We start from the raw sequence: 60948 nt of genomic DNA on the forward strand, positions 1-60948 counted from the left end.
CCCAGGGTCTCCAGCAGAGTGTCCACGCTGTGCTCAGAGTCGACGCAGACCTTCTTGTTGGGCAGGTCAATGTCAAATTGAACTCCTGCAGGAAGCGGGGTGAGGGGGGACAGAGACGTTCCCAGTCAGGCTCCTGAATTATTGACCACCACCCTTCCCCTCTCCTCTAGACCAAGGATCGGCACACTTCTCCTGAAAAAGGCCAGAGAGCACGTGTTTTAAGAACTGTGGGCTGCATCATCTTCTGTATATTGTTGTTACAACCCTGTAAAAACCATTGTCAGCTGTGCAAAAACAGGCTGTGGGCTGGATTGGGCCCAGGGGCTGTAGTTTGCCCATCCCTGCTCTAGATGGGGGCTTTAAAATTTTTTTTTTCTTAATTGCAAAAGTAATACAGACACACTTTTTTTTTTTTTTTTTGGCTGTGCCACGCGGCATGTGGGATCTTAATTTCCCTACCAGGGATTGAACTCGTGCCCCCCTGCAGTGGAAGCACGGAGTCTTAACCACTGGACTGCCAGGGAAGTCCCCAGATACACCATTTAAAAAGAAAAAAGGCAAGCATTTCTGAATAAAATTTGAAACTGTAAGGCCCCTACTATTTCCTACCTCTAAGGATCACTGAACAATAGGGCCCCTATCCAGTGTTTCTCCCTGATGGACAAATGAAAAGTAATTCCCCAAAGTGCCATCATACTCTGTAAACAGGTCTTGCTATATGTCACTTTCCAATGTCCAGGATATCTTGCCATCTCAGTGCATACAGACTTACTTCATTCTTTTTTAACAGCTACACCATATCCCATAGTGTGGATGTACCATCCATCTACTCAGTCCCCCTCTGAAGGACACTGAGGTTGCCTCCAATCTCTCACTATGATCACAACAATGTAAACATACTTGAACATATCTTATAAAACTTGTGAAAATATTTCTATACCATGAATTCATAGAATGGAAATTGTGGGGCAACAGACTGGCACACTTCATTTTATTTTTTTCATTAGCATTTCATGATGTATTTCGTTGAACATTAAGACTCCTATGCACAGGGACCCATAAGTCCTGACAACTGCTTTCTAGAATCCGAACCACTCTGATAAAAAAAAGCCCTGGTGTGTTTAAAATTCAGATTGTTGGGCCCCATTCCAACATTTTGATTATGACCAGAATGGTCTGGTCTGAGATGAGGAAGCCAGGTGGCAGAACCTTAGATTGAGGAAGTAAGTTCCAAAGAACCACTTCTACCCCATCACTGACCCATCTTTCCAACGTGACTCAGCAAAATCTTGTAAAGATCATGAGTTTTCCCCCCTTGAGTCCCACGGAACAGTTAAGGGCACATTCTCCCACTCATTTATAAATTCAGAGCATACAATGGCAATAGGCCTTTCAACGATATGTCCATTATCAACAGGTAGCATTCTCACTTTCAAAGTTAGAAGCCTCAAATTAGGTAACCAGCCAAGGCCTTATTCTAAGTGTTGGTGCCATCTCTTCCATACTTTGAGGGGAGCTGGCAAAGGAGCCCAGGTCTTCATTCCCTAACTCCTAGAACCCGTTAGGTGGGTTTCGGTACAGGTAGGGAAGTAGAAGTGCCAAAGAACCCACACTCAGACCAGACGAGGAAAGCATTTGTTATCCTTTAATGCAGCGGTCCCCAACCTTTTTGGCACCAGGGACCGGTTTTATGCAAGACAATTTTTCGGCCGCGGGGAGAGTGATGGGGGCGGGATGGCTCAGGCAGTAACGCAAGCAAGCGATGGGGAGCGGCAGATGAAGCTTCGCTCACTCGCCCGCCGCTCACCTCCTGCTCTGTGGGCTGGGGTGGGGAGGGGGTGGTGTCGGGGACCCCTGATTTAATGAATCTCCCACCATGTGGCTTCAAGCTACCAGGACACAAGCCCCACCCACATCCTTAATCTCCTCAACTCTTCTGCTGAAGAATTTGGCCTTCATGATGACAGGCTGCTTTGGGAGCTTCCCCTTCCCCAGAACTTTGCAGTAACCCCATCGCACCACATCAATGACAGGAGCAGCTCCAGTCTTGTTCTTGGCAGCATTTACCCGTGTCTGCTCACTGACCAAGGTCCACAATTTATCAAGGTTGATGGTTGGGCAGAAACTCTAGTTCCTCTTTAAGGGGTAACGCCTCATACCAACTTTCCCAAAGTATCCTGGGTGATATCTGTCAAAGTTGATCCTGTGGTGATGCATGCCACCAGCATTACCGCGGCCTCCCGGGTGCTTCCAGTGTTTGCTGATGTAGCCGTGGCCGTGGCTCAGGTGGCCCCTAAGTCTCCAGGTCTTCCTTAGTCCGGATGGCATGTCGGCGGCCGAGATGAAAGAGGAAGGCCTCTGCAAAGTCTCGTGGGCTATTGAGCACAGGGGCCTAGCACACTTTAAATGTTCATAGATTTTGCAAAACTGCCCTCCTAAAGGGCTGTGCCCATTTGAAGCCCCTTGGTGGCATAGGGGAATAGGTACAAATGGGTCTTCTTGAAACAACAGAGGGAGAATCCCAGGCCTGGCTTCACCACTGACTGGCTGGGTCCTGCCCATCACAGGCCTCGGGTTCCCCATCGCTACATGAAGGAGTTGGGGTCAGCCAGCCCCTGTGGGCTCTCCAGTTCAAGTATGCCACTGGTCTGTGATTCCTCAGGCCCAGCACTGCTCATCTGTGGCCCCAACTAACTCAGAAAACCCTTCTGACCCTTCTTAAGAGGCCACCCCAAGTGGGGATAGTAGTGAAAGAGGGAGAGATACCTGCCCAAGCTCAAAGGCAGATCCCCAGGCACCAGTGAAGGGGCCTGAAAAAGCACACGGCATGGGATTTAGTCCTAACCTCTGACTCTGTACCTAATGGATACCAGGGAGAGGGCAATGTATCCTGGCTGCACTCCGGGTTTTGTCTTTTGGTTTAGAAGTGTCTCCCTACTCTTTGGGGCAAATATTCTGGTGGCATCATAGACCTGGAAGACACTCTGGCATCATCTGACCCAGTGGATTTCAAGCTGTGTTTCTGGCAGCGCAGGTCCCTGGACAGATGTCCTGGAGCCAGCAAGAGCGAAAGCAGGCCCTCCCTCACTTCATGCAGAGCTGGTGCTTGTATAGAGGGGCTTGTGAGCAGAGTTACACTGTTAAAGCATCCACAGCAAAGCTGAGAGGCTGACTTTCCCATACTGTAGCTGGGGAAAGCCAGGCCCCGGGAGAGGAGGCCAAGGTCACATGGCAAGTCAGCAGCCAGGTTCTTTTCACTGTTTCAGATTCTTTTACAGTTCAGATTCCAGTTTACAGTCTAGAAACCAGCCACGGACTCACTGTGGGACACTGGGCAAGTCACTTCCCCTCCTGGGGCCTGGTGTCAACATCCCCATTCCACAGACGGAGAGTACAGCTCAGAGGACGGTGTTAAGTGCTAACGAGATGACATCCACATGAAAGCCCTTTGAAAACTGGGTGTTACTATTATCCAGGGTTAAAAGACTGACTGCCCCTGCACTACCAGAACTCTGATCACAGCTCTGTCATTACTTCATGGAGCCCCAGGACCAGACCCCAGCCCTCTCTGGGCCTCAGTTTCCCCAGATGAGAATTGAGGGGACTGGAGGAGATTAATGGTTTTCTAAATACACCCAGAAGAGGTGCTTTAGGAGTTCTGCACAGGACTGATCCAAAGTTTATTTCTTAAAATGTTACAGCTTCTAAAAATCTTAATAGAAAATAACACTCAAATGTGTCACATAACAAAAGTTATCACACTGGAGATGAATTTGATTACCAACATACTAAGTAGTACTGCCAGGGCTCCACGTGGCCAAATCCCAGCTCTGCCACTACTGGCTGTGTGATCCCAACAGGTTACTTAACCTCTCTGAACTTCAGTTCCCTCCTGCTTGAAATGGAGATGGTCAAAGAAGCTACCTGAAATGGTCAGGGTGTGGGGCTTCCCTGGTGGTGCAGTGGTTAAGAATCCGTCTGCCAATGCAGGGGACACGGGTTCGAGCCCTTGTCCGGGAAGATCCCACATGCCGCGGAGCAACTAAGCCCGTGTGCCACAACTACTGAGCCTGCACTCGAGAGTCCATGAGCCACAACTACTGAGCCCGCGTGCCTAGAGCCCGTACTGTGCAACAAGAGAAGCCACCGCAATGAGAAGCCCATGCACAACGAAGAGTAGCCCCGGCTCACCACAACTAGAGAAAGCCCGCGCGCAGCAACAAAGACCCAATGCAGCCAAAAATAAATAAATAAATAAAAGAAATTAAAAAAAAAAAAAAAGAAATGGTCAGGGTGAGGATTAAATGATGTGATCCACGGAAGCCACGAAGCAGAGTACTTGGCATATGCTAAGTACTCAATACGTTTTGGTTTTACTGTTATCAGCTTAAACTCAAGCTTCTCCTGCTCCACGCCCACATGCATTTAATATAAGTGTATCAGTCTCCCCACCCCACCCCCATCCGAGGGCCACGCACTCACCTCCCAGCTTGTTGAGGACCCGAGTGACTGCATTAGAGCAGCCTTCACAGGTCATGTCCACGGAGAACTCGTGCTTCTGAAACAAAGGGGACCATAAGCCAAGTCCTGCAGAGGGGCCCCAGCGGCCCCATGCCCCACTAGCATGCAGGCCCACTCGGGGGCCAAGACACAGGACAGAGAAAAAGGCAAGTTCCGGCTTTCATCAGACTCCCCAGTAGCCTGTTTCTGAGCCCTACTCCCTTAAACTGTACAGTACCTAAGGGTTTCTATATCTCACAGGTGGTTGTGTTAAAGGAGAGAATCCCTCGAAACCCTTTAGCAGCGTCTGGGACACACAAGAAGAATCACCTGGGAAGGTAGTTTAAGATGTTGGTTTCTAGTCTCACCTTCAAAACCCTGATTCTTCAGCTATGGGGTTGTCTCAGGATCACTAATAACTCTAATGTGGGTGGGCCCCATGCTCTGAGCAGTGCTGATCTGGTAGTCTTAATTATGCATTAAAAGATCACTCTCTGCATTAGACTCACCTGGCAGCTTACAAAAACTATAGGTTCCAAGGGGAGAAAGCGGGAGGTGGCGAGCGTGGGATGAATTGGGAGATTGGGATTGACATATGTACACTAATATGTATAAAATGGATAACCAATAAGAACCTGCTGTATAAAAACAAACAAACAAAAACTGTAGGTTCTGGTCAGCAAGCCAGAGGGCTGAGGCATCTATTATGGTCAATAAGCTTCCCTGGTGACTCTGAAATACGGAGACCACTGCTGCCATCCAAGTGCTTCAGAGGCAGCACCTGAATCCTGGGAAGGGAGAGGATTTGCCTGGGCTCCCAGTGAGCTGAAGCTGGGCCAGTAAGGGAACCCAGGCTCCCGGACTCTCCATGAGGGCTCAACATCCTACAGTCTCCAGGATATCTAACAAACCAAGGGCCTGAAGGCAAGCTCCCAGAAGATGAGGCTTTGTTCAGTTCACTGCTGCATCCCCAATACTTGGAACAGTGAGTGCCTAGCACAGAGTAACGGCTTAACACATTTTGTTGAGTGAATGGATGATTGACACAGCTGGTTGAACAACCCTGGGTCCTTCCTTTGCTTTCAAACAAAGGTTACTTATACCAATACTTCCTTTATTTTAAATCTCTGGGAATGAGACCTGGCTTCAGATCCCAGCTCTGGCACTTAGTAGCTGTGTGGCCATGAGTAAGTTACTTAACTCCTTTGTGCCTTGGTTTCTATATCTGCAAAATGGGGATGACAGTCCTTCTCCAGGCTGGTGAATGGGATGAACACAAGATTTTAAGTGTGGTAGCCAGCATGCAAGATGGCCCAGTGATCTCTGCCTCCTGGTATTTATGCCCTTGAGTAGTCGTATCCCACAATGTCTCAGGGTTGGCCTGTGTGTCCAGCAGAATATGGCTGAAGTGACGATAGGCCTTGGAGGCTAACGCATAAAAGACATTGTGGTTTCTGCCTTATTCTCTCTGGGATCCTTCACTCTGGAGGAAGCTGGCTGCCATGTCCTAAGGACCCTCTGGCAACCCTATGGAGAGGTGCACACGGTGAGGAGCTGAGCCCTCCAGCCAGCAGCTGTGTGAGGGAGCCAGCTTGGAAGCAGATCCTCCTTCAGAGGACCACAGCCCCAGACAACATCTTCACTGCAGCTTCCATGAGAGACCCTGAGCCAGAAATACCAGCTAAGCTGCTTCCAGATTCCTGACTCTCAGAAACTATAAGTTAATAAATATTTGTTGTCTCAAACCACTAAGTTTTGGGGGTAATTACTCAGAAGCAATAATTAATTCATATGTTAGGTAAAGAGACTGGAGCCTAGTAGTAGGTTCCACTGGGCTAAAAAGTTGGCTATCGGGGGAATTCCCTGGTGGCCCAGTGGTTAGGACTCTGTGCCCTCACTGCTGAGAGCCCAGGCTCAATCCCTGGCTGGGGAACTAAGGGGAACTAAAATGCCACAAGCCGCTCAGCGCGGCAAAAAAAATTTTTGAAAAAGTTAGCTATCGGATTATTAGTATTACTTTGTTCCACTTCCGTTTTTTCTGTCCCTTTAAAAAACTATGGCTATGTTTTCCATGGAGCTTTTCAAATCAATTATCTCAGTTGGAATTCTGGGCACAGCACTGTATCTTGCTGGAAGACCTCAGGCAAAATCCCTGCCCTTAGGGGCCCCAGTCCCCTTATCTATACCAAAAGGGCATTAGCCAATTCAGTTTCCTCAGCCTCAGTGCACAGAAGAATCACAGGGGTACTTGGTGACTGGGCAGCTCTGCAGGCAGCTGCCTCAGTGATCTCTGTAGCTCTGGGTGGGCCCTGTGACTCTCCATTTTTAACCCACTGAGGAGAAACAGAGGGGTAAAACCACACACCTGAGAAACATTGGTCTAAATGGCTTCTCAGGCTCTTTCCAAGTCTCAAACCACCTTTGGGTCTGGCTTATCATCATGCTGTACAGGGGAAACCGAGGCCAAGAGTTAAGCAGTTTGATTTTTCGGTGCTGAATTACATAACCATCATTCCAAAGATCATGACACAACCAGGAGACCACTATTTTATAGAGGCCAAATCTGTAAAACCTGCCTTAAAGAAAACGGTTAGTCTTTCTTTTTTTCTAAACACCTCTAATCCCTTCAGCTCGTTTTGTGACTATTCAACAACCACCACAGCAAATTCTGGAAATAAGGATTTTTAGTGAGGATTCCATAATCTTGTCTTTAATGGGTGGTTCTCAGAACAATGGTATCAGCATCACCCAGGAGCTTGCCAGACTGCAGACTCTCAGGTCCCACCCCAGGCCTCCTGAATCAGAATCCTTTTTTTTCTTTTTTTTTTCCAGAATCCTCATTTTTAACAAGACACCCAGCGCATTCCTGCCCACATTATAGTTTGAGATGCTGCTCTAGCACACAAACTGGCAAACTACAGCTTGCCTGCCACCTGGTTTTATAAAGTTTTACTGGAACACAGCTAAGCTCATTCATTTACTTTCACACTAGAATGGCAGAGTTGAGGAGTTATAACAGACTACATGGTTCATGGAGCCTTAGGTATTCACTATCTCGCCCTTTAAGAAAAAGTTTGCTGACTCCTGCTCTAGAATAACTGGTAATCAAGATTCATCAGTGGTTGGTACCTGTACAACCATCCAAAGCTTTAATGGGTTTGTAAGACCAACACAAAACCCAAATCTACTGAGTGCCCATTATATGAAATGCTCTTTATATAGTATCTCAGTCCTTACCCAGCCTGGAAAGGGAGCTAGTCACCGTACTATACTTAGGAGAAAACTTGAGGTTCCAGGGGTTAACTAAGCCACCCACGGTCCTGTGGTGGGTATGCGCTGAGGCTGGGATGTGAACCCAGGCTTTCCTGGCTCCAGGGACACCTTGCTGGTTCTGGACCAGCAAATGGGGCTGCCACCCCCCACAATGATGACTCTTAGCAGGAGACCTGAGATGGGGACACCTTGTGAAGGAGCCCAAGTTTTTGCTGCCCGAGGACCTGAAGTCAACATATCTCTAAAGCTTTCTGTTGTTGGCTACGGAGAGCGGGTCTCCTTCCATCCTGCATGGTACAGAGGTCAGAAGCCAGCAGACGGCTTCCGTTGGGCAATCGTTACAATTCAGTCCTCTCCTCCTCCACCTCTGAGTTGCAAAAGTAAATGTGGGGTTGTGGAAAGTCTTCTTCCTGCGCAGAGTAATCCTGTCTTTACAGAGAATCCCAAGGCCGGCCCCACCACCGAATGCCCGACTTTGCACAGTCCCAACCCCTCAGAGCCTCTGTTCTGTCACCTACAAAACGGGTCCTGTAACGTAGAGGAAAAAGCCCAGTCATCTGTGCAATGCTTTAACAGAATCTCAGAACTGGAAGGGTGGGAATGGAATGGGGTCATACTATCCAGAGACGAAATGCTTTCTCAAATATCCGGAGCATTCAGTTTTTGAACACCCTGATGGTTGGGAATTTACTATCATTAGAGTGCCTACTATGTGCCAGGCACTGTCCATGCATGTCCTCGTTTAATCATCACAACAACACCATGAGGTAGGCATTATTATTATCCCTTCTTGACAGATGAGGTTAGGTCACTCACTCAGAGTGACACAGCTAGTGAATAGCAGGGCCTAGACCTACCCAAGCCTAACCTTTTAGCCACTGTGGTCCTTGTTAACATAGGGTTGAAACCTGCCTGCCTATAGTTCTACCGATTTTGTCCTAGGTCTACACAAGACCTACCATTTCTTCGGGACTATGTCAGTGGCTGAGCTACATATTTTACTGGCATTTTTCCAGTTACTACTAATGACAGCCCTGTGAGGTCAGTTTTTACCCCCATTTTACACTGAGGAAATCAAGGCACAAAGAGGTAAAACAGCTTGCCTGAGGTCACGCAGCTGGCAAGGGGGGTGGGGTAGGGCACAGATTTTTCAAAGAGGTTTCTGAGATTCCGAGTGTTTTGTTCGAGAAACCTCTCAGGTGACACATTAATCCCTTTCCAGTTTTGGTGTGAGTCTCCTTCAGCTGTTCATCTCGTGGTATACGGCCAAGTGCCCTCTTCATTCGGATCATCCACTCTGGTGGGTCTTTTGTTCGTCAAAATTCCCAGAAGTGAACATAGAACAGCGCCATCCTCAAGCTGGCCTTTCCCTCACTGCCATGCCCCACAAAAGGCCGGTAGCCTCCGCCATCCCAGTCCCAGAGTGATTAATGCTGTCCTCTGACATTGCCACAGGCAGATTTGCTCAACTGGGAGGGCTGATTCTGTCAGGTTCTTTGTCCATACTTTGTGTTGTCTGAGGATTTGTCTCAAGGCACCTGGCAAGACCCAAGGGAAATGACACCTGAGATGTTTGTGGCCTGGCCCAGGGGGCCTCTGGCTCACCTGTCAGCTGCCCAAAGCTAGGCTGCTAAGACACAGGGCATCTGTGGGACACCTCTGGGTACCCACTTGGTGCAAGGCCAGAAAACCAGGCACCCTGGGGGAAAGTGCTAAACACCACGACTCCAGCCAGTAGCCCTGGGATGCAACTGGAATCAGAGCTTCCTCCCAAGCCGGTATGACTACTTTTGTTGGACACGTTATCATGTGGTGAGGTCAGGAGAGACTGGGCCCCTGAAGATAAGGGGCTTAATCCTGGCTGCACCCATCTCCCAACACCACCTTGAATAAATTACTGGGATTTTAATGTTTGTTTGTTTGTTTTTATCTGCAAAAGGCCTTAATCTTTTACCTACAAAATGAGGCCATGAGTCTTATCATGTATATTGGATGATAAGACTGAGTGAGCGGCTCACCCCGCCCCAGACTCTGCCACTGAGCAACTGGCGACTTTGGGCAGGTCCCTGAACCTCTCTGGAGCTCACAGGTTCAGGTTCATAAAGTGACCTGTAGGAAACGTTAAAAGCACTGTCTCCATTCAGTGTGGCCCAGCGCTGACCTGAAACTCAGACACAGTGGGCAGAGGAAGGGAAGACAAACGCGGATCTCTGAACTCCTGCCCTGTCCGGGAGGTAACAGTCACCCCAAGCCCCTCTTTCAGGCCAGCTCCGCAGGAAGGGGCATCCACGTGGGAGATGCAGGGACTAGCCATCCCAGTACCGGATCGCCACCGACTCCCTGTGTGACCTCCAGCGACTCTCTGCCCCTCGCTGGGTCTCAGTTTCCCATTCTTTGCAGGGAAGCTTTAGGCTTGTAATCGCTTGGAGGCCTTGCAGCTTCGATGTTCTGAAGCCTGACTGCCAGATAAAACTCCCTTGGGATCCGATTTTCGGGAGGATCGCAGAAGCTGGAGGCTGGGTGGGGAGGGGTGAGAAGAGGGGCGACAGCTCCGGCCACGGCCTGAGCCCTTCAAGAGGGACCTCTGGCCAAAAGGCGGTGCAGCAGAGGCGCAAACCGGAGGCCGCGGGTCTGCGCGGGGCGGGGACGGCGCGACAACTTACCGGCATGACTGAGGAGCTGGCTGCAGGGACGGCGGCGGCAGCGCTGCTTCCCCCGACTCTGAGCGCGTACGCCGGTGCGCTTCCGGGTGTGCACGCGGGCGGGAGCCGCCCTCTGGCCCCGGCCCCGCCCACTCCGGTCCCGCGGGCTGGCAGCTGCCTGAAGACCGTAGGCCTCCCCGCCTCCTTCCGTCCGGGACGGGGCCACTGGAGCCCCGCCACGACTACGCTAGGCGGTGGGCGGGATGTTAGGCGAGCCTGCCTTGTTTGTTAGCCATATTTAGAACTCCTGCTCCGCCTCAGCCTTGTATTAGGGGGCTGGGAATACTGGGGCCCCCCCGCTGTGAACAGGACAAACTCCACCCCCCACCCCCCATCCCTCCCTCCCTAGAGGGACAATCTCAGTTACTCCCTCAGTCAGTATTTGTTGATTGCCAACCATGGGCCGGCGCTGTGCTAGGCATCCAAGATGCAGTAGGGGAAAAGACACAGACTAGTAGGGAGCCAGGGAAGCAGGCGATGATAATGCAAGATAATGCAAGTGTTAAAGGAACTGTGTCTTTGGAGCGAAGAAAGGATCTCTAACTCAGACTGGAGAGGGTGGGGCGGTTCGTGAAGAGAGGAGGCTTCCAGAGGAGGAAGTCTTCGTTCATCTGAAGATGGAAGATGGGCCAATTGGGAAGGAAAGAGATAGAACAGCATGTAAAAGTTGAAAGACATTAGAGGGCATGCCTTGGGAGGCAGAGATATTCAGACTGAGGGGCAGGCACAGAGAGAGATGGAGAAACGAAGCTGCAAAGACAGGAGACCCACAGATGCTCTAGGACACTTACAAAGAGGTGTACCAAGACCCAGAACTTCAGACACACACACGCGTGCACACACACACACACACACACACACAGTACCAGGCTGGTTCTGTCCTTGTAATATCCAAGGGGCTCCCTCCAAGTTAATAGCTTCAAAGATCTCTCGTCACTAGAACTGCTTGGAGAGCTTATTAAAAACTCAGATTTCTAGTCCTTTCATTAGATACACTGTCCCTTAATTTCCAGGTGTATTTTTAATCTGCGTCCTCCTTCTGGTTTGGGGAACCACGTTGAGGAAAACAATAGTCTTTTTTTTTTTTTTTTGGCCAAGCAGTGCGGCATGCAGGATCTTAGTTCCAGGGATCAAACCTGTGCCCCCTGCAGTGGAAGCGCAGATTCTTAACCACTGGACGGCCAGGGAAGTCCCAAACTATAGTCTTAGCACATACATGAAACCTTTTTGAGAAAGTGTGCTGGTTGTTGATTTATTATCTTAGCTCCAATTCATCCTTTTTTTTTTTAAAGAGCTCATTCATGTAATTTTATTTTTTTGAATTTTATTTTATTTTTTATACAGCAGGTTCTTACTAGTTATCTATTTTATACATATTAGTGTGTATACGTCAATCAAAATCTCCCAATTCATCCCACACCACCACCACCGCCCCCAGCCACTTTCCCCCCTTGGTGTCCATACGTTTGTTCTCTACATCTGTGTCTCTATTTCTGCCCTGCAAACCTGTTCATCTGTACCATTTTTCTAGGTTCCACATATATGCGTTAATATACGATATTTGTTTTTCTCTTTCTGACTTACTTCACTCTGTATGACAGTCTCTAGATCCATCCACATCTCTACAAATGACCCAATCTCGTTTCTTTTTATGGCTGGGTAATATTCCATTGTATATGTGTACCACATCTTCTTTATCCATTCGTCTGTCGGTGGGCATTTAGGTTGCTTCCATGACCTGGCTATTGTAAATAGTGCTGAAATGAACATTGGGGTGCATGTGTCTTTTTGTCCAATTCATCCTTTTTGCCTGCTTGTGAAAATCTGGACCCATTAAACATTGTTTTTTCATTGCCTGATGGCAGGATGTTAAGCTTTGCCGGTAAAGGCTCTGGAGAGACACTAGAGGAGAAAAGCTTTTCCTTTCTGATTCCAGTGTGCTCACTCTCCAGACTCTTGCAGTATGTGTGATTGGCCTATGCCTAGCTTCTGAGGATGGCTTCCCCAGCACCAGGCTCCTGCTGTGTACAGGGGCCAGCAGCACCTAGCAGCCAGCAGCTTCCCCCATTACCTGCCCTGCTTATGCACTTTCATAGAGTAACTACAGTGAGATGATTCTCTGTGAACAGCTTTCTCCAGCATCCTAGAGGGCAGTTTTCCAGCTCAGAGGGTGCATTTCTAGCAAGTTCCACCAGCATGGTACCATAGCCACTCCTCTGCCATTCACAAGGGTTGGATTTCAGCCTGGGTGTGTGGGGTGCAGGATTCTTCTTTGGGCACTCCACTTAACTATTTTAGCCCTATGGGCAGTGGCTTCTCCCTGAATCTGCTACTCCTATATTCTTTAGAGTTCTGTTTACTTCTTACTAGCCAATCCTTCATTACTCTAGCTCCATTATAATCTTTAAACTCTTCTATTTCTAATTATGGTGTGGTTTCCCTCTCCTGATTGAACCCAGACTGATTCAGGGAGTGACAACTTGCCTACTTCAGTTTAGGAAAGAGGATAATGGTTCCACCCTTAGTCTAAGTTCAAGGAAAACAGGACATCCCTGGTGGTCCAGTGGTGAAGACTCTGCCCTTCCGTGGTTAAGAATCCGCCTGCCAATGCAGGGGACACGGGTTCGATCCCTGGTCTGGGAAGATCCCACATGCCGCGGAGCAGCTAAGCCCGTGCACCACAACTACTGAGCCTGCGCTCTAGAGCCCGCAAGCCACGACTACTGAGCCTGCGTGCCACAACTACTGAAGCCCATATACCTAGAGCCCTTGCTCTGCAACAAGAGAAGACACGACAATGAGAAGACCGCGCACCGCAACGAAGAGTAGCCCCAGCTCGCCGCAACTAGAGAAAGCCCACGCACAACAACAAAGACCCAACGCAGTCAAAAATAAATAAATAAATTTTTTTAAAATTAAAAAAAAAAAAGACTCTGCCCTTCCACTGCAGGGGGCACGGATTTGATCCCTGGTCTGGGAATTAAGATCCCACGTGCCACACGGCCAAAAAAAAAAAAACACTTCATTTTTACGTTCAAGGAAAACAGAAGGGGTAAGTCTAAACCAGGACCAGTCGCTGACTCACACTGACCCTAGATGACTAGGCCCACCAGCATGGTGAGTAAAAGGGGCATGGATATTAGAGCCCGTCCTAATCTGCTCAGGCTGCTGTAAGAAAATACTCTATCACAGACTGGATGGCTTAAGCAACAAAAAGTTATTTCTCACATTTCTCACAGTTCTAAAAGCTGGGAAGTCCAAGATCAAGATGCCAGCCCATTTGGTTTCTGGTGAGAGCTCCCTTCTTGGCTTGCAGACAGCTGCCTTCTTGCTATGTCCTCACAGGGTCGAACTAGCTAGCTCTGGTGTCTCCTTCTCCTCTGACAAGTGCACCAGCTCTACTGACTTAGGGCCTCCCTCTTTTAACCTTTATCACCTCCTCACAGGCCCTGTCTCCAAATACACTCACATTGTGTGTGTGTTGGTGGGGGGGGGCTTAGGGCATCAACTATGAATTTTGGGGGAACACATTTCAGTCCATAGCAAAGCCATGTATACCAGAGTTTGAATCTTAGCCCTATCATTTACCAGCTGTCTATCCTTGGACAGATTGCTTTACCTCGCTAAGGCTCAGTATCCTCACTTATAAAAGGGAGCAGTTTGGGACTTCCCTGGCGGTCCAGTGGTTAGGACTCCACACTTCCAGTGTGGGGAACACGGGTTCCATCCCTGGTCAGAGAACTAAGATCCCGCGTGCCATGCGGCACGGCCAAAAAAATAAAAATAAAGTGTTTAAATAAAAGGGAGTAGTTAAGATAACTATATACTTTTTTATCCAAACCTCTAGCTGGTGAAAGGGGATACCGTTAATAATGTTGTCAGGACAACAGGCATATACCATGACTGTTCCAGGGCATATGGTTCCCTCAAAGAAACCTACACTGAAGTATTGTTTGGAGGAATATATATGGTAATGTATGCATATTGTCTAGCACATTGCTTGGCACAGGGTAGGCATCAAAAAATATTGGAATTCTTCTAATTGCTAAAATCTCTGCTGGCCTCCCTGGCACTGGGTCTTCCCCTACTGGCAAAATGCTCACCTGTTAACCCTCCACCCCCTCCCTACCTGCCAGGTGTTTCCTAAAGGAGGGAGGGAGGGAGGAAAGGAGGGAGGGAGGAAGGGAAGGAGGGAGACCAGTGAAGGTAGCACTGGGGACAACTGTTGTTTTTTGTTGTTGTTTTTTTTTAATTTATTTATTTCTTTTTGGTTGCGTTGGTTCTTCGTTGCTGCGTGCGGGCTTTCTCTAGTTGCGGAGAGCGGGGGCTACTCTTCGTTGCGGTGCGCAGGCTTCTCATTGTGGTGGCTTCTCTTGTTGCAGAGCACGGGCTCTAGGTGCACAGGCTTCAGTAGTTGTGGCCCGCAGGCTCAGTAGTTGTGGCGCACGGGCTTAGTTGCTCCGCGGCATGTGGGATCTTCCCGGACCAGGGCTCGAACCCATGTCCCCTGCGTTGGCAGGCAGATTCTTAACCACTGTGCCACCAGGGAAGTCCGACAACTGTTTACTGAGACTGGGGAAAGCTAGATCACTGTAGGAGGCAGAGGAGGGAGTAAAGGAAAGGCAGAGGAAGAGTGAATAGCTCAGAGAATTGGGGAGGAGTGGGTTAAGCAGAGAAAGTGCAATTTAATGATAAGCAGCATTATGAAAACTCACTAGAGATAGCAAATGAAGACCTGTCAAAGAGGAGAGGAAAATGTACAGGATTATAGTTCCGATATATGAATGTATACATAAATTCCATTTATTTACATGAAAATAAGCCTGAAATGAACTACAGCAAATGTTACTAGAAGTTATCTAGGATGGGTGCAGGATTACAGGCAAAATCCCAATGTACATATTATTTTTAAAATTTCAAATAATACAAAAAGATACAGAGGGAAAAGTCAGTCTCCGTCCTACCCTAATCCCCTCTTTTAAACAAAAGGCATACTATATACAGTTTTGCCCCTTGCTTTTCTCACTTTACAAAATATCTTAGAGATTGTTCTTTACTCGTACACGTCAATTCCCTTCATTCCTTTTAGCACTACATGGTGTTCTACTATTCAGTTGTACCATAATTTATTTAGCCAGTCCCTATGGCAGAAACCTTTGGTTGGTTAATCCAGCACTCATTCCCAGTCGTTTTACTCTAGCTACTGTAGAGGCTGGAATCCCTAAACACTTGCTTTCCCATCCTCTCTTGCAGCCAAGTGCGCCCACATGATATGACTTAGGCCAGTGAGTCAAAAGCAGACTGCTGGGAGGCTTCTGGGAAAGCTCTTGCTTTCCTCACAAAGGGAACAGATACCACTCCTTTCCCTTTCCTTCCTAGAATGCTGATAAGATATCTAGAGTACAAGTGCACCATCTTGCAACCATGAGGGAAATGTCAAGAGAATCTAGTTCTGACTGTGTGGTCACTGAACTGATGCCAGCTGCAGCTTGGGCCTCCAGACTTGTTATGTCAAAAATGTAAGCCCACCTTTATTTTTAGCTACTAGTACTAAGACTTCCCGCTGACACTTTCCAGATACAGTCCCTTACCATTGGACATATAGGTTGCTTCCAATCTTTTATTGCTAATAACAGTGATGTAATGACTATCCATATACACACATCTTTGCTTAAAATTTTGTATAGAATTCCTAGATGTGAAATTGCTATTCATTTTTAATTTTGATATAGCCAGATTGCCTCTCAAAGTTTTATTAACTACATTTTTCCCATCTCCAGATCTCTGTGTATTATTCTTACCCTTTCCAATATTATAGATCATTTTTATTTCCTTTTAAAAACTTTGTCGTATTTTCAAGAGTGAATGTGTATTAAAAGAAACACAGGGAAAAATATTTTTAAAAAGCAGAGTTCAGGAATTCTGAGTTCCAGACTGCCCAGCAGCAGTCTCATTACTAGCCTTGTCAACTTGGGTAAGTCATTTCATCACTAAGCCAGTGGGCCTGGGAAAGACTATGGTCATGTGTAGTGGTGGGTTCTCAGGCAGTGATTGGAGCCTTCTTCCAGGGATACCCTACCTCTAGACTCCACCTACTGGAGTGACCCTTTTGTGGATGCTGGTGGATGCTTTCCAGTTAAGCTTTGGAGAGGCCTTTATAGCTGCTGCCTACTCCCTCCAGGAGAACAAGTGTTTATTTTCTGTGTTATAATACAGGCATGCACTAGCTGCTTCACTGCTTTATCCACTAAGGAACCCTTAACCTAAGATCAAAGGTTCTGATCTGAAAGGGCCTGCAGAGAAGCCCAGGCATGAGAAGAGACGGGCTACAAAGCCAAGGGAGCTTGGGCTGCAGGCTTGGGAGAGGGAGCATAGCATCTGGCAGAGTTGCAAACTGGCTCAATCTGGCCTGTAGACATATTTTATTCAGTTCCTAAAGTATTCAAAATATTTTTAGAGTAGTTAACATTTAAGAACATTGAGTGTGGTTGCACAACATTGTGAGTGTACTACATGCCATTGAATTGTACACTTAGAAATGGTTAGATTGGTAAATTTTATGTTCTGTATATTTTACCACAATTAAAAACAAATCTACTTGTAGAATGGCATGTGAAATTAGGTGCTTCTTTATTACAAGAACTAAGAAAAGCATTTAAAAAATTAAAATTCCAAATAATGTTTAAAAAAAGAATGAATTTAGTTATAGTACTCTTAGAAAGAATATTTCATTGCATTTTTTAAAGTGAGAGCAAAACATTTTTATACCATTAATAAAATGTTAAGAAAAAAAAGAATGCTGAGTGATGTCACGTGATGACCCAGATTTTGAGTATCTCCTGAAAAACTGGAAGATCTGGAAACCTATCTATAATTGGCAGGATAGGTCAGGTAATGCTGTGGTAATGAACAATCCCCAAACCTCAATGGCTTGAAACAACAGATTTATTTCTTGCTCATGCCATATGCCCACTGCAGGTTGGGCACCTTGGAGGAATGGCTCTGTGCAAATTGTTTTTGCCCAGAGATCCACGTCGAGAGAGACTATCCATATGGGGCAACATTGAATATTGGGGTGGGGTGGGGAGGGAAGACCTTGGCAAAATAATCACCAGCTCCAAAGACTGCCTGGAAGAGATCTGTGTCACTTCTGCTCACATTGTTTTGGTCAAAGCAGAGCACATGGTCATGCCTATTTTTTTTTTTTAATTATTATTATTTTTTTGGCCACGCTGCTCAGCTTGTGGGATCTTGGTTCCCTGACCAGGGATTGAACCCACACCCTCGGCAATGAAAGTGTGGAGTCCTAACCACTGGACCGCCAGGGAATTCCCATTAATGCCTGTCTTTAAAGGTGACAGAAAAGTATAATCTTGCCAGGCACCTGGAAGGAGGAGAAACAGCATTGTCAGAAAACAACACTAATGACTGCTAGGGACTGTTTAGACAAGGCACGAACTCTTTGGGTCACCACAGTCCCCAGCATGCCTTAGTGGACTCCCAGCACTACAGCCAAAGGTCAGAGGACATTTGTCACACCCTCCTTTTGTTCCTTTATTTTCTGCCAAACTACTCTAGACTTCCAGGATTTAAAGCTGTGTTCAGTGAGATAATCCAGACAAACCTGTGTTCAATTCCTGGCTGTTTTGGACAATTAACCTCTTCAAACCTCAGTTTATTTCCCTGTAAGATAAAGATAATAATTAGACCTATCTTCATAGTGCAGTTGTGAAAAATAAGACAACGCTCACAAAATACCCAGTTCACTGCCTGGTACACAAAAGCACTCAGAAGCTACTCTTAGGGTTATGACAAGTTATTTTTTAAATTACACAATATATGAAAAGTTTCTTAATGTAAAAGAATTTAAAAATAATACAGATAAAGTAAAAGTCTCCTTCAAATTCTTAGGTCACTGTCTTCCATAGAGGTAGTAACTATTATCAGATTGCTCTACATCTTTCCAGATATTTACCTATGCATTTACCAACACTGACAAACACATGCAAATAATAGTTGGGATTTTTTAAGCATATATGACATACTGTACATAATTCGTAAGATGCTCTTTTTAATGAATATGCTCTGGAGATTTATGCTATATAATATTGCAATATATACTTAAAATATCAATCTCTATGTGTATAAACACACATATATACACATATTATAAACCAGCTCAATCTTTAAAATTACTGCATAAAATTCTCTAGTATGGATTTATTATTGTAAATTTAGATATTCCCTTATTGAGAGATGTTTGGATTATTTTTCAATATTACAAACAACGCTATAATGAACATCTTTGCTTACTGTATACACGTGGGAGTGTTTCTTCAGAAGGGATATAAAAAAGTATAATCTCTGGGTCATAGAGTATATGGATTTTAATTTTAACGGGTACATTCAAATAGCGCTTGGAATGGTTATGCTAATTTATATTTTCTACTAGTAGTATATGAGAATAACTACTTTTCCACACTCTTGTCAACATTTGATTTTAGCAAATTATCATTTTCTCAATTTGACGAGTGAACAGTTATTCAACTTCTTTTTGCCTTGGTTTCCCCCTGTGTGAAAGTGAGCAGTTTGCGGATTAGATGAGCTATTGTATGTATTTTATTATTGTTCCCTTTTTCCTTATTGGGCTTTGGATTTAGAGTGCTATTATCCTGAATTTGAATACCAGCTCTGCCACTTCCAAGCTATGTGACCTTGGGCGAGTCATTTAACCTTTCTGAGCCATAGTTTCTACTGCTGTAAAGTGGAGTTAATATTTTATGAAGTTATTGAAGAGTTTTTGTGAGGAGGGACTCAAACATGGTGCCTAGAGCACCATGCCTATCATATAGTAGGTGCTTGATACATGCTACGTTATTTAGACTTCAAGTTTTTGTCCCTCTTCTAAGCCACAGGAAGTGAGGACACCTAGGTCTGTAGATGGTACTGGAGTGTGCTCTTTTTGCAAAGAGCTTTGGCTGCAGATTACCAGGATTTGCCATGGATTCAATTCTCAAACCACCTGGAAAGCTGTCTCTGCAGCAATACCTGGTGCCGTGCCTGAGAAAATGAAAGAAAATCCCAGCCTCTCAGGGGTTTCTGAGGAGGTCCTGCCCCTTTTCTCTACTTGGGGCTGTCTTATCCTGCCCTGGGCAGTACTGACAAGTGGGTAAAAGAACATGGACTTGAAGTCAGAGAGTCCTACTTTCTAGCTCTCGCTGTGTGACCTTGGGCAAGTTGCTTACTCCCTCTGAGCCTGTTTCTGAGAAATGGGAAATAGGGTTGTTACTATTAAATGAAATGATCTTTGTAGAGAACATTAGCAGGGTGCCTGGCTGAGGCACTGGTCAGAGTTTGAGGAGGTGATGTGTTTGCAGACAGTCAATGCCAAAGGAGAGAGGGATCCAATTAGGCATGCATTTCTAAGCCAGTAAAGGGTCTCTTTGGATCTTTGTACGATTTTTGTAAGGTAAGGAGAAAAAGGAAAAGAGGTTAGCAGTCTGGGAGGGAGGCAGATTAAAACTTTAATGCCTCATATCCAAAAGCCCTCATATACCTAAAGGGGTAATGCAGTATTCCATCTGTTTGTTTTAAAGATCAAAGTTTTCATATGTGTAGTTCCTCATATCACTATTAAAATCTATACTTAACATTGAATTTTTGAAAAATACATGCACATGTTTAAAAAAATTATAAAGTACCAAAGGGTACTTTCAATGAATGAAAACTAAGCCTTTCTCCAACCCAGGTCCAATTCATCTCCCTGTTAGCAATCATCGACAATTTCTTATGACTCCTTCCAGGTATTACCTGTGCATGTACAGCAAAACCATACAGGATTGTGCATGGATAACTGTAGCAATACAGAGTATCAATAGAAATAATTGCCCCATTAATAATGGCCCCCTCCCCTGTTTTCTTTTCTTCCTATCTTCATTTATTGATATCTCTTGGAGATCTTTCTAACCATACACATAGATCTGCCTCATTTTCTCTATGTTTGCATGACAGTCCACTGTAAGAGTGAAACAGGAGGGAAGGGGGCAGGGCACAACCTTTAGAAGAATGACATAGCCCAAGGACATGACATAAACTGATTAGAACCAAATAGGTCCAAGATGGCGGACGAGCCAACTTTCCACTAGACCTTGAGCCTCAGTATACGCTCATTGTAATACATCAGCAAGCTAAATGACACACCCACAGGTGCCATGACAGTTCCAAGGCTGACCCTAAAGGTCGAAAAGTGGGTGGTGGCCCAACTTCTGGAAATCCCCACCCCTTCCTCATAATAGCTGGAATAATCCTCCCACTCATTAGCCTATGAAATTACCCACCCCTATAAAAACTGACAACCGCATACCCTGGTGCCTTTCTCACCTTCTGAGATGGCCCACACTCTGTGGAGTGTTTCTCTGTAAATAAATCCACTTCTTACCTATCACTTTGTCTCTCACTGAACTCTTTCTGTGACGAGACGTGGAGAACCTGAGTTTCATTAAGTCCTGAGAACAGGTGTGTGATCTCAGTTAAAAGACCATGGGTTCAAGTCCCAATCTGAGTTGCACGGTTTCAAGAGTGCACTGTATTGTTGTATTGTAACTACCCAGTCCCATATAGCTCGACATTTGGGTTGTTTCCTGTCTCTACTGCAAGCAGTGCTTCAATGAATAATATTACACTGGGTCTTTGTTCATAGGTAGAAGTTTAACAGTTAAAGGTACATACAGGCACATATTTTTAATCACCCTTCCTGAGTGATTAGCTTTGTTTGGGAAATACTGATTCAGGTGATATTCTTAGGAGCATTCCTTACCTAATACACCACCCATCCATTCTCTCCACAAAAGTGTATTTTCTGGCGTCTTGCCCGTGCTTTTTTCTGTTACTAAACACAAGTTTGTGTGCCAGATGCACAGTGAGGCTAAACAAACTGAAACGTCGGAGTTTGGAGCAGAGAAAGGTTTATTGCAGGGCCATGCAAGGAGAGTGGGTGACTCAGGCTCAAAAACAACCGAACTCCTGACGGTTTTCAGGGAGAAATTTTTACAGGCAAAATTTGGGTTGAGGGCTGTAGAGTGTGTGACTTTCTTCTGATTGGCTTGGTGGTGAGGTATCGGGAGCGTTTGTTCTTACTTAGTTGAGGCATGCATCCTTACGGTGCCTGAGCGTGCCTGGGCTCTTCGTTGTGGCGTGCAGGTTTCTCTAGTTGTGGCATGCGGGTTTCTTCATTCTCTAGTTGTGGTGCGCGGGCTCCAGGGCGCATGGGCTCTGTAGTTTGCAGCATGTGGGCTCTCTCACTGAGGCGTACAAGCTCAATAGTTGTGGCTCTCGGGCTTAGTTGCCCCGCAGCATGTGGGATCTCAATTCCCCGACCAGGGATCGAACCACGTCCCCTGCACTGGAAGGTGGATTCTTTACCACTGGACCACCAGGGAAGTCCCGGTTCCAGGAATCTTGTGCTCAGCCTGAAGTTATCATCCTCCACCTGGGCGGGGGCCTTAGTTCCTGCAGAACTCAAAGATATTGTTATGTATCTTCCTTCAGGAAGAACTAAGACCCTGCCCCAAGGCTGCACTATTGTTTCTTGACTTCTCCTCCTTTGTCTCTGCATTCCCTCCCTTCCCTGAGTAGCAACTGTTTGAACCTCCCCTTTGGAACTCAAGGAAGGTCAAGGAGGCCGAAGTCTTTTTCCAGCAAATAAGAAACGGGACATGGAAAGGATCTGTACCAGGAAGGGCCCCACAGAGTCTCGCTCCGTTTCATTTCCACCCCCATTCTCAGAGCTTTGGGGAGAATTGGCAGAAACAAAAGGGTGAAGTTGTGTTCTGGAGGGGTTTGCAGAATTTGTTTGCCAGTAGAAAGACTAGTAGGAGGCCGGGTTCTCCCTTAGATGACTACATCAGGGTTCTCACCGCTGGCACTATTAATTTGGCCCCCTTCATCATGGGGGCTCTCCTGGGCTTCCCAGGCCTCCATCCATTAGATGCCAGTAGCCCCTCTACCTAGTTGTGAAAAGATCATATGTCTCCTGGGGGCAAAATCTCCTCCATCTTGAGAAAAAGCGCTTCAGACACTTCCATGGTGGTAAATTACTCACTGAACATTTACTAAGTATCCAGCATCTGGATCCTGAGGTAAATGACCACAGGAAGATGCCAACTTGTTCTCTCCTGTGGAAGACGCCAACTTGTTCTCTCCTGTGGAAGACAGTCACAGCCACCTGAAGGGTCTTGTCCACATTCTCACTCTGGTAATCCATTTCCTCTTCCTTTCTTCCTACCCACTATTAGACAGCAAAACCATACAGGATTGTGCATGGATAACTATAGCAACACAGAGACAACACAGTACATGAACACAGTCTCATTGTAAAACTTTCCAATAATATATTATCCTTGTTGCTCCCACCCTAGGGGAATCCCTAGGGGGAATGGCTTGTTTTAAATTTAGAATTCTTACCAGGTGCACTTACATACCTATTTTAACATACAGAAATCAGGCGTTTTGGTTTTTCGTTTTTAACATAAATGGGAATTCACTGTATGTTTTGTTGAACTTGATTTTTGTCAGTTAACAATCCAATTAACAACTGGAGACAGGCTCATATCAGTATAGTTCGACCTCATTCTCTTTTAAACTGCTGCATAGTATTCTATACTATGGGCATATTACCGGTTAATCAGTTTGCAAATTGATGAGCAATTACGTTTTGTTTTTAAATATCATAACAAAGCTGACAGTGCTGTAATGAACACGTAGTACATTTCTCTTGGTAAAAAAAACAACAACACATGGCTATCAAGCAAGAAGGGAGATATACACAATTTTAACAGACTGCCAAACAGCCCTACAAAAAGAGCTGTTATCACTTAAAATTCCCTCCAAATGTGATTAAGAATAGCCTTGACCCCCATCACAGGCCACCTGGGTTAAATTACCAATCTGTGAATTTGAAGTGTTGCCAATCCGCTCTCCTTAGCGTTTCAATTTGTAAAGTCGTGTTGTAAAATGCAAATTTCTTAGTTCACCCTTTAAGAAACCTTTCAGGGGCTCTCCAACGCTCTCAGAATAAAGTCCAAATTCCTTAGCAAGGCTAACGTGATCCTGGAGGTTCCTTACTCCAGAAAACCTCTAGCAGCTCCTCTCCTCTGAGCCGAGTTCCCTCCGGTGCCCCCATAGCCCCCCACGCCCGTTCCCCAGTTTTGGGAGCTCCCGGCACGGCGCAGAGGCACGGTTTGTTGAATGGGTGACAGCGGGCAGGGACAGCATCTCGGTCATCTCTGACCCCAGCCCCTGGAGCTCGATAAATGCTTACCGAGCGAGGCCAGTGCGGGAGAGGGGCTTGGGGGGCCAGAGGGACGCTCCCACTTCGCTCCTGGAGCCGCACCTCCGACCCCCCCAGGCTGCTGCCTGCTCCCCTTCATCCCCAACAGAGAGGCCTCACGTGCTTCATTTCCAAATTTGCAAAACAACGAGAGCCCCTTCCGCAGGGTCACATGCCTGGAAGGAAAGCCGACAGAGGCGGTCTCTGTATTTCCATATAAAATGCTCATGTGATCAACAGAGGGCCCAACAAAACAGTAAGAGTCGTGGACAGGACCAGGCTGAAGTGCCACTTAGCCCCTGAAGTGTTTTGGGAAAGCTTCGGGGTGTCCATATATAAGTTTTTTTTTTTTAATATAAATTTATTTTTACTTTTGGCTGCTTTGGGTCTTTGTTGCGGTGCGCGGGGTTCTCATTGCGGTGTCTTCTCTTGTTAGGAGGTACAGGCTCTAGGCACGTGGGCTCAGTACCTGTGGCTCGCGGGCTTAGTTGCTCCGCAGCATGTGGGATCTTCGCGGACCAGGGCTCGAACCCGTGTCCCCTGCATTGGCAGGCGGATTCTTAACCACTGAGCCAACAAGTTAAGTCCCCACATAAGAGTCTGACAAGCTACCTTTTAAAGACGCAACGACCTGAAGAAATAAGCCCTCACACCAAAAGCAACTGTAAATCTGAATGACAATGGTGGTGACGCCCAGGATATTGCAGGAAGGCCCAAGCCCATAGGAGAATTTACGAACTCCCATTCCTCGGTGAACACCCACCAGCCGACCTGCCGCAGCACTTGCCGAGAACAGCAGGGTAGAAATTGGTGTCCTCAAACTCAACGGTTTTCACCTGCGACCTTTTTACAGGATCTTAGGTACACAACGGGAGTTACTTTCTCCTCTGGCTTTCCTTGAACAGTTGTTCCACAAGAGTGCTGACTAATGGTGGGAGCCAGCAAGTGCCCTTAGGCGGCCTCATGGAAATAAAAAAGTTGGTATAAGAAAGAAAAACAAAACAAAACAACCAAACAACGGGAAACTTTACCACCTGGCTCCCCTGGTACCAAACTATGAGGAAAAGGCGGGAGAGGGGGCCTCAGGGACCGCACCCAAGAAGTGAAGAAAGAAAGGACAGAAACCGGAGCCCAGAGAGCCTCAGAACCGCCCCAGACGGCACGGCGTACCCGGGGCTAGGTCTCCTCGGTGCGGTCCAACCCCTGCGTCAATCAGTTCCTTCCCGCACTGTGATTGGTGGGCTTCCTTGGCCACCCTGGCGCCCACCTCCTAGTTGCTTGGGGTTTACTTCCCCAAAGTACACGGGCCCCACCTTGTGGAGCAACCGCTCCTGCATGGAAAGCGGATCTCCGCCCTGGGGAAGACGTTGTAACGAATGGGAGCACCTTCACATATTTATTGGCTACCGTGGATATCGGTCAAAGAACTTCCCACCCTCCTTCCCACTGTACCTTTCAGTTATTGGTCTCTCCTAGTGCCAATCCGTTACTAGGGAAACGAGCTCCTCACAGTCTCATAGGCACGAGTCAAAGCCAATCAAGAGCCACGCCTTCATCCTGAGTCAGTACCCAATTGCTGTTCGAAGAGCCCAGGGTGCGCAGTCGGGATTGGCCACCAGAGTGCCCGACCTGGCCGCAACACGTTAGGCTGAATCGCCCTTATATAGCCCGGCGACGGAACACGCGTGTGTGCGGACGCAGTTGCGTGAGGGGTTTTTTGCTTTTTGCTGTGCTGTGGAGCAGAGCTTGTTCCTCTCCCGCTCAGCCGTGCAGGTACGCCGAGGTGTGGGCGGGGCTGGGCGGCCCCGGGAGGACGAGGACGAGCTGGGGCTGTGGTGAGAAGGAGAAGTCCTAACGGCGACCGCGCGAGGCGCGCCTCCCTCCCCCCCCCCCCCCCTCGCCCCGCAACGGCTGCAGGCGCGCGGCGGACGCACGGGCGCGCGGAGGCTCTTCGCCCCCCGCCCCCACCGGCCCGGCGCGCGTGGCCGTGTCCGCGTCCGCCGCTTGCGCGTGCCGCGCCCAACGGCCACGGCGAGCGAGAGCGAGTCGCGGCCGCCGCCCGGGCCCCAGGGTGATCTCGGGGGCCTGGGGCCCCGCGCGGCCGGCTCGGTAGCTTTTCCCGCCTGCCCCCCCGCCCCTCTCCGCGCGCCAGCCGAGTCCTTCCTCCCCTGGCGGGGTCTCCAGCTTAACCCAGACCAGAGGAGGCTTTTCTTTGGGTGGGGGACACGAAAGTGCGATGAGAATTTCTCGACTCGAGAAGCAGAAGTGCTGTTCCTAGGTTTTACAAGGAGTAAGGGGGGAGCAGCGAGTTCATGGGTATTGAGTGATGATAATAGCTAACATTTTTCCAAGCCTTCGCTGTGTGCCAGGCAGTGTGCGGAGCAACTTGTGTGTCTCTTCTTTACTCCCGAAATGCCCCGATGAGGTATGTACGATGCTTTCCCTCTTTTTACAGCGGACTCGAAGGCCCAGAGGTGGAGTGACACGGTCAAAGGCACACAGACCGTAAGGGGCAGGTATTTGTTTGAACCTAGGCGGTCTGACTCCCAGTCACCGAACCTGTTTTATTCTTTGTCCCAGCGCCCTGTGCGGCTCTAGGGCATCTTTGCCCCCAGAACGCTAGCCCCTGGGGTCAGCATCAGCCTCGGAAGGCCGACTGCAGCGGCATTTGTACTTGGGCCAGTTGAGGGCTTCCAGGGAGACGAGGGTTGGACGTGGGATTATGACAAAGGAAAAGAAAGGGTTTTTTGGGTTTCTTTTCTACAGATATTCCTACAGGTAGCTGATGGATGTGCTGCCCTAAAAGCTTCTGGGAAAAGCGTAGAATAAAATGAATAAGCCCAATGATCCTGGACAGTGTTCCTCGTCAGATTTGAAACTTACAGCCTGATGATGGGAAGTTCCCGCCAGCAGGAAGTTAGGCTCTGATAGTAGATCTTGAATTTTCTTTCTTCATTTTTTAATTGGAGCAGGCTTTTGAGAAAGACCCCCGAGAAGACAGTTGAACTTCCTCATTTTATGTAGTTGAAGAAAATGAGGTTGCAGAGCGATGAGTTTCAGATCTGGCCGTGACGTATAAGTGAAAATTTGAAATTGGAGTGGAAAGCTTGGAGCCCAGTTACAGTACAAATTTGACCTCTGTGGAGCCTCAGCTAGGTGAATTAGGGGTGATTGAGAGGTGTTGGAAATCTTACCCTTATGGCAGTTGGGAACTTCCGTGGATGAAAACTTGTCTACATACATTTATTTAGCGTTGTGTGTATGCTCCTGTTATATGCAAACGTAGAAGACACCTTCAAAGACTTGAGTGTAAATTTTTCTAGTAGAGTTATATCTGAGATTTTTTAAAAGCCAGTTTATTCCTTGACTTAATGAAATAATAAATGTTCCTGTGTTGCAGGTCCGAATCATTACTTTGCATCACAGATGTCTCTACTTGAGCTAAAGCTACATTAAAAGTTTTGGAGCTAGCTCTTCTGAATTAATTTTGATTGGAATGGCTGTCGACCATTTTTCTTTCTCTCTTTTTTTTTTTTAAAGAAGTTTATCTATTTTGTTTGTGCAGACACTTTTTAGAATTGGTCTTTGTATAAGAATTGTTTTTATTGCCAGAGGGAACACATAATTTACATCTTTGTAAGTAAATTAAAAAGCTATGAGGAAACAAACATTTGTGTTTCCATTTACCCAGTAATTTCCATATTTCTTAACAGAAAGTAGCAGTAGATACAGGATCAAAATAGCTTGTGGACAGGTTCCAGCACCTTTGTTGGTGTTGCTATGAATGACAGATAGCTTTAGAGTATAACATTGTTTTCTTTGGAACTTGCCTTCTTGTAGCAATTCCAGTTACCTGCATTTATACACCAGTTAGCTATTGAATTAGCATTTTAAGTTATCAAATGTTAAAACACTAATGACCTACATTTAAACTGTTAATGGGTCCACTGATTATTCCTTGAGGTAAAATATATCAGAATGAAAGTTCTTTGTGTATTAATTGAGGGAAATTTTTGTTAGTTTCCCCTTTAGATATTTTAAAAAATACTGTTCTTGGCTTCAGGCAAATGGTTATTGGTTGGGTAGGAATATGAAAGCTGGTATTTCACAGATCGGTAGCCCAGTTGATCGCTTGTGTATTCATTGATCAAGAACAAATGAATTGAAGCAGATTGTGATAATACAAGACTTGTCTGCCTGTCTTCAATCCAAGCTAGAGGTTACTTTTGCTGTTAAATCCTTTGAATCTAAGCTTTTGTATCTCTTCTAACTGGTAGAAAAGTAGGTAGTTCTTTGTTCTTTTATTTAACTCACTTTAGTTTGCTGTTCTCAGCTGACAGTCTGCTAAGGGAACATCAGGAGATTTGGTAATGTTTCTTGGTGACCTACTTCACAGCAGTTTTTGGTAATTTACATTTTTTAAACTTGTTTCAGTACTTTGCCTAGAAAGTGAAGGGCAGAAGTTTGTTTTAAATTTTTATAGGTTTGTGAATTGTATATGGTTCTTAGGACGGGTGGGGCAGTGTTAAAAAATGAAATTTGTTATAAAGCCTGAATGTGTGACCTAAACCAGTTTTTCTTTTTGCCAGTTTACTAACATTACCCACTTGATCTTTCAACATTTTGTAGTTAGATTTGTTTCTTAAAATACTTCAAAATTCAAATATGCATTGTATATTCATTTAATTGTGCTTTAAGACTTCCTTGGACAAAATTTACTGCCTTTAAAGAGGGAGATAATTGTTAAAGTAGGTAGCTAAGAAACAACCCCCCCCCCCCCCCCCCCCCCCAGTAATCAGTTTTTAACATCTAGTGGGACCTTTAGTACAGTACTATCCTTCCAGCCATGGAGTTAAATTTAAGATTCAGCAACTGTAATGACACTTGTAGTTGGTGATCACGCTGTGGTGAACAACTAAGTTTGTTTTTAAATCTCAAAAGTCAGCTTTCTGTTTGTTTGTTTGTTTATTTATTTATAGTATTCTTGGTCACCCTATCTGGCTTTGGTTGGGAAAGCTTAATTGCAAGCCTGATGGTACGGTGAAGAGGGTGAAGAGTTAGGAAAAATCTGCACGTGAAGAGTGGGAAGAGGGGGCTTAACAAAGCAGAAAGTTATTTAAAGTTCTCTTGTAGGCTGTGGCCTTTGTAAATAAAATCAGGTCTTTAGATTTTAAGTGATAGATTTCCACTTCTGCCTTCTGGCCAATCTGTTATGTCATATTGCTTGGCTGTTTAGCCTGGGTGCTGTATTTCAGGTATTTAATAAAAAGTAAATATTAGAGATGGTTATAGATAGTTCAGAGAAAAAAAGCTGGCTTCCTAGATGGGACACACTTCAGCTTAGTAGGAATGTCATCCTTGGTGGCTGTTAAGTGGCTTTGTGGCAGCATCATTGCTTATTTGTATAGCTGTTTATGTATTTTTAAAGTGCATTCACACATCTTAGGTATTCTCATGTTTTTGCTTATAAGACCTGGAGCTCTGTAACCTCAATAGTTGTCTAAACTATTTTGTAAAGCAAGTGGTGTAACTGGTAAGGATATGTGCTAGCTCTATTTCCTTGTTCAGAAACTTTGAAGGTTTTAGAATTTCCTTATTCAAAAAATCTTTGAAGGTTTTAGAAGGCATCAGTGGCACCTACCTGCCTTTCCAGGGTTTTTTGTTTGTTTGTTTGTTTTAACAACTGCGCCTCAAGTATATCCCATGTTTATGGACTATCTTGAGCTTACTACTAGGGATTCCTGGCATACATCCACCTATGCTTTATGAGATCTAAAGCATAGGAAATTCATGTTTTTAAGGAATTTCGTAGATGAAGCATTAGTATATAGTTAACAGTATTTTTTCATCTTGGTGAGAAAGGACAGATTGTTGCTTAATTATAAACCTAGCTGACTAGCTTTTAATGCTGGATTGGGGAAGGGATGTTAAAAACCAAGAAAAGTTAGTGAATTAAGTTTCTCAGTTCTTGAATTTTTTTCTCTTGAGGAAACGTGTTTTTTGAGGTAATTTTGGATTTACAGACAAGTTGCAATACAGACATGTCTTGTATACCCTTTACCCAACTTCACTAATGTTAACATCTCACCTAATCATGGTACATTTTTCAAAACTAAATTGACATTGATAAAGTATTATTAACAAAGGATTGACCTTATATGGATTTCCTTAGTTTTTCCACTAATGTCCTTTTTTTCTGTTCTAGGATCCAATCCAGGATACCACATTGCAGTTAGTCCTCATGTCTCCTTGGTTTCTCTTCTCTGATCTGTGACAGTTTCTTGTATTTTCTTTGTCTTTAATGACCTTGACACTTGATCTCAGTTTGGTTATACTTGGTGTTGAGTAGACTGAGGTTATGGATTTTGGGAAGAATACCACAAAGGTGACTTAGCCTTCTTACCGCATCACGGGGCACGTAATACCATTCCTGGTTGACTTTAACCTTGATCACTTGATTAAAGTGGTGTGTACCAGGTTAGTATTTTTTTCCTTTCCATATTCTTTTCATTAGAAGCTAGTCACTAAAGGAGGAAAATCTTTGAATTTGTAGACATATATTAAAGCTACCGCTGTAGTTACTAAACATTTTGGGGGAAACACTTTGAACTTAGGCAGATATTCTGTTTCTCTAGTTTCCCCGCTTAATGTTAGCATTCATTAGTGGATCTTGCCTGCAGCTCTTATGGTGGTGTTCTCATGGTGATTCTTTATTTCCCTTGTTTCTTCTCCATCATTTGAAATTCTTAGGTAAGAAAGATTTGTCTCTTCTCCCCATTTTTTTAATTCTTCATTTTCCCATTTTTAAACACTATTTACCCATTAATTTTTAAATTTTTAGTTATGTCAGTATGGGCTCATGGATATTCTTTGGGGTTGTAATCCAGTGTTTTCCTAACTTATATTTGGTTTTTTACTTATTACTTTATTTTTTGAATTGTTCCAGTTTTGACTCTTGTGTTCTTTTGATGTTCCCCTATTTTTTTTTGTTTTTTTAAGCATTTTCTTTCTTTATCAGGTACTTCAGGCTCATGTTGTATTTTGCCTGTCCTGTGTCTCCAAGAAGTTGTCAGGAAGAATTTTGAAGGCGGGTGGCAGGTGGTAAATGTCAAGAGTTTGGAAAATAGATTGAACAGTAGTAGATGTAGTGATAGTTCATGCTGCTCTTGCTCTGAGCAGAAGCAGCTTGGTTTCTGTAGTTTTTTCTCTGGTCTGGGAAAGCATTTTTATTTCTCATAACTAAGCCAAATTTCAAATGTTTGAATACATAGCATAACTTTGCAACAAAATTTACAACATATTCATGTTAGTACACAGAAACCCTCGCTGTTTATTTTTCCGTAGTGTTTTAGATAGGTTATTACAATAGAGTAAAAAGATCCCTTAAATGTCATTGTACTCAGAATTGACAGTTAACATTTTGAGTCACTCTTTTAAATTTGCTTTTTTTTCCTGTACAGGTTCCCATTCTGCTCTCTTCCCCTGAGACGACCTTTTGTCTTTCCAAGCTATTATATTGATGGGTTAAAAAACAGCTTTATTGAGGTATAATTGACATACAATAAACTGCACATATTTCAAGTGTAGAATCTGATAGCTTTTGGCATTGTTTATACCTGTGAAACCACCACAATCAAGATAGTGAAAATAGCTATCATCCCCAAAAGTTTTCTCATGCTCCTTTGCATTCCGTCTTTCCTATCCACTCTCCCTCCTCTTCTGCCCCCAGGGATCCCTTATCTGCTTTCTGTCACTGAAGATCAGTTTATACTTTCTAGAATTTTTATGTAAATGGAATCGTACAATATGTGCTTTTAAAAAAAAAATTGCTGAGTAATACTGTTTGTTCTATTCTGTAAATATACCACAATTTGTTTATCCATTCACCTGTTGATGGACATTGGTTTGTTTCCAGCCTTTAGCTATTACAAATAAAACTTCTTAAGAAACCGCCTAACTTTTACAACGTGGTTGTACCATTTTACATTCCCGCCAGCAATGTTTGAGGGTTCCATTTCCTTGATACCCTGGCCAACGCTGTATTATCAGCCTTTTAAGTTGTCATTCTGACAGGTGTGTAGTGGTACTTTACTGTGGTTTTAATTTGCATTTCTATAATTACTAACAGTGTTGATGTTCAGCATTTTTCATGTGCTTATTTGACATTCGAATAATTTCTTTGATGAATTGTCTCTTCAGATTTTTCGCTCATATATTTTAGTTGTTTTTCAGTTTTGAGAGTTCTTTAATATATTCTGTATACAAGTTGCTTTGCAAATAGTTATCTCAAGCCTGCTTTGCCTTTTCATTCTCTTGATAGTGTCTTTGCAAAGTGAAAGTTTTTATTTATTTGTTTATTTTGGCTATGCTGTGCGGCATACGAGATCCTACTTCCCTGACCAGGGATCAAACCTCACCCCCTGCAGTAGAAGCGCGGAGTCTTAACCACTGGACTGCCAGGGAAGTCCCTGGAAGGTTTTAATTTTGATGGAGTTCACATTATCAATCTGTGCTCTTAGAGATCACGTTTTTAGTGTTGTATCCAAAAATGATTCACTGTCATTCAGATTTTCTTTAGAAGTTTTATAGTTTTAGGTAAAACCTAAAACTATTAAGTAAATTTTAATATTCTGTGAGTCTTGAATTGAGGTTCTCTTTATTTCTATATATGGATGTGCAGTTGTTCCAGCACCATTTGTTGAAAAGAGTATCCTTTTTCTACTGAATTGTCTGCACTTTTGGAAATCAATTGTCCATTTATGTGTGAATATATTTCTTTATCCTGTTTCATGGATCTATTTGTCTATTTTTACATCCAGACTGTTTTAAAAATAAATTTACTGATGTATCTATGAACAATACTGCTATTGTTTTGTGTATACTAAAAACACTTAAACATTTCAAGGCTATCATACAGTACTTATTTGGCAAGTGACTTTTTGTTTCTTTTTTTTAATTCCAAGCTGATGTATTTATTTTTTAAAAATTTATTTATTTATTTATTTTTGGCTGCGTAGGGTCTTAGTTGCTGCGCGCGGGCTTTCTCTAGTTGCAGAGAGCGGGGCTACTCTTCGTTGAGGTGCGCGGGCTTCTCATTGCGGTGGCTTCCCGTGTTGTGGAGCACGGGCTCTAGGCGCGCAGGCTTCAGTAGTTGTGGCTCGCAGGCTCTAGAGCATAGGCTCAGTAGCTGTGGTGCATGGGCTTAGTTGCTCCGCGGCATGTGGGATCTTCCCGGACCAGGGCTCGAACCCGTGTCCTCTGCATTGGCAGGCGGATTCTTTTTTTTTTTTTTTTTTTTTTAATTAATTATTTTTATTTTATGGGTGTGTTGGATGTTCGTTTCTGTGCGAGGGCTTTCTCTAGTTGTGGCGAGCGGGGGCCACTCTCCATTGCGGTGCGCGGGCCTCTCGCTGTCGCGGCCTCTCTTGTTGCAGAGCACAGGCTCCAGACGCGCAGGCTCAGTAGTTGTGGCTCACGGGCCTAGTTGCTCCGCGGCATGTGGGATCTTCCCAGACCAGGGCTGGAACCCGCGTCCCCTGCATTGGCAGGCAGATTCTCAACCACTGCGCCACCAGGGAAGCCCTGGCAGGCGGATTCTTAACCACTGCGCCACCAGGCAAGCCCGACTTTTTTTGTTTCTGAGATCTAGTTCATGCTGACTTTATGACTGCTATAAATAGGGTGACTTTATATCTCGGTTTCCCAGGAACACTCCTAATTCACTCCAGTTACACTGGCGTAATTATCAATTGTATCACTTTTTAATCTTTTAAGTGCCCATATGATTATCTTACATACAGGCCGCTCCATGATGTGAATAAACTGCAACTTAATCCATTACCCCTTTGACGTATATGTGAATTGTTATCTGTCTTATGTTTCAGAAATAGGGTGGCATTTAATTTCTCTGTTCATATCTTGTGCAAATGGGTGAGTTTCTCTTGTTTATATATCAATCTACAAGAGAATTGCTGGATTCATCAGATTGGTTTTAATTTTGTTAGACAATTGCAGAGTTGTTCTCCACAGTGGTTGTACCAGTTGACACTCAGCAGTTTTGCAGGTTCTTTTTTCATTACTTGCTTTCCAGTGTTTGATACTGAGTGATATTTTAATACTTTGGAGGATCTCCTGCGAGAAGTGATAAGTTTTAATATGCATTTTACTAGTTACTTACTTTATCTTTTGTTGTTGCCTGTTTACTTTCCTGAGAGTTGCCTGTTCCATTTCTTTGCTTATTTTTCTCTCAGGTTATTCTTTGTTTTAATGATCTGTGTGGGAGTTCTATATCCATTCTGCATATTAATCTCTTAGAGTATGATGCTGTGCTTTTTCTTAATTTACGTTGGGCACTTACAGATCTTGAGTTATTAAGACATTTTGCTTTTTTGCTATTATTAGAAAGAGTAAGCTCTACTATTTAAAAATTCAGGTGGATTATAGTTGGTCTTAATGCTTCCCTGTTCTTGGAACATAAATTCTCACAGCTCTATTAGACTCAGTTAAAAGAAGCACCTTTAATATTTCTCTGAATTTCAGCAAATTGATGTGGAATTTCTTTAAAGTTGCCATGCAGTCTAGTTAAATTGGGCTAAGTGAGTCTTTTGAAAGTTAGAGAAGTATTGAATATTTCACAAATCAGGGTCAACTAGTAAAAACAAATCAGTGATTATGTTAGTATGTGAGGTATTGACATTTCCGTGTGTGTGTTTTTTTTAGAATAGCACTCATTGATGTTGCATGCTTTACAAATAAGGTAAGAAAAGTATAAAAATTATATTCTTCACTCCTTGTAGGTAACTAATATCAACTCTGTTGCCTCAGACTTTTTTTGTAAACTACCTTAGTCATGCTTTTATTGTTTGCTTTGATGGGTCCTAAGGCCAACACGAAGTGATGCTATTGGAAAAATTATACTATTAGAAGCCAGAAGCGAATCTTTCCTAAAACTGGAAAACTTATCAGAAAATATTCTGATATAATCCTTTAAAAAAGCAAAGTACATAGATATCATAAGACAAATTTAGAGATGAAACCAAGAGCTTTTTAGGAGATTGCTCCGCTCTAAGACCTTAACCCTGAAAGTTGGGAGAAAGTAACCAGATAGAAACTTCCTGCATCATGAAAAAGTTTAAATTGGACCATCTCTACTTGCTGCTAGTAAATACAGAGAGATGTTCTGTGGTCCTCAGATCTGTTAAAGTATCCCACTTGGACTAATTAAAATCACACAGTGTGGAGTTAGTTTATGGAATTGTGAACTTAAAGGGATTTTTTTTTTTTTCTTTTAAATTTATTTTATTTATTTATTTTTGGCTGCTTTGGGCCTTCGTTGCTGCACGTGGGCTTTCTCTAGTTGGCGGCGAGCGGGGGCTACTCTTCCTTGTGGTGCGTGGGGTTCTCATTGCTTTGGCTTCTCATTGCAGAGCACAGGGCTCTAGGTGCGCGGGCATCAGTAGCTGTGGCTCGCGGACCCTAGAGCGCAGGCTCAGTCGTTGTGACCCACAGGCTTAGTTGCTCTGCGGCATGTGTTATCTTCCCGGACCAGGGATCGAACCCGTGTCCCCTGCATTGGCAGGCGGATTCTTAACCACTGCGCCACCAGGGAAGTCCCTTACAGGGATTTTTAAAGATCATTTTGTTTTAAGAGCTAGAATATGTAAGATAACAGGTCATAAATTATTGGATGTTGGTACCCTTTGTTACATTTTTCTTTTTCTTTTATTCTGAAAGTAATTCATGTTCATCCCAGGACATTCCAGCAATTCAGAGGTCTATGAATTTTATTCTTTTTAACAGGTACATAGTATTCCTTTAAAAATGTTTTATATATATTATATGGAACAAAATATAATTTTGTATAACACAGGTAATGAAACGGTGAATACTTTTTAAACCTTATGTTGTATGTATTTACACCTTGTGTTTTTTATATAGTACTTTTTGTATGGATTATTTCATAATATAAACACCCCCCTCCCCCCCCCCCAAAAAAAAAGAAGTGGTCAGTATTCTCAGTTTTTAGGTTGCTAATGTGAGATAAACATTTTGATTCATATTTTCTTGTAGTTTTTCTCAGGGGAAATATTTTTTATGACTCCGATGAATAAAAATTGTTTTAGAAATACTTCAGCAAACTTATTTTCCTAGCCTAAGAATAAAATAAATTTTTAGCAGTGTTCAACAGAAAAGTAAAACTTAATGCTTTATATATGTTTTTTTAAAGAGAGCAGAAATTTTTATATCTAACATAGCATAAGCGTACCTAAAATTATTGTAGCTTAGTGATGCATGTTTTAAAAGTTAAGATATTAAGATGTGCATGTCATTTGGTTTTACAGTTTAATTGGGCCAGTTACATTCTGTGGGCACACAGGTGACTCTGTGTGGCATTCATGAGTAGACCACTGCAGTCATCAAGTCAACCTAGAAGTTCACTAAAAAGTAGTTTTACATTAAGTGCTTGGGCTTCCGTAGTCCAAGGTACTCTAGAAAAATTCTTATTCTCTCAGGAGATGATCCTCTTTTTATTTTGCTAGCAAAATAGTTAAATAGTCTTCTGGGTGACAGAAAATGGTGGGATGTAGAAATGTTTTCTTTCACTATAGTTAATAGTTATAATAGTAAAAGTAATAGTAACAGCTAACATTTATTGCTTACTACCAGACACTTAATTCTTGCAGTTATGATTTTAATTTTAAAGATTAAAGAACTGAGGGCACCAGAGATTGTTACTAGCTCGGGAGCACAACTAGTGTTAGAATTTTGTCCAGTGAGAATTGGTCAGAGAAAATTTGAAGGTTTCCTTTTGTTGCATCTCAAATACTCATTCACTGTTTTAAAGTAGAGCATTCAGTTTCACTGTTCATTTGTTATATCTTACTGGTCTTAGATTTACCAGTTCAGTTAGAACTGGTAAACTGAAGGTATTGTTTACTATCTTTGCTTCCTTAAGTATTTCTAAGTGGCCAAGTTTTTCTTTACTTCTTGAGGTCAAGAACTGTTCTGTTCTTCCCCTTTCCTTAAACTAGGACTTTTTCAGTATTTCTTGAAAAAAATTTTAAGGGAAAGTATAATTTTTAAAATGTATTTTTCTTGTCCCCTTTGTAGAGTACAATTTTGGCATATTATGACATTCACAATATTACAAACTTGGATATAAAATTAATGGAAAGTAAACTTTAGTGGAAGTGAGTGATTTCCTTCTTCCCCCTTTATTCTTCCTAGGTCCTGTTTTCTTTCATCACTGATCTTTCTAGACCACAATGCTTTTATTTTATATCATTTTTAGGAATATTACTTTTGAGTGATTTGTAATATATACCCCAAAAGGTTTATCCTGTAGATCTGAAAGCAGTGTTGCAAGGGAGTGATCTCCAATTTGGAATTACTTGGAATGTTCAATGAACTTACTTTGTCTTGGGAGAGTGGCATGTATCTTTTAGGAAGTCTTCCAGTCTTCACATCAGCATGGGGAAGGGGGAATTGCTGTTGATAATTAAAATAATAAGACTACCTAGTTTGTCTCTTATTTCTGATTTTGGTACATGCTTCATAGTCCAACCAATAATGTATCTGTTGGCATATGCTGTTATATAAGGAACAGCCAGAATCCATAGTATTATAAATTTGTAAAACCTCTTCTAAAAGGACACAGTGTTTCAGGAGTATTTAATAAATGAGGGAGGATCTCATGTATTTTTAGCATGTATTTTCATTGGTATGCATAGTTTCTAATTGTCATAGTGGATCAGTAACTGGTAAAACATCAGCTTTTCTGAGATGATGCCATTTGATTTTGTTTACTTTCATTATTTTAGATTTGACAGAATTGAGAGTTCTAATGAACGAGGGTGAGATTAAAGACTTTATTCTCAGGAGGGTATGATGTTAGTTTACATATTTCTCATAGGTTCTGTTTTATGTTTGGACCAGAAATAAAGGTGGAGATTTCAGGGTGGTGATTTACCAAATAAAATTTTTCTAATGAGAATTGATTGAGTCTATTTGTATAGACTAAATCTTTTGGGCTCAAATTGCCAAAATTTTCTGCATTTTCTTTTTTACTGAGAATGATGATCAAATAGACAAGGTTATTCACAAAACTTTCAGTGGATGGTCTTAGATTACTGAAGAACTTCCCTAAACATTTTGTAGTCACTGGTGCTATTGGGTGGTTCAGTACTCTTAATTATTCTAAAACATTTTATGATGTCTTCAGGATTTTTTTTTTAATGTGGAAGCATTTTTATTTAGATTTTTTGAGGCATAATTTACAAACCACAAAATTAATAGAATTTAAGGGTTTAGTTTGAAAAGTTTTTTAGTTGTATACAGGTAGCCATCACCCAAATGCATACAGTCCTCTCACCCCAGCCAGTTCCCCTCCAGTCCTTCCCAGTCTGTTCCCTCTCAGGCAGCTTTTGTTTTTTTAGCACCATAGCTTAGTTTTCTCTTTGGCCTTTTCTTAATCATTGAAAAAAAAATGTACCTGCGGTCATAATCTGAATTCTGGACAACCTGATAGTTCAGTCTGACAAATGGATGATCAGAAGTCTGTTTTGCTTTTATAAAATTCTAATCTCCACTTGTGTTGAGAATGATGAATGAAAGAAAGCTTTTTATTCCTGAGTGTGTCAGATACTCTTAAGTTTCAGGGCTAGAAAGTTGCATAAGAAATGGTCTCTACTCTTAAGAAACTTTATGATTTCAAAGAAGCTTGCAGCCTTCTTTCAAAATGTTATTTTTATCTGACCATGACTTACGTAGAATTCTTGATGCTTTTGGCTATTTTAAGAATCAGTCCTTTTTTTTTTTTTTTAATATTGAAGCAATATAGTTTCTTTTCTCTAAAATGCTATGTGTATTTACGCACATGGAATATTATTTTTTTCTTTTTTTCTCAATTATTGAGATATAATTGACAGAAAGATTATTTTTAAATACTGCTACCATTTCCCTCGAGCTGACTGGTTGATATTTATTATAGAAGAGCTTAAAGGAGAGACTTGAGCTGGAGTTTCCACCTTAATGGAACCATAGTGTGAATATAAGCCTTGGGAGTATGCAAGGCTATTTGAGGTAACCCTGGAATAAAGTACCATCTGTTTGGAACATTTTAAAATGCTAATTGAGAACCTAGTTTGCAAAATATTCAGTTATATTAAATTGTTAAACTAATAAAGAAACTCGGTGAATAATACGGATTTCTCTGACAAGCTTCAGAAGTATAACAGTTAAAGAAAAATTCACAAATGAGGTAAAGATCAATTTACTGTATAAATATGTTAACTTTCTTGGCTTTATGGCAATGACCTGAAATAAAACACTGATGATAATGGTAATCAAACTGAGTTTTTTTTTAAAGTTTGAATTATCTAGATAATCTCACAGGGAAAGGAGAAGTTCCAGATGTGGTCTATAAGTTTTTATTTTTCTTACCTTTCATATATAACCTGGAGGATTTTCATCATTTTTCATGGGAAGATTGGATGTGGGAAGCAATATTTGATAAAATATTATTTAGAAATTTATATTATAATGAGACTACTTGGCAGTATCAAAGGGTGCAATTAGGTTGATGTTATTAGTCTAGTTTCTTAGATCTTGGTGAAACAAGTAATAAATGGTCTAGGTATTCAAGAATAATGCAGTCATGCACTAGATGAGGATAAACATCTCCACAGATTGCTTGTACAGGAATTGACCAACCAAACTCGATCCATTTTGCCCATTCTTTAGGAAAACTGGAATACAATTTCTCTCATTTTCCCTTTATACTGTAGTTAATTATACGAACCTCTGTTTGCCTTTATGTTTATCAAGTTCGGGATGATTTTATCTCCTCAAATGAAAACTTGGATTATCTCATGCCAAATTTTTTTTTTTTTTAATTATTAGCACCTTTAATTATTATTAATTTATTTATTTATTTATTTGGCTGTGTTGGGTCTTCATTTCTGGGCGAGGGCTTCCTCTGTCTGCGGCAAGCGGGGGCCACTCCTCATCGCGGTGCGCGGGCCTCTCACTATCGTGGCCTCTCCCGTTGCGGAGCACAGGCTCCAGACGCGCAGGCTCAGCAGTTGTGGCTCACGGGCCTAGCTGCTCCGCAGCATGCGGGATCCTCCCAGACCAGGGCTCGAACCCGTGTCCCCTGCATTAGCAGGCAGACTCTCAACCACTGCGCCACCAGGGAAGCCCCAAACATTTTTTTGAAAGGGTTTTTAAAAAAAAAATAACAGGCAGTAATTGAGAACTTACTGTGTGCCAGGTGCCTTTCTTAACACTCCAGCATACTTTAAGTCATAATTTTGAGGTGGTAGGGGTTATTTTGTTGAGTAAAAACATCATTTGTTACTTTTTGCCTATTTTTTTAATTTTAGATTTTTTTTTCATTTTTAAAGGTAGTAAAAATTTCTCTTATTTAGTTTGACTAAAAATGTGATCGTATGTGTCTATATTGTCAAATATATATTTATCACCCTTGAACCTAATATTGCCATAGTAATATGTTGTAATATTACAAGTGGAACACTCTTAATTGATTTTATTGGCTTGGGAAAGTTATGATAGGATGCATGTTGGCAATATGTACCTTTGAAGTTCTTATATTAAGTTTAAGGAAATTGAATATTGGGAATAATGATGAATTAATTCTTAGTAGTGATTTTTTTCCCCCATAGCATTCATCTAATTACAGTAAATTTGAATATATAAAACCTCACTGGTCTGTGTGGGTTTTGTTTGTTTCTTATAGTGTTTATTCCTTTTAAAAACCAAGAATTGCTGAAGTGATCCTGTTGGTCTATGAGTCGGTCTCAGCTAAATGATTCAGTCTGCTCCCCTGACCCTTTCTCCCCTTGTACTTGATCTTTCAGGTTGAACATACTTGACTTTTTTTCCAGGTTGAATTGACCAAAGCAATGGTTATGGAGAAGCCTAGTCCCCTGCTGGTCGGGCGGGAATTTGTGAGACAGTATTACACACTGCTGAACCAGGCCCCAGACATGCTACACAGGTAAGACCTTTTTTTCCCCTGAGTATCATCTAATGCTGTGTTTTAGTGTGTGGGTACTTATCCTTAAGATTCTCTTATTCATCATGCACCTTCTAGGGTTACTGCATAAAAGTGCTTTGTAAGTACCAAAAAGTGATGGTTGTTCAAATTATGTAATAGTAGAATATACAAATATTATTTAAAAATTATTCTAAGTTGCCTATACATTATCAGAAATGTAATGCTTGATAATGTAAACGTATAATTTTTGTGCTTTTGATTTTGTTTTCCGTTTTGCTGTTTTTGGTGAATCATGAATTATTTAGTAAGAATGTATTGAAGAAGATGCAAGAGTGTTCCTTTAATGACATACTTTTGTGTTGATATGCTAACGATTTTTCTATGTAGGTGCAAATTTTTTTATTATACTGTGTTTTAGCTTTTTCATTTGATAATCTGTGATCATCTTATAAGGGTAGTACATGTATCACATTTATTTTGTTACCCACGAGGTTTTCATTTTCCAGAGGTGTAACATGTTTTAATCCCCTAATGATGAATATATGTAAGTTGCTTCCATTAGTTCCTCTTACAAACAGTGCTGCATTATACAAAGCTTATACAAAGTTTGTTTATGTGGACTTATTAGAATATTTTTTAGAAATTCTAAAATGTGTATTTGTTGGACCAGAACTATTTTTTCTTCTGTATCTTGCCAGTTTGCATATTGGATACCACATGATTATTAGGTGTAAAAGAATGTTTTTAAATTCGTTTTGAGTCCTTGTTCTGAACATGGAAAGTATCACTTGTGTTTTTTTTTTTTTAAGGCTTTATCATTTCCAAAACACTTTTACCTTTTTCTTCTTGATCTTTATAAAAACCTCTTAGTAAGGCATTGTAGGATAGTTAACTTCATTTTACAGATAAAGACACTAAGGGGTTAAAAATTTGCTGGTACTCACACACCTATTAAGTGACAGAACAAGTCCTAAACCTTTCTTTCCCCCTTTTTTGTTGTTTTTTTGGTCAATTGTATTCTGTGCCTTTAGAAGTTAGATACATTTGGAATTTAAAGTGGAGCAGGAGTTGAAACAAACTAACCAAATACATTTCTTGTCAATATTGTTATTTACTGGTTCTAACACATCTGTTTTTCACATTTCATCTCTGAGGTACATTTTAGATGCAATGAAAAGTGGATTAGCCAGCAGTGAACTGATTGACTGGCTGATGTGCAGCCTTTTAATAACTTTGAAAGTTGAAAGGTACTTTTGGGATCCTTAAGGCCCCAGATCTGTCCCTTTTTTGGAGGAAAAAACAATCAGGATGTAGAATGACATGTATGGGCTTATCTGTGAAAAATTGTTAATTTGGAGTACAAGTGTCAAGAAATCCTAAAAGTGATTATCCCCAAGTTAGGGTATTTTCTGTGTGTCAGTGTGTGTGTTGGGGTGGGGTGTTGTTGGCGCTTCCCTAATTCAGTATTGTTGTAATGAAAACAGGACAATTTTGAGGACATAGGTGAATTAAAGCTATGAAGATTTAAGTCTGAAGCTCTTAATGCATCAGCAAAAATTGTTAAACTACTCCTAAAACCCATCTGCCTGAGTTACTGGGTTTTTAATGGGAACTCATCACATGCATTCTAAGATATAAAAGGACTCTCTAAGTCGGTAGAGAGTATAGATGTCCTCATCTATATCAAGACTACCTGTGGTCTCCTTGAGTGAAAGCAGGAACTTTTATTTTAAGTGGCCTTCCTGACATGAACTACAAGATCCTTCCCAACATGATCATCCTTTCCTGAGACCTGAAACTTGTGACTTGTAAAAATTCCTTGACCAGATTCATTCCCATTCAGCAAATGTGACATGTAGGTGATGCATATATGATTGCATACAAAGATGAAAAAGAAAACACATTGCTGCCTCCAAGAATGTACTAGTGAGACAGATGGGTTCAAACATGAACAGTAAATACCTGGTCTTAGGATACTTGAAGATGACAAGTATCTTTCTGTTTTACAGATTTTATGGAAAGAACTCTTCTTATGTCCATGGGGGATTGGATTCAAATGGAAAGCCAGCAGATGCGGTCTATGGACAGAAAGTAAGCATAACAAGCTTCGTGTAGGCTGTTGAGCAGCTAGAAAATAACCCATAGAATTGAGGTGGATACATGCTTGATACGTTTGTTGATATTTAAAGATCAAATTTCTCAACTTCTGTTTAGAAATTTAGGTATTCAGTAACTACTTGGTTTATATGATAATCATTGAAAAGCTTATAATGTCACTTTTGTTCATTTTGTATGATATATTCTGAAGTTTTTTTATGTTGGAAGATAATAGGTTTTAGCATGGGGATCATCTATTGTAAACATTTTAGTTATGTTAGTTAAGGACAATAATTTTAATAATTAAGGTTAAGGTGTCATTGGGAATATACTGTACTAAGACAAATTACAGTGGGGTCTGTGTAGTTTGTAATTTAAATGTGCACAGGTAAATGCTCTATCTTTGTTGTGTTAGAAAGTTTTTTGTTGTTCTTGGAGATTCTGCATTCTCTTCCCTCGATTCCTTAGGAAATCCATAGGAAAGTGATGTCACAAAATTTCACCAATTGCCACACTAAGATCCGTCATGTCGATGCTCATGCCACCCTGAATGACGGTGTGGTGGTCCAGGTGATGGGCTTGCTCTCTAATAACAACCAGGCTTTGAGGAGATTCATGCAGACGTTTGTTCTTGCTCCTGAGGTATGAAAAAAAATAACAATGAAAGGTTGTACATGTCTTTTTAAAAACTGTTCATTTTGAAATTTTAAATATATAGAAAAGTTGAAATAATAGTGCAGAAGTACTCTTACATATATCTTACCTAGAGCCACATTTGCCCACACATTTATAATTCTTTTTCTATTTACCTATCATTTTTAATTCTAAACTATTTTAAAAGTAAATTGGAGGACTTCCCTGGTGGCACAGTGGTTAAGAATCCACCTGCCAATGCAGGGGACATGGGTTCGATCCCTGGTCCGGGATGATCCCACATGCCGTGGAGCAACTAAGCCCGTGCGCCACAACTACTGAGCCTGCACTCTAGAGCCCGTGAGCCACAACTACTGAGCCCTCACGCCACAACTACTGAAGCCTGCACACCTAGAGCCCATGCTGCACAACAAGAGAAGCCACCTCAATGAGAAGCCCACACACCACCACGAAGAGTAGTTCCCACTCACCGCAACTAGAGGAAGCCCGTGTGCCGCAACGAAGACCCAGCACAGCCAAAATTAGATAAATAAATAAAATTAAAAAAAAAAAAAAAATTGGAGATATTATGCCCAGTCATCCTCCAGTACTTAAGTGAGCACTTCTTAAGAATAAGGATTTCTCTTCCATAACCAAAGTACAGTTATCAAATTCAAGAAGTATTTGTAATACAATTATCCATCTATAGTCCATATTTAAATTTTGGTTATTGTCCCAATAATACAAAGAATAGTAATTTTTTTTTCCTTGTCCAAGATTCAGTTCAGGATTACACATTGCATATAGCTGTCATGTCTCTTTAGGCTCCTTTAATCTGCTATAATTCATTAATCTTTTGTTTTTCAAGACGTTGTTGTTTTTAAAGAGGACAAGCAAATTACCGTGTAGAATGCGTCAGTTTGAATTTTCTGATATTTCCTTATAATTAGTTTTAGGTTATACATGTCTTTCAGTGCCTCACATTAGGTAGCACTTGATGTCATTTAGTCCCATTGTTAGTATTACTTAGTTAAGGTGATGGTCACCAGGTTTTGCCACTGTCAAGTTAGTGCTTTTACTTTTCTCATTAGTAAGTAAATTGTGGGTTCTTCTTTGAGACTGTGCGTATACTTTGTTCTTCATCAAACTTTTAGGCGCTAGTTTTAGCATTCATTGATTCTTGCCAGAATCAATTGCTACTCTGATGGCTACAAATGGTGATCATCTAATTCTTTATTTATTCGTTGGCATTCTACTGTAAAGAACTTTGCCTTTTCTTCTGTCTATCATGGGGTCTTTGTTTATTTAATGGATTTAGTTAATTTTTTATTGATTTCTGAAGTGTCCTAGGATCTGCTAAGTGTGAACCCCTTCAAGCGGGTTTCTGTTTTTTTTGTTTGTTTGTTTTGGGGGGTTTTTTGCGGGGGGGGGGCAGTTTGTGGCACAGATGTTTCAGGCTCACCTTGCACTCTCCCTGCTCCAGCCACAACCCCAGTTCTGGAGTCAGCTGTTTCTTCAAGGAGCCCTGTTTTTTTTTTAGTTATCATGCATATGAAAGGACTACAGGTTTATGTTGATTAATTGCATTTGTACTGCCTTCTCGACTGGTCCACAATGAACAAAGTCAGGAATCCTATCTGTGTGAGCATGTGGAAGGGGCTCCAAGAGGACCTGCTGACTAAAAGTTTTCTCTAGCATTACTCGTCAGATAATTTTCTTTTGAAGGGTAGTGAATCTAAAATCCCTGTCATTTTACTGTTTGCATATAAAATAACTCAGTTGTCTATTTGAAAAATTACATGAAGTCGTTTTAGTCATGATTTTTAGAGGAAGGCTTAGATTATCTATAGTGTTAAAATTGTTGATGGACTTCTAAATATTCAAGGAATCATGGGATGATTATTAATTATTCTAAATTTAGTTCTTTTTTGCCTTTAAAGAGGACGATCCTAACATTACCATAGTATAATGGATTGTTACATAAACTGTCTCATTTAATATTCAAAGCTCTAAAGTATAAGTTGGTATCCTTCATTTTGCAGATGAAGAAACATCCTTAGAAATTGAATGACTAGTAAATGACATAGTTGGATTTCAACGTAGGTGTTTCATACCTAGGGTAGGCAAACCTTTTTAGCTACACGTTTGAGTGCTTGTGTCAATATTCTTGGATAGAGATTTAGCGAATTTTAAAATATCTGTTGCAGTTGGTAATATGTATTTATTGTTCAAGAAATGATTTGAAGTCTGGGCTTTGGCATCTTAAATACTTAGAGTTTGTCAGTTTTTGGATATTCACCTGGTGGTATTTTAAGCACACAGTATGTAATGGAAAGCAGGGATCCTTTCAGCCTTGACCTTATTGGCATTTGGGGCTGGGTGACTGCTTGCTGTAGGGCTGTCCTGTGCGGCGTAGGGTGTCTGGCAGCGTCCCTGCCCTCTCCTTAGTGGTTGTCAGCTCTCCTCCCCGATGGGAAACCTGAAATGTCTCCCGAAGTTGCCAAATGTCTCCTGGGGTGGGCAGTATTGCCTTTAGTTGAGAACGATGGTGTGTAGGGTGATGTGGAATTTTAAAAGTTTGCTGAATAAATGAAAACTTTCTGTTGGCATTGCAGGGCTCTGTTGCAAATAAGTTCTATGTTCATAATGATATCTTCAGATACCAAGATGAGGTCTTTGGTGGCTTTGTCACTGAGCCTCAGGAAGGTAAGTTACTTGTCTAAATTTTTTTGGATGGCATCAGATTGACCTGAAGAGACTGTAGGTTTCTTGAATGTTTTCATAATTCTCTGTATCTTTCATTAGTAACTTTTAATTGTCAAGGCTTAAGAAGGGTTGGAGATTTTAACCTACTCGAGGCTGATAGGTTAGTCTGGTTAGTCTACTTCACTGATATTGGTAGAAGACATCAAACTCCTAAATCAGAAGTAGACAGGTTATTACAGCAACAATAGTAGCATCTTGGCCATAGTTTCCGTAGGACACTGCAGAAGTTTAGATGATACCTGCAGTGCAGTGGGGTGCATTACTAGAGTGGAACCTAAGTTTCAGCAACCAAAACCTTATAATGGGGTAGCAGACATGCCTGCCCGTTGCTCTGGAGAGAGACGCCGTTTTCCGAGAGTGTTGCTGTATAAATATTCTTAAAAGGTAGTCTGGAACAAAGGTTAGCCATTGCCTCAGCTGTAAGATGTGCAGAAACACAAGCGACCCATGGAGAATTGTCTCTAAATGCTAAGAGTAATTAGTATTTTAGTGTTTTCTGTATGACTCGGAATTCTAAGTGCTTTGTATTTATTGTATAATATAACAGCCTTACAGATAAGTATTTTAGGAACTATTGTTCCCTTTTAATAAATTAGGGCACTGAAATGCACGGAGGTCATTTGCCTGATGTCATATAGCTAGTTAGGTGGTAGAACCTTCGTTGGATTGCTGGCAATATGACCTCAGACTCCATGCTTATAACCAAAACATTACATGGCCTTAATTCTGTCCTTAAAGCCTACGTCATGATTTTACCCAATTTTCTTTATCTTTTTATGTATGTGTACTTTTCTTATTTCATTGCCTTTTTTATCATGATGAACATTGTACAAGTGAATATATTTGTGAGTTAAGTGAGCACAAATATGTTAAGTTTCTTTTCTCATTTAGAATCTGAAGAAGAAGTAGAGGAACCTGAAGAAAGACAGCAGACACCTGAGGTGGTACCTGATGATTCTGGAACTTTCTATGATCAAACTGTCAGGTAAGGAAAACTTTGTTCATCTGTCCAGAGCTGCATGAGAATTTGAGTTGTTTAGTCTTTCTGTTTGTTGGAGGGCAGCCATAATGCTCAGAATTATCTCAGAAAAAAGTGATAATTTCCCAGAAGAAAGGTTTTGCTTTTGGTATGTAACATAAATATATAACTTGTTTAATATAGATTGCAGTCTGAGGACTACTTAAATAGTATCCATCAGTTGCTTTTTGGTTTGGTTTTATCAAGTATTTAATACATCAAGGCATAGCTTTAAGTGCTTTTGAGATGGAAGATGTGCAAGGACTTAGACATAAATTGACAGAAATTCAGACATGAGTTAAGTAGCAATCAAGAACTTCATTTATTAGCTCAGACAAATGTGTGACTGTATCTTAGGTTGTTTTTAATCTGCAACTGGAACAGAAATATGTTGGATAGCAATATAAATTAATATTTACTCGTTGCCCTGTGATACCCTTAATGTTAATATTCAGTGCTTAAAGGATACTTTCAAATGTGTCTCAAGGTGTGGTGATGGGACTGACTTGACTCATCTGGGTTGCTGGTTGAAAATGAAGATTTGTTGTCCTACCACAAACCTACCAAATTAGAATTTCCGGGGGGGAAAGCATCTGCAGTTTGTTAAAGTGACTTATGTGGAAGTTTAAGAACTATTCTGAATCACAACTGACGGTTTTTTTCCTCCAAAATTCCTCGTGTGTTTTTATTATGAGAAAAAGTTTTGATACTACAAACCACATAACATAAAATTTACCTTCTTAACCATTTTTAAGTGTACTTTATAGTAGTGTTAAGTATATGCACATGATTGTGCAGATGTCTAGAAATTTTTGTCTTGAAAAAACAAACTGTACCTTTCCATCTCCCCATAGCCTATTAGAGTTTTGTGATATGTGATAGGTAAATTGTAATAATTTTGGGATTCTGAGAAACACTGCTCTGGTTCATTTTGATCTGTTTGATGCATTTGCTTAATCAGAATTTAGCAAATCTGACTGCAGTTAAGATTTGCTCACTGAGGGCTTTTCTAAAAAGTTGTCTTGTTTTAATACGCAAATACATAATTCTTAGATCTTTTTGGGGAGGAGGGAGCTATGTTTTTTAGGTTCAGGTCTCTAGGAATTTCTTGCTAAATCAACGGAAGCAGAATGATATTTCTCAAATTTTACCATGAAAGCAATGACTTAGAAGAACATTTAGAAGAACCTGTTGCTGAACCAGAGCCTGATCCTGAACCAGAGCCAGAGCAAGAACCTGTGTCTGAAGTCCAAGAGGAAAAGTCTGAGCCAGTATTGGAAGAAACTGCTCCTGAGGATGCTCAGAAGAGTTCTTCTCCAGCGCCTGCAGACATAGCCCAGACAGTGCAGGAGGACTTGAGAGTATGCAATGTGTCTTCATTTTTATTCCATTTCTATTTTTAAAAATCTCTCTTCTTCTTTATTGTTGCTTGGTTGACTTTTGCAGGTGCATTTTCATATTGGTTGTTTAGGGAAGTTTCTTCCATATTGAGCCATACCTCAGATAAGAAGTAAGATACATATTGCTTTATAAAATCAAAAGTAGTTTTTCCCCTCCTCTAAGGAAACTTGAATACTTTTTAGGCCAGAAATTTCAGGTGCTATTTTATCACTGCATCAACAAACCTTCTTTTTAATATTACATCTTTCAAATTGCAGATTATTGTGTGCTTGTTAAACAAGTGATAGTCTATCTTTAAAAAATAACATGGCACAACAGACTTTTCCTGCCCTTTTCTATGAAATCTAATTGAGGACAACTTTACAGTAGAAGTAGAAACAAATTGCTCAAGTATAACTACTTTTCTAATTAGAATACCTGATTAGAAAAGTTTGAAGATTTTCAGTTACTGTCCCTGAGTCACATCAAGATGATAACAACTGAACTAACAGAACCTCTACAGTTGATGCTCTTTGAAGGAATATGTTTTAGTGCTGTATTTATGGGGCCAGGGTTCTTGTAATGCCGTTTGTCTAACAGTTATTTCAAGTGTCTTTGCGTTAGGCATTGTTCTAGGTGTGGGAACTGTCAGTAAAGTAGGTAGAGTTCTTGGTCTCTGAAAGCTTCTGGGTGAGTAGGAAAGAGAAATGGTGAAATGACTTTAGCTTGCAGGTGGAAAAGTAGGTTGGCTGGATTGAGAATGGATGACAAGTTAGGTGGCTTAATTATAGTAGTTCTGGAGAGAGGTAATGATATCTTGGATTAGGGTCATGGCAGTGGAGATGGAGAAGAGATTTAAGAGGTAAATAACAGGATTTGGTGATTTTGGTATTGATTGAAATAACTCAAGAAGATTCTAAAGTTGGTGTAATTGGGTTATAGATTGAGAGAATCATAGAAGGAAGAGCTGGTTTTGGAAGGAGAATTTTCTTTGATTCACAAACTTGAAATTATGTGAAAGTAGCCTCTCATACTTTGCTGATACTTGATGATTGGTCCTAAGGAATTTTAGTACTAAATTTTAAGTAGTGGGGAAAAGGAATCTCAAGTTACTTATAAATTCCATCTTGCCTTTGAAAATGAGATGCACATGTAATAATACAAGAAATCAAAAGCTAATACCTTTTTTTAAAAATAAATTTATTTATTTAATTTATTTATTTTTGGCTGTGTTGGGTCTTCGTTGTGTGTGGTCCTTCTCTAGTTGCGGCGAGCGGGGGCTACTCTTGGTTGTGGTGCGTGGGCTTCTCATTGCGGTGGCTTCTCTTATTGCGGAGCACGAGCTCTGCATGCCCAGGCTTCAGTAGGTGTGGCTCGCAGGCTCTAGAGCGCAGGCTCATTAGTTGTGGCACATGGGCTTAGTTGCTCCGGGGCATGTGGGATCTTCCCGGCCCAGGGCTTGAACCCGTGTACCCTGCATTGGCAGGCAGATTCTTAACCACTGCACCACCAGGGAAGCCCAAAAACTAATACCTTTTATATTGTTGTGATAAGTAGTGTAATCAACTGATGTTGGTGTGTCCCCTTAGACCTTTTCTTGGGCATCTGTGACCAGTAAGAACCTTCCACCCAGTGGAGCTGTTCCAGTTACTGGGATACCACCTCATGTTGTTAAAGTACCAGCTTCACAGGTGAGTTTCTAATTAAGCTTGCGTATTAGGCAGATTTACTTGTATTTTCGTGTAATGTGATTTCACAGAGGTTTAATGAATAAGGCAGAGGAGAAGGGTACAAGGTGATTTTTTTTTTCATTTTTGAATTTTATTTTATTTTTTACACAGCAGGTTCTTATTAGTCATCAATTTTATACACATCAGTGTATACATGTCAATCCCAATCACCCAATTCATCACACCACCAGCCCCCGCCCCGCTTTCCCCCCTTGGTGTCCATACGTTTGTTCTCTACATCTGTGTTACCAGGTGATTTTTAATGTGTTTTTTTTTTGGTGAGAGAACGAAGGAATTGTCATTTTCTAGTTTAAACCTTATTGTTAGCTAGGATACTTCACAAGAAAAAAAGGTAAGCTTGCTTTGTTCTTACACAAAAGTTAACGTTATACATTTTTTAGCCTCGGCCGGAGTCTAAGCCTGAATCTCAGATTCCACCGCAGAGGCCTCAGAGAGATCAAAGGGTGCGAGAACAGCGAATAAATGTTCCTCCCCAGAGGGGACCTAGACCAGGTGAGAGCTCAGAAGGGTGGCTTCTTTAGTCTGAGCCTGTTGAGGGTGAGAGCTTGTTTTGGGAGGGCAGTTGATGTTTGTGTGTACTTAGATTTTAAAAAATATGTTGTGGAGTTAATGGAATTGCCTGTATTTAGGGGTAGAGAGAACTGTTGAATGGAACAGTCACTGAAAGGTGTCTTCTTTCTCATTCCTTGCTGTTTTTGTTTCCTCTTCAGTCCGTGAGGCTGGTGAGCAAGGTGACGTTGAACCCCGAAGAATCGTGAGACACCCTGACAGTCACCAACTCTTTATCGGCAACCTGCCTCATGAGGTGGACAAATCAGAGCTTAAAGATTTTTTTCAAAGTAGGTTATTGAGTTTTAAATACTAGATTCATTTAATACAGTGCTATCCAATAGAAACAGAAGATGAGCCACATGTATAATTTTAAGTTTTGTAGTAACATTTTAAAAGGCAAAAAGAACCTGGATAATTTAATTTTAATAATATTTTATTTAACCCAGTGTATCTAAGACATCATCTTAATATGTACAAACATGAGATACTTTCCATCAGCCTATCCTAAGTCTTTGAAATCCAGTGTGTATGTTGCACGTAGGGCACATCTTATTTTGGAGTAGCCACAGTTCACATGCTTTGTAACCATGTGTTACTAGTGGCTGTCATTGGACAGTGCGCGTGTAATACTTAAAGGAAATATTCTAAGTTATTTGAGAATCTGTGTTCCACTTGCAGATTATGGGAATGTGGTGGAGCTGCGTATTAACAGCGGTGGGAAATTACCCAATTTTGGGTTCGTTGTGTTTGATGATTCTGAGCCTGTTCAGAAGGTGCTTAGCAACAGGGTAAGCAGTTTTTCCTCTTGATTTTCTGTATCTTTGGTCTTTTAATGTATTCATCCTTAAAACTATGTCTTGTATGTAAAGCACAGTTTATTCCAACATGTCTGGGTAATATTTTCCATCATGTTTAACCATTATTAAAAGAACTGCCTGGGAGTTAGAAAAACAAAACTGCCATCTAAATAACGTACTTTTTGAATACGTGCATGATGGAGAATGAAATAACTATGGTAACCAATGCACTGAGATTTATGCAATTCCTTTCTTTGGTAGTGGCTTCTGGTGTAAGTGATGAATTAAATATTATGTTATTTTTAGCTAAGATAACTTAGAATCAGTTTGTTTACCAGGTATATTTGTAGTCTTCATATATAACTGTTGGGGTATAATTATGAGGAGCTTCTTTTGTTCTATAAGCTGTCTGGGTTTGGAGTCACCCTACCTTAAGTCACTTTTATTAACAGTACTTTCTCTAATAGAGGGATTTGTAGAATCAGAATCTTATTTCTGTGTTCTTAAAGAGCCCTTTCCTTCCCCCACGTCTTTCATTAGCAAAAAACACTTTCTTTAGTAGAAGAACAAAGGTGTAAATACTGTTAATTTACTGAGATGGGTGTGGGAGTTTTAAGACCTCACTTTTTTTTCAATTGAGGTGAAATTCACATAACAAAATTAACCATTTTAAAGTGTACAGTTCAAGACTTCCCCTGTTGGCGCAGTGGTTAAGGATCTGCCTGCCAATGCAGGGGACATGGGTTTGAGCCCTGATCTGGGAAGATCCCACACGCCGCGGAGCAACTAAGCCCGTGTGCCACAACTACTGAGTCTGCGCTCTAGGGCCCGCGAGCCACAACCACTGAGCCTGTGCACCACAACTACTGAGGCCTGTGCACCACAACTACTGAGGCCTGTGCACCCTAGAGCCTGCGCGCTGCAGCAACTGAACCCATGCACCACAACTACTGAAGCCCGTGTGCTCTAGGGCCCATGTGCCGCAACTACTGAGCCTGCATGCTGCAACTACTGAAGCCCATGTGCCTAGAGCCTGTGCTCCACAGCAAGAGAACCCACTGGAATGAGAAGCCCACACACCACAACGAAGAGTAGTCCCTGCTCGCTGCAACTAGAGAAAGCCTGCACACAGCCATGAAGATCCAGCGTGGCCAAAAACAAATTAACAAAACAAAACAAAAAATTTCATTAAAAAATAATACAGTGTGCAATTCAGTGGCATTTAATACACATTGTTGTGCAACCATCACCTATCTAGTTGCAAAACATTTTCATCAAAAATAAGTCCCTTACCCATTAAGCAGTCTTTCCCCATATCCTCTCTCCCCAGCCCCTGGCAACCACTAATCTGCTTTCAGTCTCTGCCAGTTAAAACTTACACATTTTATTAACCACGTTAGTTAGAAATGTTGTAGATGATTATTTCCCAGAGGTTCTCCAGAACCTCTGATGTTCTCCAGAATGTTAATGGGTATATTACAAAGTTTAATGTTGTGGTCATAACATTAAGTTAGCCTTAATCTGAAATGTACATTATCTATCAAACTGTTGGACCACTATTTTTGTGAAGCATCTCCTGCAAAACCCTGAGAAGTGTGGAGAGAATAATGGCTTATGTCACCAAGGACACAGAATACTGAACCCAGAGATGTCCAGTAGGCTTTGTTGATAAATCCACCACTGAGCATGCAATAGATCCAGGGGCCACACTGTTTGGTGCAGCCTTGACTTTGTATTTTCTTAGATGGTATGATACTCCAGTGGGGCCAAACAAGGTCAGGCCTGATAGCTTGCTTCCAGTTAATTATCCAAGATGAGGGCTTTGGTGTTTCATTTAACCCCTGTGGGTAAGGCATGGCATCGTTATGCATAGGAATTGTTGAGGTAAATTTCCTCAGAAAGTAGCTGTATGTCTGCTACCTTTTTTCATTCAGATTGCTTCTATCCTTGTGATACCTCCTTAGAGATATCTTCCATAACTACCTTTTGAAATATCCGCAGTCCTAACCTCTCCTTATCTTTCAGACTTTAAATGATTTTATTTTTCCCATTGTATCTAGAACATTACCAGGAACAGCACTTCACATTAATGTGTGTGATTTATATGCTGTGTATATAAAATATATATATATATATAAATATTGGTAAATTTGTGTTAAAATACTTACAAATGTACAAATATAAGTATATATTTAATCAGAATTTAAAATTCACTTTAGAGTCAGAGCTCAAAAGAGGCTCCCCCGCCCCACCCCCATGCAGGTTTCCTCACATGCACTTTCAGATCATTCCTGTGTACTCTGGTGACTTCAGATGTAGCTTGCCTTTCCCTCACCTCACTGTATTGGTAGAAGTCTACCGTACTCCCTTCAGGAATTTTTTTAGACTTCTTTTTTTGTTTTGGTTTGTTCTTAATTTTTTAATATTTATTTATTTGGTTGCACCGGGTCTTAGTTGCGGCAGGCGGGCTCCTTAGTTACGGCTTGCTGGCTCCTTAGTTGCAGCAGGCGGGCTCCTTAGTTGTGGCTGTCCGGCTCCTTAGTTGTAGCATGCAAACTCTTGCTTGCAGCACGCATGTGGGATCTATTCCCTGACCAGGGATTGAACCCGGGCCCCCTGCATTGGGAGCGCAGAGTCTTAACCACTGTGCTACCAGGGAAGCCCCCTTCAGTAATTTTTTATGAGTACAGAAGTAGCTTGTAGAATATGACCATGGTGTCTGACCATGCTGTGTCGGTTCAAAGCTTATGCTTTCCTGTCAGGATGCCTTGGTTTACATTGCTCTTCTGTCTCTCACTAGCCTTGCGACCCGTGCAGTCTTGTTCCTTAACCTCCCTGGCGCATAGTTTGCTGGTCTCTATAAAATAGGTGTGCTAACAACCTTGAAAGGGTTGTTGTGAAGATTAAATGAGATAATAAAAGTGAAGTATATAGAATACTTCTCTGCATAGTAAGTACTGTTAGATATTTATTTTAAAAAATATTACAGTAGAAAACCACTGAGTACCAGCAAGGAGCGTAAATTGAGTTCATTGGAATCTTGAGTAACCCTTTGTTTTCTGTACTTCTCTTGGCAAAAAAAGAAGCCCAAGACTTAGTGGGAAGTAACTTTTTTTTCCTGCACTAAGATCTGGTATCTTTATTATCTTCAGTATTTTCCCAAATTCTGTTCAGGCAAATAGCATTTTAAGATTATATTTAGATAAAATTCATGATGTTTTTGAGACGTATATGTACTTTGCATAAACATGTGCAGCAAAGTCTTTCCACATTAGGTGATGATGGGATTTTATTCTAAGCCTCCCAATCCATGGAGAAAGTGGCAATTTTTATTTATATTCTGTTTATATAATTCTGTGGGAATATAAGATGTGCTTTAATAAGTACAAAGAGAGAGTTACTCTGCTGCACTGTTTAAATTGACTTTTTGACTTTTGAACTAGGTTGCATACCTAACTGCTTTTCCATGTATCTGTTAATGGGAAAATTATGTGTTCTGAGTTTGAGACAAAAACTGCACTGTGAGAACGTAGCTGATTTGTAAGCTGCTGGTTCCTTGTTTTGTCTTTGTTTTATAGCTTTGTTTTGTCTTTGGTAGTCAGTAACCCATAAGCACTCTGTGTAAGTCTGTTCACCTTGGTTCTTACAGCCCATCATGTTCAGAGGTGAGGTCCGTCTGAATGTGGAAGAAAAGAAGACTCGAGCCGCCCGGGAAGGGGACCGCCGAGATAACCGCCTTCGGGGACCTGGAGGCCCTCGAGGTGGGCTGGGTGGTGGGATGAGAGGCCCACCCCGTGGAGGCATGGTGCAGAAACCAGGATTTGGAGTGGGAAGGGGCATTGCTCCAAGGCAGTGAATTGCTCTTCACCGATCTTCAGGCAGCAGTACAAACCCTAGCTCCCACAGAATGGTGAATTTCTTCATCCAGCCTTTGGTATCTCGGAATCTGATCCTAGTCTATGATAAACTGCTTAAGTTTGTACAATTCTACTTTTTGTGTTACTGGTGTGTGCTCCTTCCCCTCTCACCCCCACCCCCCCACCTTTTAGTCCTTCACTTCCAGTTTTGTGGAATGATATTTTAGGGAAAACGGATTTTTAAAGAAGAAAAAAAAAAAAGACTGCATTTCCTTGCTTTATTTGCATATACAGACTGGATTTTTTTTTAAACAGTTTCCCCAAAGGAATGTGTCTTGCTTATTACTGACATTTGGTATGTTTCATTCATTGGAATATTTCTTACTTATTTTCTACATGTTTCAAAAGCCTGTGAGAATTACAGGATTTGATAAACATTTTGAAGGCAGGAAGACCCCAAATTGTCTCTTCTTTGAGAGTCATGACTACCTTCTGGTGTGGAAAAATTGCCATTGGAAAAATCGACAATTTAGATTCTCTCTGGTATGGTTAAAAACTGAATAAAAGGTGTTAGTAGAGTTTTTCTTTGGATACGTGGTCGCAAAACAGTTCCAAAACCTACTGTTTTTACCATTGAAATTTAAACTGTGAGATAGGTTTTAAATGTCTAGAATGCAACTGATAAGCTTTTCTTGAACTGTTAGATTTTTTTTTTGAAGTTGAGTTTTTTCATGTTTAATTTGTATTTGTAAAAAAAAAACAAACCAAAAAAACCCCAAAAAATTTCAAAAATCTGAATAACACAAAACCAGAGCAAAACTGTTGTGCCTTCTATTTATCTTTGATTCCAGTCTTGGCAATTGTTTAAAGAAAAATAATAAAAAAAATAAACTTAGATTTGTTCTCATAGGTTCAGAGTATGTTGGGAATTATAGACTCCCTCTTTCACCCTGAATGTCTTATGTTCATTTGTTATGCCTTATTCTGAAATTGAGTCTCAAACTGGAATGCTTTTGAGGTCAGATGCTTCTGTAGAGTTCCTTTGACCTGAGTAGTTCAGCATTTGTATTAAGTTTTATTTCAGTGTCTCTTCAGAATCCTAATCATGGCCCTTAAGAAAGAATGTGACTTTAATATTGGACTTTGCTGGTGTGCTTGAGTGTGCACTAGTTTTTTTTCTGAAATCATAGCCATATGGTAAATTTTCTATTTTGTTATGGTTCCCTTTTATTGGTGGGCATGCAGTGGGTGTTTCTTGGAAATGGCCAATTTTTATTAAAATGTTTCTGGAAGAAAATTTAATCTGGCAATATAGACTAATACTCGTTTTGCATAGTATGTTACTGTTGAGTGCTCTTTGGGAGATGGGTGAAGGTTTTGTTTACACGTTTGTGAAGCAAGCCTTTGCGTGATAACTTGTCATTAATTGAAGGGCAATGAGGTTGTCAAATTTAACTTATTTGTTTTCTTAACAGTATTCATCTTTAGGACTATTGTTTGAGGATAGAATATTAGTAGGAATAGGAATGTTTGTTTTGCTGTTACTGGGAATCTCTATGTTTGCTGAAGGGTGTAGCCTTAAACTAAAATGAAGTTTGATGTTATCAGTTGACCCTCAGTACCTCAAATATTTGAAAATTGGCAACATTTCTTTCACATAAAGAGACTTATATAACTGAGTCACATGGCTGTGTTTTGGGTCAGTTTAAATAACTAATTGGTAACCACTTCATTTGGCCCAGGCTAGTGATAATTGGAAGAAATTCAGCTTGTACTTTCGTAGCTTATATTAAGCTTGTGGTAGAAAGAAGAAAATTTAGCCTGAGTTATTTCTGAGAAAAAAATTAAGTTGCAGTAAGTGTTTGGTGATAAATTATAGATAACCTAGAAACCATTTTTCATAAGTGAATACTAAACCGTACATTTCAAAATATTCTTCCTCCTTAGAACAGAGCTTTAAGGGCACTAACTAGGTGCAGTGTTTCTCAACTTGGGGCTGTTACTGTATCCTAGAGGACATGCAGAAATGTGTGGGATTTTTGGTGGGTTGGGGGTGGAGGGAGATGCATACCCTGCATCTAGGGTTTGCTGGGTGGGGGCCAGTGGTGCCAAGTGCTCTTTGAAAATGAAGCAACCCCATTGAGAACACAGGTAGTCCCGACTCCTGTAATTCACGGTGGGTGGAATGGTGGACTAGGACAACTGCAGGGAAAGTTGTCCTTCCTTTGAAATAGAGCCTCAGAAGAATAAACAGATTAGCAAGTAAATCTCTCTCAGGAATTATAGGAACAACTACTGTAAGGAATAATCTCAGCTTTCCTTTATCTGTACCAATTGTGTGCTTTTTTTTTAATTTGGAGAGGTAGTAGCAATGTACTAGATGCTGCTTGTAATTTATTGCAGGGGATTACTGCATAATTTCAGAACAGAAAAGGTTGCTTCAGTAATTTCAAGTTATCATAATTGGGATATTATGGTGTTTTGACTAGCATTGGACTTTATAAATAGGATTTAGCATCATGGTTAACACTATTAAGTATCCAGCTATCATTGATTACATTATTGCTGATGGAATAAACATGTCCCCCTAGATACACATATATTCACATATTTCACAGTTAGAAAGTGAAAATAAAATAGATCAGGGCAAGATTTTCTGTAGACAGCATCAACTTGTCACATTCAACATAATTTTTCATCTGTAGGAATGGCCCAACATGCAGTTCTTTCCTGAGTTTAAAACCCTTCACCCATGAATATTTTAGCTAGGTAAGACTAGTTTGGTTCAGTGGATCTCTTTTAAGATCTGTTGAAAATAAATAGATCTTGGCTGTACAAAAATAATTTTGTTTGCTTTTATGCTGAGGTTGGGCTTTACTTGTGTCTCCTGTGTTCTCAACTTTTTGAGCTGTTGCTATGGAGCAGTGAAATGGATAATGCAAAAATAATTATTTGGCTTTGGTTGAGTAGGTTACTACCACAGTGTTAGTTGAATTGCACTTTAGTTTTAGGTTAGACAACTAAATTTTCACAACTATAACCCTGTGGATTAGGTGCGATTTCTCCCAAAGTAATAGATGAAGAAATGACATCAGAGGCCTCAAAGTCATCCATGTAGCTTAGGAGTTTTGGCTTCCAAAACTCTTGCTTTTTCTCTAGAACCATAATGCCTACCTATTTATATTTGAATGACATTGGGGGCATAGGGCATGAAATAACTACAGTATAGAGACTTGAGTCTGCAAACATTCAGATCAAGGTTAGCATTACTGTTCTCCATTTCCTTTAGGGTAAAGTAGGTGCGTAAACATTGATTTTGTAGGGCTTTGCAGACTGTTTGGTAACACAGTAACATTGAGTTACTAGATTATTTTCTCATCTGGTTTGATAGTACATTTAGTATAATTTAATCTAGATATGGAAGTAATATTTTTATCAAAGCGTCATACAGATGAGTTTATAACAGTTGTGTTTTGCTTATAACTGCCATCCTCTGATGCTTTTCTTCATCCCTTTTATATTTGAAAACCTTTGTAGAGTTTAATGATTTAGTGGAAAACGTGGCACTTTATAGAAAACAATTTGTTCGAATCTATATGAAAATTTCTTTCTGTGAGGTTTAAATTTGTAGACCATTGTTCATGTTGTGGCTTATTTTAAGTAAATGATTGCATTTGTCAAATCTACTGATCTAAAAATATCTTTTATATTAAAGTTTTATTTTTGTGCTACTTGAAAGAATCTCTGCAGGAACTGCATACAAATTAGATAATTGTTGAACTTTTAGTTTAACAATTTTGAACCTTGTAAAAGAAGCAAGTTCAGCATTTATTTGAAATTGGGGTTCTAGCTAACTGCCTAGTATACCACAGATGGGCAGTGGACAGTTAGAGGTACTCATTCGCAAATGTTTTAGAAACCTTAAAGAATGTGTTAGCAACTTAGCAATGTCTTGTGTGGGATGGGGTTGTAGGTTAAAGTTGCTCATCAAGTAATGGCCATATTGTACTAGATAATTAAACAAGGATTTGTGGTTTTAAGGTAGTAATACCTTTTAGAATTTGTGTTTACTGTAATATCGAGGTTCTGGGGACCATAGATAGGCTTGTGAACTCTTGCTAGACTGAATTAAGGAAGAAATGGTGGCACGTGTGAGATAAAACTTTTATTTTCATTCTTTTTAGTAGATATGTATCTAACTCAGGATGATGCTGAAATTAGACTGCTTTGCTCATGCTTTCATGAAGCAGTCTTTCATAATGGCCTGAGTGAGTTGAGTGAGAAGTTGATTAAAGGTGGCCTACAGCCCTTAACCACTTTTGCTTATGATTATGCTTATGTATTGGCTTAGAATCAAAGTTGTTTTCCTTTTTTTTTTTAAACTTATTTTTGGCTGCGTTGGGTCTTCGTTGCTGCGGGCGGGCTTTCTCTAGTTGTGGCGAGCGGGGGCTGCTCTTCGTTGCGGTGAGTGGGGGCTGCTATTCGTTGCGGTGCGCGGACTTCTCATTGCAGTGGCTTCTCTTGTTGCAGAGCACGGGCTCTATGCACGCGGGCTTCAGTAGTTCCGGCGCACAGGATTCAGCAGTTGTGGCTCGCGGGCTCTAGAGCGCAGGCTCAGTAGTTGTGGCTCATGGGCTTAGTTGCTCCGCGGCATGTGGGATCTTCCTGGACCAGGGCTCGAACCTGTGTCCCCTGCATTGGCAGGCAGATTCTTAACCACTGTGCCACCAGGGAAGCCTCTGTTTGTCGTTGATTGCATGACTTTTGAAGTCTCCTCTCTTCCAGTTTCCACTTGAACCTGGTAGCCTTTTTTAGTTCCCAGTGAGAGGAAAATAGTATTGGAAATCATTTCTCCTCTTAACTTCCATAAACCATGTGAACTGAACAGTTACAGAAATCCATACATGTTTATTACTTTGAAATGTGTCCAGTGTCACAGATTCCTAAGGGACTTGTATCCATCCACTGTGTCTTTGTTTTTTAAAAAAGTAAGCGATGCTTACCAAAAATTCACTGTTGAATTACTTTAGCAAGTATTTATTTTTCGGAAACCCATTTATGGGAAGTTTGCCTGTATTATTGGTAGTAGTTAGAGGGATGATTATATCATTTAATATGTATATAAACAGTTTTAACTATTGCTATATTAACCACTTTGGTTACTGATAATCTCCCTAAGCTTTGTTGTCACCTGTTTGACTTTGGGTTTGGTTTAAATTCTTAAATGTTTTTATGAGGAGCGTATGTACCCTGATTTGGGCCTTTTAAATGAAGACAT

The 60948-nt window shown here is 41.5% G+C and overlaps 2 protein-coding genes, 1 long non-coding RNA gene and 1 pseudogene across 4 annotated transcripts in view; 1 reads left to right on the forward strand and 3 right to left on the reverse strand.

Moving 5' to 3' along the window:
- ATOX1 (antioxidant 1 copper chaperone) overlaps positions 1–10645 on the reverse strand; it is a 14005-nt gene extending 3360 nt beyond the window's left edge. Inside the window, exons 1-3 of the mRNA XM_061188357.1 lie at positions 10437–10645; positions 4483–4558; positions 1–85 (exon numbers count right to left, since the gene is read on the reverse strand). The exon at positions 1–85 is cut by the window's left edge and continues 85 nt beyond it. Coding sequence (XP_061044340.1) covers positions 1–85; positions 4483–4558; positions 10437–10442 — 167 coding nt within the window. The 5' untranslated portion in view covers positions 10443–10645. The remainder of the gene's footprint in view (positions 86–4482; positions 4559–10436) is intronic.
- LOC133090084 (large ribosomal subunit protein uL15-like) lies at positions 1844–2367 on the reverse strand (annotated as a pseudogene).
- Positions 10646–21431: 10786 nt separating the features above from the next.
- Positions 21432–25050, reverse strand: LOC133090086 (uncharacterized). Of its 2 annotated transcripts, none has more exons than XR_009700778.1 (3): positions 24973–25050; positions 22576–22801; positions 21432–21983 (listed from the first exon to the last, which is right to left on the reverse strand). It is a non-coding gene; the product is annotated as an uncharacterized LOC133090086 (long non-coding RNA). The 2 variants fall into 2 exon arrangements; XR_009700777.1 differs by lacking the exon at positions 24973–25050 and adding an exon at positions 24566–24950.
- A 417-nt stretch (positions 25051–25467) lies between these two features.
- Positions 25468–57362, forward strand: G3BP1 (G3BP stress granule assembly factor 1). Its single transcript, XM_061189889.1, has 12 exons — positions 25468–25575; positions 40707–40819; positions 42829–42910; positions 43385–43558; positions 46165–46255; positions 47207–47300; positions 48493–48694; positions 50303–50404; positions 50845–50956; positions 51175–51303; positions 51695–51804; positions 55463–57362. Exons 2-12 carry the CDS (start codon positions 40725–40727, stop codon positions 55667–55669), a joined length of 1398 nt encoding a protein of 465 aa, XP_061045872.1. The 5' UTR covers positions 25468–25575; positions 40707–40724; the 3' UTR covers positions 55670–57362.
- Positions 57363–60948: the final 3586 nt, after the last annotated feature.

The sequence above is a fragment of the Eubalaena glacialis genome, chromosome 4 (assembly GCF_028564815.1).
Source record: "Eubalaena glacialis isolate mEubGla1 chromosome 4, mEubGla1.1.hap2.+ XY, whole genome shotgun sequence".
In the NCBI taxonomy this organism is placed as follows: Eukaryota; Metazoa; Chordata; class Mammalia; order Artiodactyla; family Balaenidae; genus Eubalaena; species Eubalaena glacialis.

Bases quoted from the DNA above. Each gene is read 5' to 3' on its own strand.
- G3BP1 (XM_061189889.1), top strand. From the start codon at position 40,725: ATGGTTATGGAGAAGCCTAGTCCCCTGCTGGTCGGGCGGGAATTTGTG. The intron at 43,559-46,164 runs GTATGAAAAAAA...TTGGCATTGCAG, and splicing joins CGTTTGTTCTTGCTCCTGAG to GGCTCTGTTGCAAATAAGTT. The intron at 51,805-55,462 runs GTAAGCAGTTTT...TGGTTCTTACAG, and splicing joins AGAAGGTGCTTAGCAACAGG to CCCATCATGTTCAGAGGTGA.